This window comes from Desmodus rotundus, chromosome 6 (genome assembly GCF_022682495.2).
Source record: "Desmodus rotundus isolate HL8 chromosome 6, HLdesRot8A.1, whole genome shotgun sequence".
NCBI lineage: Eukaryota > Metazoa > Chordata > Mammalia > Chiroptera > Phyllostomidae > Desmodus > Desmodus rotundus.
In genome coordinates this window covers 95894164-95964369 of record NC_071392.1, presented here as the reverse complement: position 1 = coordinate 95964369, position 70206 = coordinate 95894164, and the positions used below count along the sequence as shown (strand labels likewise).

The 70206-nt window shown below is 53.2% G+C and overlaps 1 protein-coding gene and 1 long non-coding RNA gene across 2 annotated transcripts; both read left to right on the top strand.

Moving 5' to 3' along the window:
* The first annotated feature begins 22584 nt into the window (after nucleotides 1–22584).
* Nucleotides 22585–24382, top strand: LOC128781235 (uncharacterized). Its single transcript, XR_008427162.1, has 3 exons — nucleotides 22585–22868; nucleotides 23675–23764; nucleotides 23884–24382. It is a non-coding gene; the product is annotated as an uncharacterized lncRNA (long non-coding RNA).
* Nucleotides 24383–24463: 81 nt separating this feature from the next.
* EDN3 (endothelin 3) lies at nucleotides 24464–44020 on the top strand. The gene is made up of 5 exons (XM_053927065.2): nucleotides 24464–24794; nucleotides 25436–25706; nucleotides 41068–41241; nucleotides 42128–42208; nucleotides 43854–44020. The coding sequence occupies exons 1-5, from the start codon at nucleotides 24743–24745 to the stop codon at nucleotides 43888–43890; spliced, it is 615 nt and encodes a 204-aa protein (XP_053783040.1). The 5' UTR covers nucleotides 24464–24742; the 3' UTR covers nucleotides 43891–44020.
* Nucleotides 44021–70206: the final 26186 nt, after the last annotated feature.

Below are 70206 nucleotides of genomic sequence, written 5' to 3'. Positions count from 1 at the left end.
CCTGCCTCTGAGCTGTACTGGGATGATACTGGTGAGTGTGGTGAGCTCACAGTCACTCCGGCGAGAAGTATCCCCTTGCCTTCCACTCAGCAGCCCAGAAATTCCAAGACTGGTTGTGGGGTGGGGTGGGGTGGGGGGAGCCGCAGGGAGGGAAGCAAGGTGAGAGAACAGTACACGTCGTCGGTAAAGTCTTCCTCAGTGTGTCAGCGCCAGGGAGCAGGACGGCTGCTGCCCCGGGAGACAACTCTGTCTCCTTGGCCTCACATGCATTCCGACTGGGAAGGAGTTCCTGGAGGTCTGCAGATGGAAATGTTGGAAAAAACATGTTTTCCCTGCAGAAGGCAAAAGTTTACGGACAAAACAACCCGAAAGGCCTTGGAAGCATCCTTCCGCCTGTGAGGCCGCCTGCCCCACCCGAGGCGCCGACTTATTTAGGCCACAGGAAAGCCTCCTGATCTGTTCAATTTCGGGCCGGTCCGGAAGGTCGGACTGGGAGGATTTAGTAGCCGAAATCTTTGATAGAAAAAGAAAATAAATGAATAAAAGAAAATAATCACTGTCCTCCAGGACGTGTAGCATGAAAAATATCAGCAAAATCTTGATTCCATCGTAACTCAAACCAGATGAAGAGAACTTCACATCCAGCTGCCTACCGGTTGCTCTGATTTCCTATCGATTCGGGTGGAAATGACATTCACAGGGTGGTGGAGGCACCCCGCTCCCCGGCCCCTGGGGGGCAGAGAGGAGGGGGTGACAGGCACAGGCTCCAGGGTGAGGCAGGATGGAGCCAAACTCGTATTTTTTCATGTATCATTGCATTGTATCATTTGTGAAAAATCATTTACTCTTCCCGAGATTCAGTCTTCTCATCTGTAAAATGGGGTAGTAGCTGTTCCCGCCTCACAGGACTCCACGCGCTTTAGGTTCTCAGTGCTGAGAGGCACACGGAGATCAACACCCAGAAGGTTCTCGTTCAGAGTGAGCTCTTTCTCAGTTTTCAAGCCACAGGGTCCCAGTGGGGTGGTTACAGCAGAGAGCCCCAAGGTCAAGGGGAGCCGTAGGGGAGCCATGGGTGTCTATCCACGGCGCGTGTGGTCATTGCGCATTTTTCCTTTGAAGTCGCATGTCCTCCTCCAATCGTTTGTCCTGCAAAAAGATGTTCACGTGTGCAGCAAAACACCTTTATGGAGATGGACACCGTTTGTAACGCAGCACCGTGACCCAGTGGGACTGACCTGCATGCCCGTCAGCGGTCAAGGGGAAATAAGCCACCATGCGTCCAATGGGTCGGAAGGAACGGGTAGATCGAGAAGTATGATAAAGGAGGGCAACCTCATCCTAGAAGAAAGTGTGGGACAATATTCACAGGGTGCCTGCGCTTTTGTGAAAATAAGCAAGAAGCAATAATGTGCTGGAGTGGAGCCTAGAAGGAAATGCTGAGAAGACTGTGTACGAGAGGTTGATGGTGGCTTCCTCCCCGGAAGGTAGCGTCAAAAGAAACGAGGTCAAATAATTAATAGGCCCACGTGGGCCCTTTTGAGAGCAGAAGAGGTGGGTACTTCTTGCAACCTGCCCGGCAGGTATCGAGCTGGAGCCCCGAGAGCCGGGGGGCACGCCCTGGGGGACACGCCCCGGGGGACTCTCCTTTTTGTCCTCAGGGACTCCCGACTCTCCTTTGCTAGTGACGGGATTCAAGTCCAACCCACTCAGCTCTTGTCCCTTTCCCTGAGCCCATCACTCACTGAAACTGTGGCTCATCTAGGCCTGGACAAGGGAGGAGGGACCTTGGGGACTAGAGCCACCCCTCAGGGACAAAGCGCCGCCCAAGCTCTTCCGGGGGGAAGGGAGCATGGGTCTGGGAAGGCCAAGCCAGCAGGTCATACTGTGTGTTTGTGGAGCCCCAGAAGTTTGTCAAATGGAACGCTAGTGGGGGGAAGTTCGAGAGCAGTCCTGCATCCAGAGAGAAAGGGGCCCTGCGGAGAATCCTCTGTGGGTGATGCCTGGGCGGTGGAGGACTCAGAAAAGCAACAGGGTTAGTGCAAAGAGGAGAAAGGGAACATCGGCCGGGATCTGATAGGTTTGTTTTCTGTTCCCTGCACGGGAGCGAGGGAGCTGTGCTGTGAAGAGCCAGCGATGGGGTGGGGGTGCGAGAAGCAGTGTGGGGGGGGTATGAATGGAGAGTCTGCTTCCCTGATTGGAAGCAGCTGTGGGCCTTTGACTCCACAGAGAGGCGGAGAGTTTCGTGCGCCGCTGGTGTGAGAGGTTACTCAGGCTGACTTCCTGCCACCCAGGCCTCTCCGAACTGGAACCATTTTTCAACCTCCTCAGACATCCAAGGCTGCCGGGGGTACGAGGAGGTCTCCGAGCATCCATCTCAATCAATCTTGCCGTGGTTTTCCCTGGGAGAGCCCAAACGATTCAATTACTGTGCACGCTCCCTGAACCCAGGCCTCACGGACCCGTTCCCTGTCGTCCCCCCAGAGCAGTTTGGGTTGCTCACGCTTCCAAGTAGAAAAATTACCCCTTTGAGATCTCCTCTCACGGCGCAACTCTCAGGAGCCCTGGGAGGTGCGCTGCAGCGTAAACTGCAGCCTCGGAGCAGGGCCAGAGAAGCCGCTAGAAGGACAATTGTGTTCGGAGACAATGATTTCCTAACTCCCCTCGCCCATCAAATTGGGGCAATTAATAGGGCCTCCCTTAGAGGGTTATGTTTTTTAGCAAGGTTTTTAACTTAAATGCACTTTTACATTTTAAGATAGTTTTAGATTTATAGAAAAGTTGCAAAGATAGGGTAGAAAGTTCCTATACGCCTTTTTCTTTTCTTTTTTATCCTCACCTGAGAGTATTTTTTTCATTGCTTTTACAGAAAGAGGAAGGGAGACAGGAAGAGAGAGAGAAGCATCGATTTGCTGCTTCTCATACGTACCTGGAATGGGGAGCGCATGGGCCTAGACCCGGACCTGGGATCAAACATGCAACCTAGGGATGTGGTCTGACCAGGAATCAAGCCCATCACCTTTTGGTTACAGGACAACGCTCCAACCCACTGAGCCACACTGGCCTGGGCAGTTCCTGCAAGCCTTTCCCCCAACTTCCCCTATTTTTAACATTCTCCTTTCCTATAGTATGTTTTTCACAACTACGGAGCCAGCATTGGTGCGTAACTATTAACTAAACTCCACAGTTTATTCGCATTTCACTAGTTTTCTCCCAATAACTCTTTTCAGGTACAAGACCCACCAAGGACACCACCTCGTATTGTTGCCCTGTCTGCTTGGGCTCCTCTGGGCAGTGACAGGTTCTCAGACTCTCCTGAGTTCTGATGACCTTGAAGGTTTGGAGGAGGACTGGCCAGGTGTCGTGAGGACTGTCTCTCCAGTTGGATGTGTCTGATGTCTTCCCCATAACCAGTCTGGGGGAGGAAGTGCCCTTCTCATCACATCACACCAAGGGTCCCCGCCATCATTCACCTGGATCACACGGGTCGTTCTGAGGGCTGTAAGGTGCTTGAACATGTTCCCAGCCCATCGCAGTCTGTGATGATGAGGCAGATGGATTCACGGAGTCAGTGTCTGTGGAGAGTTTTCACTCTGTCCGGCTGTGTGTCCATTTCCAAGGCCAACCAGCCTTAACGCCTGCCCTTCAGGACCCGCAGCGCTGGGTGTGGATGGCCGCTCCCGCCTTCAATCCACTGGGCTTTGCTCAGCTGCTTTGAAGTCAGGAACAGTAGCTGCTGGCCTGTGGGGTGCGTGGGCAGCCCCAACACGAACCAACAGCCATTTCTGGCCATGGGTGAGCAGCCGGGTAGACTAAGGGACAGGGGCTTCCAGAGCCACAGCTCAGCATGCCGTGGGGACAGTAAGTCACAAGAAGGAAGGACCTGTTTTGAAGTAGCTGTCAGGAGACCCTGACAAAAATGTGGCCGAGACAAATACCCACGACAGCTATTTTACCAACTTCCTGGGTAACCTCGAGGAATTCCTCCAAAGCGGCACACTGTCGGTCTCCTTCTGTGTCCTACGGGGACACGGTGGTTGCCTGGCCTTTCTCACCAGGTGCTCTTCAATTTAGGTTGATTAGCCTTGGTTTCAAGGACAAAAAACGTCCCAGCTCAAAAAGCTCAGTTTTAGAATATTGTGAGACTCCAGAGGTACAAAACATGTAAAAACTGCTTTAAAAATGGGAAAGGCGATGTGAATGTAAGATTTAAAAAAAAAATCCTCACCTGAGGATATTTTTTATTCTTGACGAGAGAGAGAGAGAGAGAGAGAGAGAGAGAGAGAGAGATGGCGGTGAGTTGCCAGCCACCCGCAGGCACCCTGACCGGGGATCAAACCCGTGAACTTTTGGTGCACAGGCTGAAGCTCTAGCCAACTGAGCCACGGGGCCAGGGCTAAGATTTTTGAATAAAAGGCTCAGTAGGCCTCATCTGTCTTTCCAGCCACTTTCTGTCACCAGCACAGCGATCTCATTGCCAACATCATCTCTGAATATGAAAAACGTGGCTGCGGAAGTTTTGCTCCCTCTGCTTGGCCAGCCACGCAGAGAGAAGACAAATCTCCATCTTTTATAAGAAACAGGCAATTTTAAAATGATGGTCTTTCCACCAAGACGCGTCACGGTGCGTGTGACTCCCTGAGACTCCACCCCACCGTCGGTTTTCTGTTGAGAACCTCGCAGGACAGAATTCGGCAGCGCTGCTGAGTTGAGCAAGTGCTGTGGTTCACAGAGCGGCTTTGGAAAAGTCCCCAGCGAGGGCTTTCTTGGGTTCTTTAGTGACAGGGGTTGTCCAGTTGAACCCAAATGAGTGTTTGATGTCTCCTGGCTGAGGAAGAAGCGGTGATGGGTAGGCGTGCCATCTGGTTTTCGTTCTTTGCAATTATTGGAACATTTTTATCATATTCTCTTCATCAATAAAGAGCTCACAGCACATTTGGGATCACGGGTGAAAAATGGATACCAGGGGAAATCCAATTATTTTTTATTTTTAGGTACAAAGGGAGGATGCTGGCTGAGCACCACGCTCTTCCCAGTCTCTGAGGGTTAAGGAGTGCTGCGAAGCTCATGGGCACCCTCCCAGCACGGTGTTGAAGGGCGGGGCTGCACGGGGCGTCTCAGAGGGGCATCGTCCCAGCGTGTGTGTGCTGAGCCCCCAGGAGTTTTACATTTATGCCATGTATGCCCTGGCTGGCTCAGTAGGTTGAGTGCTGGCCTACGAGCCGAAGAGTCACTGGTTCGGTTCCCTGTCGGAGTGTGTGCTTGGGTTATGGGCCGGGTCCCCAGTTGGGGGTGTGTGGGAGACAACAGATTAATGATTCCCTTGCACATCAATGTTTCTCCCCCTCTCTTTCTCCCTCCCTTCCCCTCTCTCTGAAAACAAATAAATAGAAATGCAAAAAATAATTTTAATGTATGCCATGTATCAACTGCCTTTATTTCCACCACTGTTTCCAGGGCAAAGCGCACACTCCACAGGAATGTCAACCTGTTCTAGAGTAAGTCTAGGAGACAACAGAAAATCAAAGGACCCAGGGAACATTTTGCTCCCACCCCGCATCGACAAGAAAGAGACATCTTGCCTGGATCGGGCAACGGCTTCAGGAGGACGCAGCCCTGAGTGTGGGCCTTCCTTTTTGTTTGAGGACATTGGGTCCAGGTGAGCAGAATTCTGGTCAGCCCCCAACTATGCTCAGGACTTCGAGGCTCCAGCCATAGGTTTGCGTGATGAGAGCCAATGAATTCTCTGTTCTGACCGAGAATAACAGAGTTGGATTTTGCCTCTTGGCATCTGAAGAGCCCTCTCTGGTTTCTACACACAAAGTTCGGTGTGCAAAGGGATGTCTGCTAAGGAGGTGTCATCCGAGAGACTGAATGCCTTAAAATGTACGGTCCCGAGGACCCGGGATCCCAGGGTTGGCACGCTCACATTCTTGGCACAGGTGTCCTGTGCGTTGCAGGAGAGCCCTGGATGACGGTAGCCACCATTCTCCCAGAAAGCTGTGACAATCAAAAATGTCCCCAACCCTCACTAGTGTGGCTTGGTGGGCTGGGAACTGCCCCATAGCCTGAAAGGTGGCTGGTTCAATTCCGGGTCAGAGCACATGAAAGGCCCCAGTGGGAGGCTCGTGTGAGAGGCGAATGATCGATGTTTGTTTCTCTCTTACTCTCTCCCTTTTCTCTCTCTAAAAATAAATAAGTGACATCTTAAAGAAAAAAGTCCCCAGACCTTGCCAAGTGCCGTTTGGACAGCAAGCCACCCCTGATGGAAACAAACCCGCAACACCTCATCTTGAGGAATGTATCGACCGTCTCCTATGAAAAGTAGCGTGTAGGCTGGATGAGGACACCAAGAAATACGATAAGAAGAAAGTCAAGGCCTTGCTTTTGTGTCACTCTGGGATTCGCAGAGGGCCACCTTTGGAGGCAGAGGCTGCGACTGATCCAGTCCGTTTCCATTCCAGGAGCTTCCGGGAGGCAAATTGAACAGTCAGTCACTTTTCGCCCGCCGGTCCGGCTGGGAGTCGTTGGCTTTCTCCCTGAGCACTTCCGGTCTTGCTCAAATCCACACCCTGTCTGTGTCTTTCTCTCTCTTCGTAATGAAAGGGTTTCAAGTCGGTAGAAGTTTGCTTATCATCCCTATGGCACTTATTTATTTAGAATGTCAAATCGCTCTTGAGATGACAAATTTTGCTTTCTGCTGAAGTGCGCTGAGTTTATAAGGGATCCCATAATTGATTGGATTCTGTCCCAGGAACGTACCGTCTTCTTGCCTCTGGTTTGCAGGTGTGAAGAATCTCAGCAATGGCCCCGCCAGGTGAAGCCTCCACTCGCTTTAGCCCAATGGGACCGGCCCTGCGGCACCTTTGTGTTTGATTGGCTTTGCCTATTGGGCTGATTTCCTTATGAAACAGTCGCCTCCTCTGTTGAATCTGGACAGCGCTGAACATTCATGACACCACAGAAGTGGTCTCGGCTTACTTTGGAATGAGTATTTCTCAAAGCTTATTTAGACAACCTCTGGCCTCTCTTCTGGTTTATGTAAGTGTTTTCTCATGAGATGGTGCCTTGCTTCCCCGGGCATCTAAGGCTACTTCCGACCATGAAATCTTCTTCATGATTTGTATTGTGAGACAGAACAAAAGCACCACGTCTACAGAACCTCATCTGAGGTAAAAAGCAATGCTACCCACACCCCACCCTGCTCCCCAAAGCTTGTCCTTTTCCCAGAGTTCCCAACCCTATTATGGAAATGTACCCATGCAAAACCAAACCTAAACACTCAAAGCCGACTGGCTCTTTTTCAGTTTGGTCTTTAATTTCTTTACCCCTGCTTTGTCCATAATTTTTTTTTTTTTCTTTTTGATGCTCTGAGACAAGTTTCCAGAGCTGTTCCCTACCTCCTTCCCATTCCAAGCATACAAACTTCAAAGACAGTGGACAAGAGAAAATGCCAGGCCACAAGAAGAGACAATTACATATTCCTCAGCGACACATTAACAGGCTAATTTTAAATGAATTTAATTAGCCAATGCAGGATGACCAAAAAAACAAAAAACAAAAATACAAAACAAAAAAAACCCCCAAAGCCCAGCAAGGCCAGTTGCCCACTGTGCCAGGTTCTTGAGCTGCTTCGATGAAGTCGATGGGTGATCGAAAAGGCCCTGCCTGGGGACGTTTGTGCAAACGCATCTGCAAACTGAGTTCTTCAAGGAAATCGAAGAGACTGATGCAGAATAAATATTTAAGGCAAACAAAACCCCCTGCAAATAGCAAATAGTCTCATCTCCTGTAACCGACAGCTCTGTGGAACAATTTCCCCTTTAATTTGTCTGAACATCCAAAGAACCCATCAATCTGAAATATCTCCCCAAACGGCATCGAATACGGATCTCTTCCAAACAGAGCCCAGGCTGGAATGGAAGTCTTCCCTTATCTGCCTATTGGCACTTCACATTACAATGCCCCAATGGGAGGGAGAAACTTGCCAAAGAGAGCTTGGTTTGGGGTCAAAGGCCCTACGACCTCAAACAGTACGATTCTGGTGATTCTAATGCAAAGGGCACGCAACCTGCCAGGGGAACCTCAGTCACAAATGGGCACAGGTGCCCTTACTTCTGAAGGCCTGGGATGGAATGGCATTATTATTATTATTATTATTATTACCCCCGTTAAGAGACCATGTGCCCCAGGGAACAAGCCTCCACACATCTGTTGAAACCACGTGGCCCAGGTTTTCAGTGTTCTGTCCAGAGAGAGGAAGAGTTTGTTCTACAGTGAAATTGTGTAGCCTCACGGCCCGGAGCAGACACATCTGGACCGTCTCCCTTAGCCCCCATGGAGAGGGGACCCCAGCAATCAGCACCACATTGAAATGAAAAACAAAGGTCCATCCATCCCATGTACCACCTGATCATTCTTCCCTTTTCTTTCTTCTGACACTCCCCGTCCCCCCACCCCCAACGAGAGATTGGGACCTTTTTTGTTTTTACCTCCTTGAAACTTCTATTATTCTTAAAACTTCAGTCTCTGCCGTCCCTAAAACGGCCTTTGGAAAGATGGCAGCTGACCCCTGCCTGTCACTCAGACGGCGTTCACTGTACTGACCACATTCCAAGTGGCTCGCTCTGTGCAACGGGCCATCACGTGGCAACGTTACAGGGACTGCAGGTCGCGGATCGAATGTCAGGGGCCGCTGCCCGGGGGTCGCAAGCTTGGCTTCACTTCCCCCTTCAAGAGTCGGTGGGAGAGAGACTCTGAGCGGGTCACTGCAGAGCAGGTATGCTTTGTAGAGGGGCTGAGAGAAAGAAGAAATGATTTGTCTTCGTGACTTTCTCAGGGACTCACGGATTTCCTCCCAGTTCCTTCTGGTCTTGGATTAAAGTGCTCTGAAAAGCCACTGGAAGTGGCCCCTGTTGCCATCAGTAACTTTTTTTTGGGGGGGAGGGATATGGGGACTCTTTTTTTTTTCTCGTTTTGCTCAATTTGTTTTTAACAGCTGTGGTAAACCGTACGTAAAGTGCACCACTGTAACCATTTTTAAGTGTACGGTGCAGTGGCTTTAGGTACAGTCCCAGTGCTGTGTGACCATCGCCACCGTCCATCTCGGGCACTTTCTTCCTCTTGCAAAACGGAAACTCTGCCCCCACGGAACGCTAACTCTCCGTTCCCCCTGCCCCAGCCCCCCGGGACCAGCGTTTTACTTCCTGTCTGTAGAGACTTACCTGCTCTGAGAACTTCCTGTGAATAGAAGCAAACAGTACTTCGTCCTTCTGTGCCTGGCTTGTTTCGCCAGCATCACGTCCTCCAGGGTCGCTGTGTTGTAGCAGGGGTCGGAATTTCCTTCCCGTTTACGGCAGAATACTATTCCATTGCATGGATAGACCTGGTTTATTTGTCCCTTCATCCGTCCACGCACACTGGGGTCGCGTCCACCTTTTGGCTGCTGTGATCGTGCTGCTGTGAACGCAGGTGTGCAAATACCTCCTTCAGGCCCCGTTTTCAATCCTTATCTTGTTTTTTTTTTCTTATAGCAGCCATCCTGCTGGCTGTGATTTGCTGTCTCATGGTTTCGGTTTGCCTTTCCCTAACGATTAGTGATGCTGAGCATTTTTTTTTTTTTGGACGTATTGATCATTTGTGTATTTTCTTAGGAGAAATATCCGTTTGAGTCCTTTGCCCTTTTGAATGTTTGGCTTTTGTCATTAAATTTAGGATTCTGAACGGACTTTGAATATAGACTCTTATCAGATGTGTGATTTGCAAGTGTTTCTCCCATTCTGTGTCTCACTTATTTACTCTGTTGATCATGTCCTTTGCTGCCCAAAGTTTTTAATTTTGATGGAATGCAATTTTTTTTCTTCTGTCGCCTGTGACTTTGGTGTCATACCTAAGAAGTCATTGCCAAATCCAATGCCATGAAGCCTTTTCCCTGTTTTCTTCTATGAGTTTTATAACTTACGTTTAGGGCTTTGAGCAACAGGTAGTTAATTTTTGTACATGGTGTTGTTAGGGATCCAGCTTCACCCTCCTGCCCGCAGACGCCCAGCTTTGCCGGCACTTCTTGGTGAAAGACTGTCTTTCCCCCATGGAGGGGTCTTGGCACCCTCGTGGAAAAATCATTCGCGGACACGTGCCGTCTCATCACTTAAATTTGCCTCGTTCCCAAAACATCTGCGTGAGCTCCGTTCCTGCCCAGCTGTTCCTGCAGGTCGTAAACTTCTCGAGAATGGTCCAGATTTTCTCGTCATTTTGTGTCTGGGCGTGACCTCGTGGCTTTCTTTTTTTATTTATCGGGATTCAGCTAATCGATGCAGTCGGGTGCACCTGCTGCTCTAAGTGGCCAGGTGAGTGGGTCTCCACCGACCCCGGTGCGAAACACACTGCTCCTGGGCGTGTTGTAGCAGAATGTGGGGTCAAGTGACTTTTGTCCTTCGGCCTCCTCCTCTAGCCAGTGGCACCTGCATCATTCACGCATCCGCAGCTCTTGTTGCACACACCTGTGGGCCCGTGACCGAGTGGCTGTTGGGAATGTGGCAGTGACTGTGGGTGTCTGGCTCTGCACCGCCCTTGTCAGTGGGAGGCAGTGGCCCAGGGAGGCTGAAGCAAAGTGACATTCCCTTTCCAGTCCCCTTTTCTGGGTCTTCTTCCTTTTTGCAGCTCCAAACTCTGAGTCGATCCAGGCAGGTCTTAGTCTCCAGAGGTCTTCTCGATCCACACCTGCTCCCATGAGGAGCACCTCTGGAAGGCTCTGTCTGCGGACAACTTCCAAGTTCAGATCTCTAGACCCAACCTCTCCCTTGTAAGACAAGACCTTGGTTAAGTCTCTGAGCCTTTCTGAGTCTCAGTTTCCTCAACTGTAAAATGGGGATAAAATGATCTTCCTTGCTGCTGTGTATAAGGGTGACCCAAAACCCCAGAGTTTATTTGTAAAAAATTGTGTATTTATTCTCACATGTTTAAACTTCAATCACCTTCAACGTACTCTCCACTTGATGCAACGCACCCATCGAGACGTACTTTCCGCTGTTCACAACAGTGTTGGAACTCGTCGATTTGGAAGCTTTTTACCGATCCTGCTATTTTTTGTTTCACCTCTTCCACATTGGCAAACTGTTTCTGTCTGAGGACTTTTTTCATCTGGGGAAACAAACAAACAAAAATGTCACTCAGGGCAAGATTGGGTGAATAGTGAGGATGGGGGGTGGGGATCACACAGCTTTTGGTCAAAAACTGCTGAACACTCAGCGCAGGTGTGCTCGTAAATCACCCATCGTGAGATGGGCAAACACTTTGGAAGAGTCTTCAAATAAAATTCACTGAAGCCAAATACAGCCTCTCACAACACCACCAGCTGGTGCACCGCTACAGATGGGTTCCTAGAACACTCACTTAGCAGGGGAAGTGTGTACTACAAGGGAACCGCCTTCCAGAAGATAGTTTTGGGGTTTTTTTTTGGGGGGGGTCCTTCCTCATATTATAGATATTTATGTCAGTGTGAGGCCCCCAGCAGGTGCCTAGCAGATGGTAAGCTTAATTTCAGTTTATCTCATTAAGGTTCAGCTGTAGGAAGACGCAGGGTCACTTCTGTTACCAGACACTCCTCAATAAAGAGCATTCGGGAAACGAAATGAAGGCAAGAATTAAACTATTGTAGACCCCAGGGTCCCCTGGCTGTCTTTGATACGCCCACGCGGGCCAGGAAGCTCAAAGAGCTCCAGTCACCTCAGCGCCTGACATGTATGTGCTGTCTGTACTTTCTCTCGTTGATTTGCTTTTTTCCAAAGCGTGTTCATTTGCCATTTCCGTTTGTCTTCAACCCATTCGGGGCAGCACTGCTAACAGACGCCGTGATTATTTCAAGCTGCCCATGACTGAGGTGTTGAGAAGGGCGGCTTGGGGAGCGCGAGTAGGTCATGCATGCAGCCCCTGCCTAGTGTCCCCCGGGTGGGCTGACAGAGGGTGGTGGGGACGCCCCACAGAGAGCAGTGTCTCCAGGGATGGGTGTGACAAGGGGCATGTGGGGGCCCCGGAATGGAGGGAGCCCACTCAGCATTCTGGGTTCAGGGGTGGGCCTCCAAGAATTGCTCTTTTCTCTCTTTCACCCCCAGTAGTTTCCGATGAGAAACATGCTTGCAGCTTGGAGTAGAGAGGAGGGTTGGAATGAGAGAGAGAAGCCGGTTGAGGGCTAGAGGACCGGCCTTTGGGATATGACCTTCTATTGTTAGGAGTGAAACCTCGGGCTGCTTACCTTCTGGTTTCTGCAGCTGGAAGGGTAAAGGATTCCCTCCACTGTTACAGGACTTCTCGGTGCGTTTCAAAACCCTTCTCCTGCCCACCCCCCCTCCCCACCCCCAACCCCAGCCCCAGGCCAGAATCCTAGAAGGCGTCTGAGTCTTTTGCAGCACACTCCTTTCCTGCCTCCTCAATTCAGTGTGTTGCAAAATCTAATTGGCTGTGCCCCCACAGCATTTTGTTAACCCGATCTGACCACAATTCCTTATTCCCTCCACCAAGATCCCAGATGCAGCCACCACCGCTTCCTGTTCGGTCTAAACGAGCATCTTGGCTGGTCTCTCTGCTTCCGCCCTGGCCCCTGCAGTCTGCCCTCCATCGGGGTGTCCAAACTTGTGGCGTCTCTGGGCCACACTGGAAGAAGCAGCCTTGTCTTGGGCCGCACATTAAATACACAAACACTCATGAAAACTGATGAGCAAAGAAAAGGTTTTAAGTAAATTTACGATTTTTCGTGTTGGGCTGCATTCCTAGCCAACCTGGGCCGTATGTGGCCCGTGGGCCTCAGGTTGGACGCCCTTCCCTGCATCTACCTGTCGCTAGAGCCCAGGGGCAGGAGCCGAGAGCCACAGAAAATTGTTCTCAGGCTGTGACACCTGATAGAACTTGTCCTGCTGGATTTCTAACCCGTGTGGGAGTCCTGAACCCCTTCATTTCTTACAGTTTCTCCCTGTTAGGATGGTGGCATCCTGGAAGCAGACACCTGACTTCCCAGGGCGCTCATCCAACAGGTGGATCGCACCTGGCATCTCGCCCCTGTCTGATTAGATGATTCAGTGATGAGATCTGAGGCTTCTGAGCTGCTATTTACACAAGAACTGGGACACAGAGTTGATACTGTAGACGGTGGAGATTTGGGGGGATTTGGGTCAGGGTGAATGTGTTTTTCATTGTGGAACAGACAAGAATTTGGGGGAGCCAGAGGCCAGACTGTCAGGTGCCATGGTCAGGCACCTGGGTTGAACACATATGTGGGGGATGAAGGAGACAACTGGCCCACCAGCACCGGCAGGCACCATGGTTGTTTACAAAGGAGGTGCGCATGCCTTATAACTCAGGCCTTGCCCACCTTCTATCTGCTGGAGATGCCCCCATCTGGGGGGTGGAGGGGGTCCTCAGGCCTTCACAGAAACCAACAGACACCCAGCTTTCTCCCTCAGCGCCCCTGACTGTAGGGGCCCCAGGTGGGCTGCCTTCACTTGTGGGCAAATGGACCTGAGGGGATTGAAGCGAGGTGTCACTGGAGAGCCCCTCATTAGGTCTGATGGCATTGTCATAGGGTCCTGCTGTTATCGTCCATCAAGAAGATGACCCCTGGTGGATGGAGACAGGCTCACGGGTCCCCAAGGCCATGGACACCTGCCTTTTCCTCTGCAGGAGGGGCTGGGCCCCCTCCCGCCTTGAGCACGCCTTAACAGCAACCACTTCCCCGCCACAAGTCTGTGGTTGTCAGTTCAGCAAACTCATTTCATGAGCTTCAGTCGGGTGCCGGGTACTTCGAGATGCTCGGGATATGAAGGTGACAATGGCGGGGACCTCGCACTCAGGGAGTCCCCTTCCATCAGAGGGGATGCGCTGGGTCAGGGCCCACCGAGGCCCGTGGGAGGATGGTGGCAAGCCCGAACCTGCTGACACACAGGCCCAGTGACTCCGTTTCATTTCAGTTTTATGATTTACGGCCTGTGACTTCGTCTGTCCACGCCTCAGGTGCCTGGGGTGAGAAAGGGGCCCTAGGGACCCTTCCTCCATGGTTGTTGACTCGAAGATGAAATGCGATGAGATGCGGGAGAGCTTGCCCAGTAGGGCGCCTGGCACGTGGCAGAGACTCGAGAATACACAGCAGCTTGAGATTGTAATGCACAATTTGTACACAGCTTGGAGACACCCACCTCGTGGGACCCCAGGTCTCCCTCAAGCGGCGAGCACACGTCCAAGTTTTCAAGTGGGTACACAATTCCTACACTCCAGAGCAGATATCTGGGGCCATCAGGCCTCGGATCCGTGGCTGGCAGAAGCCAGGTTCGCTGGGCGATGGGCATGGATGGTGCTGGGTGGCACTTAACCCCGGCAACCTTAGGCACCACCCAGGCAGCCCTTGGGAACAAACACAGAGCAGGTAGGCCTGTCTGGCTACACCCTCACTGACAGCACCTGCCTGGCGAGGCCTGCCTGACCTTGGCCCTGTCGTGGTTGGAAATCCCCAGGACTGAGGTTGACACCTTGTGCTCAGGGCTGCTCTCCCATTGGCTGCCCAGACCCACTCATTTGCATGGCAGGGATGTTCCCTTTGCTGGCTCTCCTGTCTCTCTTTCAGGTCTTACTGTTGAGGGCCTCCTCGGGGGCCACCCGATTGCCCAGACGAGGTTGTGAAGCCCTGCTCTGCCACCTTGGGCTCGTCCTTGCAGCCATGGTCACAGTTGTCATCATAAACAAAGCTCGAGTGAACTTTGGGCCACTCCACCCACAGGTGGGCTGGGAGTCTCCAATGTTATCATTATTGTCCTTGCAACAAAAATAACGACAGATTAGATTTGTTGAGTTCTGACAGGCCCTTCATTGCACATAAGTCATGTCACTGAAAATCCTCCCACCATACTGCGAGCCAGCCAGGTGTCATTATGGCCACCACTTTCCAAGGAGGACACAGCCAACACGTGGAGTGGCCCCCGAACCTGAGCTGTGATGTGAGCACCTTCAACCACAGCTACCCCGCAGGCGTGCCCAAGCGGGGCGCCCGAGATATGCAGGGAGAGGACGTCGACACTTGTCACATATAGATAAGGCCTCTCCCTTGTTCTGTTTCAATCTGATGGCCTCCAGGAGAGCCTCTCTCTGCTGATAGCCTCCCTTGGACACCTCCCTCACACTTGCTTACCTCCTTTTTTGCATCAAGAGAGGGCCAGCCAAGAGTTAACAGTTTGGTGCACAATTGTATCTGGTTAGACACTTGATGATCGTGTCTTTGGCTTTCTTAATATTTAATTTAATAGTTACTTTTGCTTTATGGCACATTGAGACTTGTTTCCATTTGTGTAAATGACTTTGGCTCTTTCTAAAGCAAAAGAAAAAAAAAGAGGAAAAAGTTACGGGGTAAAAGAAAGCTATAAAGTGACTAATGGTAGAAGCGTACCCAGCTACAGCAAGAACTGGGGGGGTGGGGGAGAAGGGGCGTGCCAGGGTCCCCGGACTGACGGTCGATGAGAGCTGGCCATGCTGTCACCCACATAGACGTCAGCGCGCTGCGTGGGCCTGACTGCACCTGTCTTGCATTGTGTTCTCCCCGTTCCCTGCCTTTTTCCTTCTCTCCCTGGTGCATCCCAGGCTTTTAAAGAGCAAAGGCTGGGTCAGACTTCTGCGTGCTGCTGGGCACGGCACCACGCTCCTGAGTTGCCAGTGGTTGGTAGGGGCCTCCCCTGTGGGTCTAACTGTATCATATGACCCTACCTGACCTGCATATTTGGCACAAAGTAATCACTTATTCAGGGTGTTGAGGAAAAGACAGACGTGGCTCAGAATTTTCTTATTCTGAGCATCTCCAAGCAGCTTACTCCTCCTTGGGCTATGGAGGCTGCAGCAGGGAGTGGGGCCTGCTGGTCTACCACGGGGAACTTTGAGCTGCTGAGAAGGTTGGAGAACATGGAAAGGGATGCAATTCATGGTGAGCTTTCTAGAAAACTTGGTGAGTGACAAGCTCTGGTAAAAGACATACACATTTAGGTCTTAGTTTTTTCTGCAAAACAACAGTCCCAGTAATGAGGGTGGTGACCGACCAGCAGGGTGGATCGATTAGAAGTGGTGATGTTGCAAGTGAGAGACACAGACTCGCCCCGCCTTAGACCATCTCACACCCCTGGGCTGCTCAGATGCAGATTCGGGGGAAGCTTGGGCCACTGTCTCAAAGGACGTCCCCGTGGACCCGATTCTCTGTCTCTTCATCCGTCTCCCATGGTGTTCCTTCTCCTTAGGGTCCACGGTGGGAGGGCGGCCTCTCTTCCCCAGAAGCCGTGGCTGATGTGGCGTGAGGCATGCCGTTGGCTCCCATTGGCTCTGAGGGTGCCCATCCCTGAACCAAGCACCTATCCAGAGGTGGGGGTACTGGTTGGGTGTGAGAGTCAAACAGGCCTGCATTTAAATCCCGACCGCCCCCGCGCACCTGTGTGACCTTTGGCAAGTCACTTTCCCTCTCTGTCTTGGTGTGAGATGGGGGGAAGGCTGCGTCCTCTGGGCAGGGTTGCTGTGAGGAACCTAGGAGAGGAAGCAGGGGAGGCCCAGGATGTGTTTGTGGAGAGTGTCCCGGGTGCCAGACCCTGGTGCAGGGACGGAAGCCGCAGCGGTGAGCACGGGGATGTGGTCTGTGCCTCCTAGTGGTGTTGTAGGGAAGACACGCACCAGCCATCGATAGATAACGGGAGAAACAGGCATTTGGTCAAAACCCTAAAGAACACTCTTAGGGAGAAGCCAGGTATTCCTAGCATCAAAAATGGAGACCCAGCCTTGCTGAAGAGGTCAAGTTCAAGGGACTGAACTGCCCTTGATCTGGGATCTGAAGAAAGGTCAGATGACACTATGAAGATGAATTAATAGACTTATCTCATTACTCTTCCTGGAAGATGCCGAGCTTGTTTCCACCTCCCAGTTCTCTCCGTCTGGGGTGCCCTCGCATACCTTAGTGGTTTGGCTCCATTCTCTAGCGCTTGGGGTCTCTGCTCCAATGGCCTGTCCATCCTCTCCATTCGACATGGGGCCTCTCTCCCAGCCCTCTCTGTCACTCTATTATCCCCCCGTTCACTCTTCATAGCACTTGTGCCAACCCCAAAACAATTAATTAATGATCTGTGCTTTGATAGTTCGCTGTTGGCATCACGGAGATGTCTGTCTTGTTCAAGGTCCCCGTGTGGGAGTCTAGACTAATGCCGGCTCCCAGTAGGTGCTCAAATAGTTGTTGAATGAATTAAAGAACAGACTTAGAATCCCTTTAAATGGGTGTTCCTTGTGATAGCAGTTGACATTTCTGGAAACTGAGAGTTTAATCCTAAGGGTGAAATAAAAGCACTGCCCTGCATCCATTCCCTCCCCTGACCTGTCACCACGTCCGGCGGGAGACTTGCTCCGGTGCAGAGCTCCGAGTCTCCGAGGAGGTGTCAGGCCAGCCCCTGCCCTCTGCGGATCTCTGAATTTGAGTTATGGCTTCCCGACCCTCCTGCATTACTCTTTTGCTGAACGGGCGTCTTTCAGAAGGAAATTGCTTTCACACACCAAAATGTGGAGTTCATTAACAACGCAATTGCACAATGTCTTTCGGAAGAAAATGTGTCTGTGTCACAACTTAAAGAGTTCTGGGAGTCCCTTCCCTACTCTACCTTTGGGAGACCCAGAAGCAGGCGGCGGTCTCAGCTTTCCACCCGCATGTCCCCACCCCCAGTGATCTCCCCTCCTTCGCCCCTTTGCTTCCACGACCTCTCACCCTTCACCTCCTTCCTTCTCTTTGAAGTCTGGGCGGTCTCCTAGGTGTGAGGGAGACCTAGATGAGAAGAGAAGGTGGGTGACAACCCAGGGAATTTCGGCAAATGCAATATATCTTTTTTCTCTGACCCTGGGAACAAAAGTTGGCAGGTTTCCATTTAAGGAAATACAAGTGTTTTGGGGGGAGAAACTCCACAAGCCTCAGTAATAAGGAAGCACCTGTACCCCATAAATTCCTCTATCTTTAATCTCCGATTCTGATGTTTGCAATATCGGTTTGGAGCTCCATTTCTGTTCAACTCAGCCCACGTTTACAGACTTCTCAGGGCAAAGGCATCATTTGAGGCAGGTTGTAGGATTGAGCCTAACTCTTCACATGTCCCTAACCATGCCCTTGACCTTGCCGTGCTCTCTTGAGTCACAAGGGCTTGGCCATGGAGTTGCTTTGGCTGCTGTGACACCGGTGTGACATCAATAGAAAACCGTCTGTGGGCTGTTCGTTTTCCCTCCTTGGAGCCCCATCCCCTGCCATGGAGGTGTGGGGGGCAGGGACATGCCTGGGTTTGCCTGCTGGAGGATGAGAAACCCACAAAACAGAGCCATGTCATTTCTGTTGCCCCTGCCAAGGTCAACCTGCGCCCCCCAGTAGTCCCTAATGTGTGAGTGAGCCCAGCAAGATCCCAGAGCTGCCCAGAGAATAAGCGCTCTGTGGACCAGCATTCCAATTTGGGGGTGTTGGTTATGTATACTCTTGTGACACTAAATGATGAACACACCACCCTCAAAGGTCTTCTCTCTGTTGGGAGAGAACAGTTTGCACACAGCTGTCATTCTCACGACTAGTACCACTGGCGGGTAACGTGTATTACACGCTTATTCATTTTGTGCCAGGCACGACAGTCAATGCTTTACCTGCGTTCTCTCATTTAACCCATAGAGCAACCCTACTGGGATGTTGAAACTGGTATCCCCACTTCGGAGATGAGGCAGCTGAGACACAGAGAGCTGAAGTGACTTGGCCAAGGTCACACAGCTAGGCAAGGTTGGGGGGAGGGTCAGGATTCAATCCAGGTGTGTTTGAGTCCAACACCCGTAAGTGTTACTATTATGCTTTACTATTGCAAGTCTAAATGTTTCAGCAGCTACAAGAGGGTCAGAAGTTATTCCCTTTGAACAAACCAGATAGAACTTTCTAGAAAAGGCAGCAGTTGAGCTTTGAAGTGGCTCCAAGCAGGATCCACGCAGCGAGGTGAAAGGAATGGAGATGTGCTTTTGTGAATATTTTCACTCTGCAAACAGATCAAGGCGGTCGACAGCCGCTGGCGTCCAGTCTCCCAGCTCCAGCGGCTGGGTGACTTTGCGGGGCACGTGAGTTTTAGAAGGGTCCCGTTGGTGAAACATTCCTCTGATAAAAGTCAAGTCTACTTCAAGGTGGGTGAAGCGCGCAGGTGTGTTTGTGGCATGTTGACTTAACTTGCTCAAAAGTATCTCTCCCATTAATCTGCCAGGATGCCTGGAATTCCCACCTTCAGGTGGGGCATTGAAGGTGCCAGTTTAAATGCACACGTGCGGGTGGAGATAAGTTGAGAGCAGGTGTGTATGTGAGAGACCGTGGTCCAGGTGGGGGCTCCTGGGAGGGGTGGGGGGGCAGGAGTTGGAGGTGTTGCTGAGGAAAACAGGCACGGAAATGTGGGACAGAGATTCTCAAACTGAATTGGCTTCTGCGAGGGCTGACACCATGGAAGATACCGTCATGGGCCCCGCCATCAGGAAGCAGCGGGTCTAGGGCTGGTGTGTGTGCCAGGCCACCATGAGGCTCCGGGCTGGCGTGGCATTGATGTTCAAGTAACATGATGCCTCAGGGTTCAGACCCCCCCCCCCATTTCCACTTCTGCTTCCTCTGTGTTGGCTCCATTCATGAACAGACTTTTTTCCTCATGGTGACGAGATGGCTGCCAACACATGCAAGCTCTCCTCTGACCTTCAAGCCACTCCATGGAAAAACAAGAGCCTCACCTCCAAAGTCCCAGAACAGGATCTCATTGGCTCAGAGAGGGCCAGGCTTAGCTCATAGGCCTATCCCTGAGCCAGGCACTGTGTTCAATGTGGTGTTCACTTCCTCCGGCTGTTGTAGCAAATTATCACAAACACACAGATGCATTGTTATTCTTCAGGTCTGCCTATCCCAAACGGGGATGTCATGCTCTGATTGGGTAGTCCAGAGACACAAGCTTGGCCCTGGAGCCCCTCCCAAAGCACAGAGCGTGTGGGGAGAGGCTGTGCCCCAGGGGGACGGGGTGCGGAGGGGCCAACCACAGCCAGCGTCCACAACGGAAAACCAGGGGCACTCTCAAACCATTTCATTAGACTTGCTGTCAGATTTCCTTTTGGAATGGGCTGATGTCTTTGAGCCCTTGAGCACATGTAATGGGTAGGGCTTCAGTGTGGGATGCACTGTAGTAATGTTATTGCATTTGGAACTTTATAAACAATTTCTGTTGCTTTTAAAGCAAAGATTTTGGAGCCTGGTCCCTCTTCCCGGGCATGTGACAATCAACCCCATGATGGAAGAGAGGTGCACAGCTGAGACTCGGACAACTTGGAAAAGCACTTAATTATCTGGTTTCTGGGTGGGCAGGAGGAAGAAACTCCAGGACAATGGAAAACTACATACTGTATTACATTACTCTCACTTAAATCCCCTAAATTTTAAGAAAAACAATCTTCAAAAGGGTCGGAAAGCACACAAAGAGACTACTTGAGGCGATGCTTATCTAGATAAATCACAAGATTCTTCAGGGCTGGATTTTGAATCCAAGTTTCAGCGAGCGGTACCGTCTCACAAATACAGCTGCCCATCTGCCAGTTTGGGAAATGCTGATGAAAAATAAACGGATTGACCTCGCCATGCCCTTGGCCGTGGCCCTGAGTGTCTTGATCTATCACTTGTCTTTGGGGCCCAGCTGGTGGCAGAGCCAGGGAAGGATGATCAAGAGTGGTGGCCAGCCTGAGAGGAGGAGAAGGGCCGTTTACTAGTGTTCGGCCATGGCCCCTCCTTGTGATCTTTCATCAGAGGTTGTGCGACTAAGGAAACCGGACCAGCGGAGAGGAACGACTCACCAAGGACACACAGAGAAAACGCCAGTACGATCGTGACCCCGGCGTGCCGGCCAGAGGGTTGGGGCTGGCTGAGGGCTGCACACAAACTCTGCCCGGGATGGACTCGAGTCCTGACTCTGCCGCTTAGTCGCTGCCGACCGACTGACTGTAGGCCGGCCACTTGACTCCTTCTGAATTTCAGGTTTCTTCATCTATTAAATGGGGACAGCGGTAGTTCGGGTTCTGCTGAGTTGTTACAAGGGCAGAACCGTGATTAAAGCCCCCACTGCCAGGCTGTCCTGAACCATGTGAGTTGTGTTTGCTTCACACGCTGCTTAGCCCGGAGCCCCCAGATTCCTTCTAAAAGCTCTTGTCAAGAACCCTGAGATTTCTCCTTCTTCCGTGTCCTCCCTTAGGCTCCCTTCTCTCCCCTCCCCCACCCCCCCCTCCTCATCTGGTTTCCTTGACCAAGGAGCTTTCTAGACTTCAGCTGCGGGCAAACCAGCGTCGCAATTTTGCCAAGTCTTCAAACTACCTCTACAATAACTCCTCCATTTATCTATTCAGGTTACTTTTATTTTACTTAAATAAATCAACCTCATTTATTTTATTTGCATCGTTTGTCATAAATAAAAGATAAATATAAAGGTAAACACAATGAAAATAAAAAAATGTTACAAAGTCCCACGTGAAACAACAGAAGCCAACTTGATCCGACTACGGGCCGAGGGCTTGAATAGACATTTCTCCAAAGAAGGCGGATATACCAGTGGCCAATGAAAAATGCTCTGCACCACCTATTATCAGGGAAATACAAATGAGAATCACAGCAAGATGCCGCCTCACACCCAGTTCTTCAAATTAGCAAGTGTTGGCGAGGGTGTGGGGAAATTGAGACCCTGGGCGCTGTTGTTGTGAGTAAAAGGGTGCAGCCCTTTTACTGTCAAAAAGTGTGGCAGGTCCTCAACAAATTAAGAATGGAATTAGCATATGGTCCAGCGATTCCACTTCTGAGTATATCCCCAAAACACCTGAAAGCAGGGACTGGAAGACATGCTTGTACGCCCCCATTTAGAGCAGCGCTCTCCGTATCTGGAAGGTAGAAGCAACCCAAGTGCCCGTGGATGGAGGGACAGACAAACGAATCCGGCCCATCCGCACAAAGGAATACTATTCAGCCTTAAAAGGGAGGGACATTCTGACACCCGCGACAGCCTGGATAAACCCTGAGGACATTAGGCTGAGGGAAATGAGCCAGTCAAATACTAGACGATTCCACTTACGTGAGGTACTTAGTCGAAATCACAGAGACAGATGCCAAGTAGAGCGCTGGGTGCCAGGAGCTGGGGGAAGAGGCGAATGGGGAGTCGTTGTTTCCTAACTGTCTGCTTAGGTGCAGACTTCCAGTTTTACAAAATGAAACACATGGAAATGGACGAGGGTGATAGCCACATGACACTATGAATGCTTTTAAAACCACTGAACACTTAAAATGGGGAGATGATACATTGCCACAATAAAAAATAAAAATGGGGGAAAGTAGTTGAGCTAGATTCTGGGGCCTGCCCAAGGCTCCAAGCCTGTGACCTGTTCTCTCTCAGCACAAAAAGGGGCGTCATTAGAGCAGCGAGAGACACACCCAGTGGAGGTGTTCTCGTGGGCCTAGTTGGGATGACTGAAGAAGAGTAGACAAGGGAAGACCTTTGTCACTTGTGAGTGGGTGTGGTTGACAGTCACGGTGCTTGGGTTGTCCAAGGGCCAATTACAATCCTGCCTCCTCGCCACGCTCTTGACCCCCGGGCTTCCTGCTCTCAACCAGGTCAGAAGACTCCGACGACGAGGCCGGCCCTGCGGCAGTGCCCACCCCTGCGGTGTCCGAGAGGCCCACCCGGGGTGTGCTGGTGTCTGCCCGAGCTGTGGAAGGCAGTAGACCCGGGGAGGGGTCCGGCAGCTCTGGCATCTCACAGCCTGAACACACCAGGAAAACGCCTTCTGCCCTTTTCTCCGTTTAGCCGGTAAGTGCATTTTCTCTTTTCCCAGCCATCCTCCAATCGCATAATTTTTTCACGTTGTAGGTGATGGATATTTTTATGCCAAGGGAACAGGTAATAATGAAGTGATTCAATCTCAGCCCAGTGGGAACCAAAGATAATCCTAGACTTGGGTTTTTCTCACTTTCAAAATGTAAAGCACAAACAAAATAAGGCAGAAGCTGCCTACAGGACATGTCCTTATTGGTGACGAGTGACCCCCAAAGATGGTGGCTTTCACTCTCCACTGGTGACTGGGCCTCGAGGACTGGGCAGCCGGGGAGGGGTCCGGGGGTGCCGTTTCAGTTACAGTGGCCCTGCAGCAAATCGCCCGGCACCGAGTGGCGTAAAACGGCCATTCGGTGTGCCCCACGTTCCGTGGGTCAGGTTTCAGACAGGGCACGGGGTGCGCAGTGAGTCCCCTGTCGGAATTTTGGCCTCTCAGGCTTATTCAATCCCATGTCAGTGGCTGGCACTGGCTGTTGGCTGGGAGGCCTCGGTGTCTCTCCACGTCCGCTTCTCCGTGCGACCTGTCCCTCCGAGGACCTGTTTGAGCCTCCAATCCAACCCACGAGGACGGGGTAGGCAGGGGCCCGGAGGGGACTGCCTGACGACATTTGGAGCGCTGCCCCTCTCTATCGATCACCCTTCCCTCTGGTCAGGGAACTCTGGTCAGGGAGGGCTCCTGGGTGTCTGTGGAGGTCAGCAGTCCCTGGCCTAGTTCACAGGACACACCCAGTCATCCATTTATTCGCCCAGAAAGCCTTCTTGACTATTTCCTATGCACCCAGGGACAGTGCCCGCACAGATGGCCTTGGAAAAGAACAAAATAGAGCAGCCTTTCACTTCTGGGCATGCTCCATGCAGAAGACACGTCCCAGGTGAGGGGGGAAAGCAGCCAGCATGTGGACTCCAGGTCCGGGACTTGAAGACCATGAAGGAAATAACGGGCTTGCGGAGAGAGGAACCTGCCCCTCACTGAAGCCATCTCTCTGTGCAGGGGGCTGAGGGGGTCCTGGACACCCCCGGACCGCTAACCCTGCTTCTTGGTTGACTTTGCTGTGGGGCTGGTGCCCACACCCACTTACCCTGAGCTCCTGGGAGAGGCAGGGAGAGGAGCCAGGGCCCTGAGTCAAGAGAGTAAAGTACGCCCTGGGCCTTGGCAGGCAGGCCCTGGGTGAGGAAGGGTAAGGTGTCATTAGGTGAGCAGTGAGAAGTGTCCCTTTCCCTCAGCCGGGAGATGAAAGATAGCAGCCTTTCTGCGCAGCCTTTTATCTTTCCTATTGCTCTGCGGGTGGGGGCGGCAGGTCCTGGGGCAGCAAAGCAGCGCGCGAGTGCCTGTGTGTGTGTCTATGTGTGAGTGTGTGTGTTCCCGTGGCCTCTCGGCAGCTGTCGGCCCCTACCCCACCGCACCCGGCCTGGTGCGCCGCCCCCCGCCCCTCGCCGTGCTGGGTGCGCTGCGGGCCACAGCGCTCCGGGTGGCTTCCCCCCCCCCCCCCCCCCCCCCGCGCCTAGAAGTCGACCCCCGGTGCGCCCCGGGTTCAAAGGCCCCGCGCGGCAGCTCCAGCCCCTGGGGGGGGGGCGGGGGGCGGGGAGGCGGGGAGGCGAGGGGGTGGTGCGGGAGCCAGAAAAGCCTGAGCCCACAAGCCGGCCAGCCCTGCGGAGGGATGGGCAGCGCGCTCTGAAGTTTGTGACCGCCGCAGCCAACTCCTGGCGGGAGCAGGGACCAAGAAAGCGAGCAGCCAGCCTCGAATCCCCACAGCTGGAGGGCGAGGCCCGTTGTGCCCGGCCTGAGACCCCTTCCGGGGCCACAGGAGTCCGTTCTCCAGGCCCGGTGCTCCCTCGCCCGATCAGGGTTCATGGAGCTGGGGCTGTGGCTCCTTTTCGGACTCACAGTGACCTCCGCGGCAGGTAAGCGGGCGGGGCGGGGCGCCTCGTCCGGCGCGAGCGCACACAAAAGGACCCTGGGGTGGGGGTGGGGGTGGGGGCGCGGGGAAGGGTGCCTTGAGGGACGCAGCCTCTTGCTTGGGCTCACCATCCCTGGAGGCTCCTGGGGGAAGGTGGGAGCAGAAGCGGGGTGCAAGGACTACCCCAAGGGCTCTGGAGGTTGCACGCAGCCCATTCGCAGACTGGAGACCTGTGGCCGGGGCTCACTTGGTTAGTTTTTCATGAAGTTGGGAACTTTTCAAAAAGTTTGCAAACTCCTCAAAACTGTGCAAAAATGATTGCAAAGTTTTGGAAAAGTGTGCAAAATGCTTACATGTTCCCAACGGGTGTAAATAGCTTGCAGACTTTGCAGAGAGTGAAAATAGCTTGCAAGCTTCCCACCCATACACACATAGCTTGTGAACTTTTCAAAAACTGGGCACATAGCTTTGCAAACTTTTCTGAACGTTTGACATAGCTTGGAGACTCTCTAGAAAGTGCAACTAGCTTGCAAATTTTGCAGAAAGCTTGGTGGCCTTCCTCTGACAGGACTTGGGGGGTGGTGGGTGTGGGGGGCATGAACACTCAGGAGCTCAGGAGCCCCTCAATCTGCCTCCTTCCTGCAGGATTGGTGCCTGCTGGCAGGAGTGGCATCCCCCAGGTCCCCCCTGCATCCAGGTCGGAGGGGGACATTGAGGAGACCGTGGCCATGACTGCAGCACGGGGTCTAAACCTCGGGGACCCTGGGCAGGAGCAGGGACCAGGTTGGTTTGGGGGACAGGCGGACCAGGGGGGCCCGGTGCGCCGCCGAGCCAGACGCTGCACGTGTCTCACCTACAAGGACAAGGAGTGCGTCTACTACTGCCACCTGGACATCATCTGGATCAACACCCCTGAGTGAGTGCCCTGGGCACCGGGGACGAGCCTGGGAGGGCGGGGGGGGGGGTTGCCGGTGCCAGGCCGTCTCCACTCTCCCAGAGGCCCTGCCCCAATCCCAGCCTGCTCAGCCCTGAGCCTGCCCTGGCTCAGAGCTCAGCGCTTGCTGGCTCTCCAGCCAGCCCAGGTCTCCTTGGCAGGTCAGGGTGTGGCCCCCATCCCTTTGGAAGGCCTGGCCCAGGAGAAACCCAATCCCAGAGTTTCTGATCTGGTGGAAGGGGGAGCCCTCCCTCCCACTGAAATGAGCCAGCCAGAGGGATTAGATACCTGAGAAGTCCCTCGGAGAAGGAGGAAGCCCAGAGAAAGTTCTATCCTGCCCCTGCACTAAGGGATCCAACCCCCCCTGCTGACCCTGCCAGGCTCCAAGGAGTTTCAAATTCCTTGACAGCAACCTGCTCACCAGGGAGCAGGGACAGAGGTGGTCTTGGCAGGGCCTGGTGGAACCTGCCTGTCAGGGTGAGATTCCCAGGGTGCCAGGGGTCAGGGGTGAGAACTGATGAGTCGTAGTTACCCATCCTCAAAGACAGCCTGCCCTCCCCGCCAACCTCCCCTGCTGCTGCCCCGGGAGCTCTCTCAGGGCTGAGACAGGGCTCCCTGCGCTGTCCAGGGTCTGCCTTGCTGTAAGGTCAGCCTCTCCCGAGGCTGCGGACAGCGCTCTGGCGTGGGAGTGGCCATCACCCCCCAATCCACTGGCTCCATCAGGACCCCCTTCTGCAGCCTCATCTGCAGTGAAGAGGGCTTGACCTTGCTCGGGTCCCCAGCCTCTGGGATTTGCCCTCCGATCTCTAAAATCTGGGGCTTGGACCACAGGTCTCCACGTTCCGTACCCTGGTTGTCCTGGGATCTTCTGAGTCACCTACCATCCTGCTGGGGATTCTTTGTGAACAGGCACCCTGGGCCTGGACAGACAGCTTTGTCCCTGCCTTGAGAGCCACCTCAATTCATGTTCATCACGGTGCCCTATGTCCCTGAGCACTTGCTGGGCAGCTGGTGGCCTCACTTCCCACCTTGTTCCATGGACACTTGGAGAGAGAAGTGCAAAGCAGGGTAAACCGAGGTGTCTGTCTCCCAAACGAGGTGACAAGACCTCTAACGACATCTGGGATAGGGCTGAAAAGTCATCCGTTATAGAACGGCAGGCAGGGCGGCTTCCCCAGCAACCCAGACACAGGCACAGGGACCCGGCACAGACGGACCTGCACTCGGTTGGGTACTCTGTCGTCACTGTCTTGAGATTTTTTAACACCTTCTGAACCACGGGGTCTACCCTCGAGTTTTGTCCTGGGCCCCACAAGTTCCGTAGCTGATCCTGATTCAGAATTGGCCTGCCAGGCTGCGCATGGTCAGGCTGCGACACACAGTCGGTCCACAGGAGGGAGGATGGCGGCCTGCCCTGTTATCTCCCTTTTGTGGGGAAGACACAGGGACATGGATTGGGACGGGCTCCTAGACAAGGCTGCCATCGATCGCCTCCTGTCCTCAGACAGTGATGAGGGTCACCTTTTCTTATGGTCCCCATCGCCCTGACACCTGTCGTGATTCTTATCCTCCTGGCCTTGTGATCTCACCAAATTAGCTTCGCCGAACCCGGCACTTAGGGTGATCAACCGCAGGACTGAGCCTTGCCTTGGCAAGGATCCCAAGCAGTGAATCAATCTAGGAGAAAGAAGGAAGCCAACTGAGTTAGGGGTGGGGCCCTGGGACAGAGGCGAGCGAGAGGGGAGGAGACCACCTTGGTCCTCTGCTTGTCCCCGAGCCCCCAACCTGGCTGGGGGTCCAACCGCTGCAAACACACCCAAGAGCATAGGCCAAGCCCTGCGATCCGTTTGGAAGCCTGTCTAATCATCTCGAGTTGTCTTGCGTGGCCCCAGACGAAGCTGTGCATCTCTGACTTTCTCCAGGTCAGCCAACTTGCTGACTTTCCCTTACAGCTTGATTTACATCTTCCTCTCTTCCCGGACCCTGGCTCATTTTAAACACTAGGAAAGAGGGATTAAATATGGTGTTTGGGAGTCCCGTGAGCTTGTCGGGGAAACAAAAATGACAATAGCCAGACCTGAGCGTTTTGAAGTTAGACAAGCAAAGTAATTTTTATAAGGGAGATTTTTCTGGATGGTCTTTTTCTTCCTGTCTTTCTTTTTCTCTCTGTCTTTTCTTCTCCCTTCCCTCCCTGCTTTCTTTTTTCCTTGCTTTCCTCCTTCCTTCCTAAAACTCTCCGTAGATATGTAGACTCGCCCATTTGTTATCTCTGAAACACCTCGGACAAGATTGCAATAGGCTGTGGGGACAGGAATGTGGGCCTTTGGAGAAATGAGTCTGAAAAATCACTTGCTTGCAGGAAAGGAGCAATAGTGGGCATAACAAGGTCTCCTCGGAGTCCATCTGCCGCCGCCACCAACGCCACCACCCCGCCTCTTCAGTGCTTCCCTCTCTCACCTGTCACCCTCTCTCCTTCATCAGCCCCTCCTGGTCTCTCGAAACTTCTCCAGGGTGTGATTTGCTCCCTGTCCCTGCTGCTGGCTGCTCTGAGAACCCAGCAGGTCTTGATCCTCACGCCTAACTCAAGAATCTTGAACTTGGGGTGATGTTCAGCTGCTGGTGTCTTTCCTCCTACTGCCTGCTCAGTTGCCCGGAGATGGTGTCAACCATTTGCTTTGTTTTGGAAGGACATTTACGAGGTCACGGGCTTTCTGTGAGTGCGGTCCTTTATGCTGCGGTTAAGGACCTAAGAGCCGCAGTAGGAAGGCTGGGGTGTCTGCTGAGATCTGTTCTGCCTCTCGGGTGCAGGTCTGGTTCAGGCACGAGAGACCAGTTACTCCCTGGAGGATCTTCCGGGTATAAGAGCAGGTCCTCTGGGTCTCCCATGTTTACCCACGTGCTTAGTCCTTCCAAGCCTGAGCTTGGTCAGCCCTTTCTGCCAGCACGCAGCACACAGCAGGCAGTAGGGCTCGGGCCAAGTCCTGCCGCATGGTGATGGTTCCCAGGCTTTGCTGTCACTGAGCTTCCAGTGTGAGGTTCTCCCACCAACGAGTTTCTTGTTTGGGAGGCAAGGGCGCTCTGTGCAGGCTCCCACGTCCCTGCAGAGGGGGGTGAAAATGCGGACTTTCCCAGTGACATTGCCTCTGACTTCCATGGCATCCCTAGAAGGTCCGTGGCCCCCAAGGAGGAACTCTTGTGTCCTGTGCCTCTGCTGTTCTTGTCCCTGTGTAGGCAGCTGAGATCACAGCTATGCCATGGGATGGTATGATTTTTGTGACGTTCCTTGGCCATACTGGAAAGCCCCCCACCCCTCAACCTTCTCCTAGACAACCTGCCATTGCCAACACAAACAGAAACAAAGCCCCAAATCAGAGACACACCCATGCCACCTCATGGTCGTGGACAATTGCCAAGAGCCAGGGGGAGGCAGTGAACAAGCAGCCCATGTGCTTCCGTTCTTATACACGTGGGGCTGTTCTCTGCGAGTCTCATGAAACAGAACTGCCTTATGATGTAGTGGGGGATTGTATTAGTCAGGCCCCCAGAGAGTCAGAACCAACAGGACCCACGCATCTGTGTGTGTGTGTGTGTGTGTGTGTATACGTGTCTATATAAACACACAGAGAGGAGTTCACCTTGCAGGTTCGAGTCCAAAGGCATTCTGCAGGCAGAATTCCTTTCTCTTCAGAGTACCTCAGTCTTTTCTGTTAAGGCCCTCACCTGATTGGATGAGGCCCACCACACTATGGAGGGCAATCTGCTTTACTCAAAGTCTACTGATTTAAATATTAATTACATCTAAACCATACCTTTCCAGATACATCTAGACTGTTGTTTGGTACCATGGTGCAGCCAAATGGACACACAAAATTAACCACACAGGGCTCTCAGTTGTAACCGTACCCCACCGTGGGCCAGCCCCTCTGACGCTGACACCATACACCTGGCTGCAGAGGGGAGCCAGCCCATCAAGTGGTGGATAGGGCTGTAGGACACCGGCCAAGGGGCCCCACTGTGTTCCTCCCTACTGTGTTCCCGAGGATTGAGGGAACCTGCCCATGGTTAATCCTTCCGGGACGTACGAGGGAGACAGCGTGATGCTGTGGGAGTGGCTTAGTGTTTCAAAGCTCCGAGCCGCGTGGGCTAACAAGTAGGGATGTATTCATGAAAGAGCGGGGTGTTTGCAGTCGTGACTGGGCTGGACGTGCCGGGACCCACACCCCTACTCAGGGGAGACTCCAGACCCAGGAGCTCTGATTCTCCATGTGGCCTGGGGTAGGTGACACTCCCTCTCTGAGCCCCACGTAAGGTGCAGACGTCAGTCCGACTCTAGGCTGGGGACCAAGGTGGCAGCCTCAGCTGTTCCAAAGCATGCTGTGCTGACTCAGACCAGCAGGGATGGTATTTGTTTTGGGGTCTTTTCCTTCCTGGAGAAGCAGAGTAAAAATAGTAAGCGCGATAACTAACAAAACATTTAAATGCTTGTTTCAGTGGGTTCTATCACAAAAAGGCAACACGCCGACAGATTCCCATTTGCCCCTGTGTTGTTTAAGAAAAGTGCTGTCGGCTGGCTTCCAAGGAGAGACTTTCCAAAGGGTAGGATGTCTCGATGGGATGGCTGGATCCAGATCCCCAGTCTCCTGTGGACGTGCGTTAGGCAAGCTGTCCGCTCACTGTGCGATTTCAGGGACCCCAGCAATAGTCACCGGACCCATGAGCCAGGACTGGGGGTACTGGGGTTGGAGGTGCAGCTACTGTGGCAGAGGGACAGTGTTTCTGGCCACCGTGAGAGTCGTGGTGGCACCAATGGGGACGGTGGCGTTGGCTGAGATGCCTATGAGTAAAGGTGTGTGAGGAGGACATGAGGAAGCACCTGGGACATGCTCAGAGCACTCAGTCCCACGAAGACGTGGCCCTAAAGGCAGCCTGTGCCGGGGCCAGTGCCCCTGCTGCTGTATCCCGCTCTGGGGTCGCGGGGCACCAGGGAGTAGAGTTCTTGCTTAAGGACTGCTGAGGTCGGCCTCCTTGGACCTTCCAGCCTCGTCTGGGCCAGCTCCTGGAGGGCTTGGTGGGCGGCCTGTTAGCCTCCCGATTAGCATAAGGGTTGCAGACACTGGGGAAGGCGTGCCTGCGGCTGCAGCTGATAAGCAGCTAGATAAGGATGCTGGTGGCCAAAGGTTGCTCCAGGCTTGCCCAGATTTGGTCCCACCCTGTTGCTCCCTCCTTCTTTGTTTTCTAATTGCTTCCTGCTCACCTTGGGGACATACTGAATGTTTGGGGAAGGGGGCCTGGTGTCCCCTGAAACCACTGGCCTGGGCTTCCTTTGCTAATGGAGACGAGAGGGACTGGGAGAGGGGGACAGGGGCTGGGGTCTGGCATTTCAGGATAAATTGAATGATCAGTTCAGAACTTCTTTGTTAAAGCCTCACGCTGACATCTGGGTAAGGGGTCTGTCTGTCTGTCTGCATTCTTATGGTTGGAACCGGCTAGCCCAGCAGAGTAAACATGTTGTCTTCTGATTGGCAGACTGAGGACCTCATGGGCCCTGAGGCCCTTCATTTCCAATGTCACCCAGCACTGCCCAGGACCCAAAGTGTTAGTCACCAGGAAGCAGTCCCAGGAAATACTGTGGACATCTGTTTATGAAAAATAGTAAATAAGTAAATAAATAAATAAATAGGGGTGCGGGAGAAGACGGTGCCAGCCGGACTGACAGTGATCTTAAACTCAGGGCCTGACAGATGATGGTTTTATTTTATGAGTTTTTTTTCTTCCCATTCCTCCATTTCTAGTTCCTCCTTGGAAATTTAGTACGTGTTTCGATCCTTATTTTGAGTTCGAGTAGCGTATCTCTTAGAACATTCCTTGGCAAGGCATGTTTTTAACTCTGAGGGCCTTCGGGCTAAATTTCAGACTTTGTTGCAGAGGTCCGCTCCCACAGGGTGACTTTCTGTTGGGGTCACTCAGCCTGAAAGCCCCCATTTTCTGCCCAGGGGTGTCTGAGTAGGTGAGGGGATATCCAGGTGCAAAGCCAAGCATAGATTAGAAGCAGCTGATCCGACTCGAGCCTGGGGGCTGTTTAATTTGCAGCCAGGTGGTCGTGACTCTGTGTGACCCCGGAGGGGGAATTTGGATTTCTGCTAGATGAAAGGGACATTGCAGCTCAGAACTTGGCCTTAAATCTGAAGACACATAAAATGCTCTGACACCCCCGGTGAGGTTTATTCCTGCAGAAATTTAAAACAAAGGGCCAGGAGGGCGTTGGGGGTGGGGGGCAGCAAACAGTGTTTCCTTAGGAGGCCCCATGCCGCGCTGGAACTCCGCACCGCTTTTTCTGCATCCTGGGCTGGATACGCAGCCTCTCGGCAGCTTCTCAGTGCGTCCGATGGCACCCGGACACAGGCCCCTTCCTACCTCAGGTAGCCCCGTGGAACCGCCGCTCAGCCTTCGAGCACAGGAGCACAAGTGGTGGCTTCCTATGAGGAAATGACCTGCTAGCCTACGTCATGTTTGGGATGGAAACAGTTCCTTCCATGGGACACACACGTGTGCACACACACGCAGGCGCACACACTTTTCCCACTGTGGAATGGGAACCAATTTTACTTAGAAAATAAACCCAGATGGGGCCACAGTGTGGAGGAGCAGCTTGTCTAGGCACAGTGTGGGGTGCTGCCAGCTCCTGCTCAGCTAGTAAGTGCCCCAGGAATGGACCAGCAGGATGGGGCATCCAGTTGACTTTCTCAAAGGTTTCTTAGGAGCCAAGAGCGCTTGGGGAACTTGTCCTTGTTTTGAAGGCCAGGAGGCACAGGCTCTCAGCTCTTACGGCCTCAGGCTGCGGTAGCAGAAGGTCTCACCGAGCAGTAACTCTAGACCAGGGTGGCCGGGGGCCCTGTGCCCTGGCCCGGTAATTCGAAAAGCAGAAACAGATTCATTTCATGAGAGAGAGAGGCTCAGGGGCCGATGCAGCTGGGGTGCTGCGGTTCTTTCTCAGCAACAGCTTGAGTGGCCCATGGCGGACAGTTTCGCCCACAACTTGGGAGCGTAAACAGCTTTGCCGAAGGTCAGAAGCGAGTCGGTGAGAAGGCAGCAGTGGATGTGTCTGTTCTGGGTTTTTTTAACTGCTTTCCACGGGTTTCCGGCAGGGTCAGGAATGGGGTGAGGTGAGAGATGCCCTCCCTCAGGAGCAAACTTGAAGGAGATGCCAAAAAGTCAGCGGCAAAGATAAATAAAAGTTCCTGCATTGTTTTTTTTTTTAAAAAAATCAAAATCAGTGCAAAAATTTAATAATCGACAAAATAGCAACATTTTAAAGGCAGGATCAGACCTGTGCTTGCCGGACGTCCTTACCTGCCTCCCCCTAAACCTTCCTTGGGGTCTTGTTTGGGGATAAAGCCTGTGTCTCGAGAGGGGCTCAAGTTTTCTTGGTTGTAGATAGGAGATCCACAGACCACGGCTACCAATCAATCACAGGACACACGGCCACAAAGGATTCCAGGAGAAGGAAAGACAGCGTCTGTATTACTGTATTACTGTTGTGTGGGAGTGAGTGTTCAGGAGGACTTTCTACCCTTGGGGTGAAATCTCCTGGAAATTAGCAAGGGTGTCTTCTCTTGTTTCCTGTGGACTATTTAAAGGGATGCTGTTGGTTTCTGCATTTGTAAAAAAATCCTTCTGCAAGGACCCACCCGCCACCCATTTTAACCACAATACCTGCTCCTTCTTTTGCCCCTTCGGTTTCCATGCCTGGGAACTATTTCGGGCCCCATCTGTCGGCGGCTTTGCATCAAGTTATAATGAGGCCATTCCAGACAGACATCCAACCTGGAATTCATCAGGGTCACGGGGGGTTGGGGAGAGAAACTCTAGCCTGACTCAGGGGGACATATTTGGGTTGTAGCGGCAGGCGGGTAGGCCGGCGAACGTGGGGGGTTCTGTTGACAGCATCATCTCGCATGTAGATGAGCCGTTTGTTGCTCTGATTTTTTTTATGAGCTATACCTCCTCAAATCCCACACCACACAACAAACACTGTTGTTCTCGTCTCCTTTGACCTCCCTGCGTCCGCTGAATATCGCTCGGTGTGCGCGCACCCAGTTCGGGGAGGACCGTGTGTCCCAGTGAGCTGGTGGGATGAATCAGTCTGTGGCTTTGGGGTTATCTTTCAGCTCAGTTATATGGTAACAGGACACGGGAGCTTCCTAAATACTGTTGCGGGGATTCTGGGAACCTCTTACCTTGAGGGGGACAGAAACCCCACGTTTCGGTTGTACCTTCATTGCTGGAAAGAAGGGCTAGGGCCAGGGGCGTCCAACCCGCGGCCCACACGGGCCTCATGCGGCCCGGGATGGCTGTGAATGCAGTCTGACACAACACTGTAAATTTACTTAAAACTTTTTTCTGTGCTCATCAGTTTTCATTAGCGTTTGTGTATTTAGTGGGTGGCCCAAGACAACTCTTCCTCGGCCAGTGTGGCCCAGAGACGCCAGAAGATTGGGCCCCCCCGGGAGGCCCTCTCCAGCAATTGCACCGCTCTGGAGGTGTGTTTGAGACACCACGGCATTTGAGGCTCTGCAGCTGGATGGACCTTTCCAGAGGTCTGGCCCTTCCATTTCTCAAACCCAGGGGGAAGACGCTTACTCCGGACTCCCAGGGGGCTCGTCTTTGACTTGGGCCAGGAACCTGGCTCTGCCAGCCTCGAGCAGCCTCTGGTTTCACCTTGGATGCCTCCCTCACCTGTGCCAGTGGGCTTCTCTGTCCTGGTGTTAGTGTGGCCCACAGGAATCCTTAGCAAGACACAGTTCTTCCACTGCGCGTAATCTAGAGGCCATATCCCCTCTAGGAAAACCCTCGAAGGTGGGCTGGTCCAGGACAGCAATAGTAGGGCTGCCCGAAATCGGTAAAGAATTCTATGCACTTGGGAAAGCATGTGTGGCCTCGAAGTCAGGCTAATTCAGACCACCTTCTTTCCTTCCTTCCTTCTTTCCCTCCTTCCTTCTTTCCTTCCTTCCTTCCCTCCTTCCCTCTCTCCTTCCCTCCTTCCTTCCCTCCTTCCTTCTTTCCTTCCCTCCTTCCTTCCCTCCTTCCTTCCTTCCTTCCTTCCTTCTTTCCTTTCTTCCTTCCTTCTCTCCTTCCCTCCCTCCTTCCTTCCTTCCCTCCTTCCTTCCCTCCTTCCTTCCTTCCTTCCTTCCTTCCTTCCTTCCTTCCTTCTTTCCTTCCTTCCTTCCTTCCTTCCTTCCTTCCTTCCTTCCTTCCTTCCTTCTTTCCTTCCTTCCTTCCTTCTTTCCTCCCTTCCTTCTTTCCTCCCTCCCTCCCTCTTTCCCTCCTTCCTCCCACAGAGACTTATTGCTGAGGCATTGAGAGCACCCGCTCTGAGCCAGGCACTGCATCAGCTGCCCTGGATGCAGAGGTGAACAATGCAGAAATGGTCAGTGATTCCGGGTGGATAGAGTCCAGCTGTGTCAACCCAAGGGACAAGAAGGAAGCCACCCCTGCACTACAGGTGCAGAACTGACCCCTGCTCTTGAGTCTGATTGGGGAGGGTCAGTGCTCAACTCTCTTTGAACACAGATATGATTCTGGTCAAATTCCTAAAACGTTAAGTCCAGGATAAACCCAAAAGTTGGGATTTTGGTGGGAGGGAAGACCCTTTAAAAAGTTAATCGCTAACTCACAGCACATCGCTCACTCTTTTGATTTCCTGGGCTTTGAGAAGAGGGCTTTCCACATGGGTGGGGGTTGGATGAGCCACCTGCTTTAGGGTCTTCCAACCTAAAGACACTGGAACTTTCTGCAGGGGAAGGAAAGCTACAGATTGCCAGATTACGCTGTGTTGTTTGTGAGCAGAACATTTGGGTAATATTCTTTAGAACCAGAAAGTCTGTGCACGTGTTTTCTGCTTGTCTAGCAAGGTCACTGAGGAGCTGTATTTCCTGGCCTGTTTTCTTTCCTGGGGTTTGGAAGGGTACCCCGTGGCTGTCTGGCATGAGGCCTGGCCCCTAGCAGACTTGCACAGCCTTTGATGAGTGGACAAAGAATCAGTTCGCTGGAGGATGCAACTTCTGAGTGGTCAACCAAGGGTCGGGGCCGGGCTCTGGATCTTAGAGTGGTGTGCTTGCTTCCCCCTGCGTAACGGGCAGTGCAGTCCAAAGCAAACATTTCCCAGTGGGCACCGCTGGGGAGGAAAGGACTCCAGCTGGCCGTTTGCAGGGGCTTGTTCTGATTCGGAGCGCTCTTTCTCGTGTGCTGCTGCAGTGTAGGAAGCTCCACTTGTCCCTGGCAGCTGGGGAGACTCTGGGTTTTTCTATTAAACCCAAGGGATACTGGTTGCACCTATCTTAACAAAGGGAGGTCCAGGTTGGCTAGAGCTCACTGGTCACAAGCAACAGAAAAACCTGGTCCAGCTAACACAGCACAAAAGGAGCTATTGAAAAGACACAGGGTAACCTACGACCAGTGGGGAAGCAGCCCTAGGCTCAGAAAGGAGAGGCCCAGCAGACAGACCTGGGGGCCCAGGGGTGCAGCCCAGCAGACAGGCAGGGTGGGGCTGCCTGGCACAGAGCAGCTCTGAGCATTTTCTGACCTTCAGTTGCTCTCACTCACTTGTCTTGGGAGAGACAGGGTCCGATTGCCCAGCTTGGGTCACTGGACGAGTCCCCAGGCAGGGGAAATCTCACATGTTGATTGACAGTCTCGCCAAGACCTCACACAGGATGGAGGGGTGAATCCCAACGGCAAAGAAAAGAGATTGGATTTCTGGAGCCAAAAACCACTTAAGTTGGCCCCAGGCTCTAGAGAATTCCGGGCTTTTAAGTCATTTGAGAGGGAACTCCTATCTGCGAGCTGTTTGGTCCTTGTTTCCTTGCCTTTGTGTACAGCAGGCACCCTAGACATTGGTGGAAGTGAATGGATGCTTTTGTGGGATGCTGAATTCAGCCACTTCTGATAGTGCACTCCATCTTGCCTTGCTTTAGAACAAAATTCTTAGCTAGCTGTTCTTTCTGGTTAAGGTTACAAAGGTAGTCCACGAAGGTGATCTACATGCCCTTGCCCAAGAAGGTGTTGCTAAGCTCGAAGAGCAGGTGAGTGGTGCCTGCCAAGGAAGGGACTCATAGAGTCTGAAACCGAGCCCTAGTTGGAAAGTGTGCTGGGGTCTGGAAGTTGTGACCCTGGCAGATGTTGGGAGGTGATGTCCAATGACGATGGTGCCTGGAAGCTGTGCTGCCCCCTACTTGTGTGCCCCTGGGAAACGGGCCCCAGGGCTGGTCAGCAGAGTCCTGCCTTTTGTCCAGTGTGTTCTCTGGATCCAAAGGAAGCACCGGCTTTGCGTCCCCATTTGAGATGGAAGGAAGTACATGGTCAAGTTGACATTCTGATGTGGAAATGTTCTGTTGGTTAGAGAGACGCAGAACTTGGGCTTTTGAAAGTGGAAAGCAACCCTATTTCTGAAAATAGTGCCAAGAGCTAATTTTGTCACTGTGTCATATGACTTGTCTGGTGTCACCCTATGGGACAAGCCACTAGACTGGGGACTGTAAACTCAGGTGCCCAAGAAGGGCCAGACAGGTAAGAAGAGTGAGCAGAGAAGGACAAGTGTAAAGCTACTGGGAGCGGTGGGGACTGGGGCGAAATGGAGTGGTAATGAGCCGTGACTTTGTGAGTGCCGGACGGTTGCTGAGTGTGGGAGTGTGGGGTGGTGTTAGCATAACTTCAAGTTATTCAAGGGAAGCTGGAAGTCAGAGTGTTTATGTGAAATGTTCAAATGAAAAAGCCCATCTGCTGATTGAATGAAGTTCATAAAATGCCAACTGGCTGGCCTCCATACTGAATTAAAACTGCGTGTGTCCAAGGCCACCTGTCTGTCTTGTTCAAGGATGTGTTCACCCAGAGTCTAGCCGAGCGCTTACTCATCAGAGCCCACTCAGCAGGCATTGTTGAATGCTATTCAATGTGCCTCTGTGTATGAGAGAGAGAAATTGTTTTTTTGAAAGAATGACAGTTTGATAAACTTTCCTGAGATTTTAGAATTTGACCAGTGAAGCTCCTTTTGCTACCTTTGTGAATATCTGTGCCTCTTCTTAAAAAAAAATTCCAAGGCAGAAGCAAGTTTCCTGATCAGGAAGATGGAGATCATTAATTTATTTATGAAAAGGCAACACTGAATTTAAAACCAGAATCTTAAAAAGAAGAAGAAGAACAAGAAGAACAAGAACAAGAAGAGAAGAAGTCAGCTTTCCTTATTTTAAAACTTCTCGTAGAGAGAAATAGCATGCTTTCAGTATGATGCCGCAGATGAAGAATGAATATGGGAGACTTGAAAGGTTAATGTTTAATAACGTTTATATGTGACATTTGGGGGAAAGTGGCAAATAAGGAGCACAGTGATAAATAAGGCCCTGACATCACTGTCACCAAGCAAATAATGTTCTGTCTATGTACGTTGAGGGGCAATTTATCAGACACAGACACAACACTAGATGTTGTATTTGCAGGTGGTGTTTTGTTTGGTCTGAGAGCATCTGGATTGATCTCCTCTGTTTGTCTTTTCTAGGGAGCTCTGAGTTAAAACTGAAACATGAACAGATGGAGAAGCTGCCTACCTTGATTAGGAATTGCATTCTCCAAACCCCACAGGCTAAAATAATTGAGCAGAGAGTGTGCTAGGCAAAGGTTCTTGGCTGATTTCACTGACTTTTCATGGTTCTACCATTAGGTCTTCCCAAGTCACTATTCGGAAAGCATTGATCGTCAAAGGGCGCCCCCCTCAGGTGAAATACAAGTGCTTATTAGACAGGCCACGTGGAACGATGGGCCCGCCAAAAGGGAGCATAGCAAAGAATGGCATCGCTGTGCCAAACAGCACTCCAGGTCTTTATTACCCTCGCCCCTCTTTATTGCTTAGTCACACATCTCAAATGCAGGCCTGGTAGAAGAGATTTTTCTGTCTGATACAATTGACTTGAACAAGAGTAGCCATTATTTCCTTACTGCTAACTCTTGGTAAGGATTTTCCAGGCAGTGCCCTGTCCCATCCAATCTGTCTGACAGCCCTTCTGTGAATCAGGAAGCTGTTGAGAGGGTGGAGTCACCGTTACATAACTGCTTTACAACATAACGATGGAATTACCAGATATCCCTTCTCTGCACTCTGTGTACCTTGCACATTTCTGCATGTATCGACTTGTAACGTTTCCTTTCCCTGCTTTCATACCCCAGGATCATGTATACGCATTCTATATAGTGAATGCTGGCAAATGTTGGAATTCTTTGTGATGGAATTTTGTGTTTATTGAACTTTTTAGGTTGAAAAGAATCCAGAATTGTTGGATTATATTATCTCACCATTAGCTACCGGCTGCTCAGTCAGTGGTGCCTGTTCATCCAACCTTGTGCTGAGTTCACAGAAGGGACAAAGAGGAGCTGGTGACCCACTCCTAGAGCTGGTCAAGGAATCCCTCCACCCTGGGCCCTATGGCCAGACGGCTGCCTCTGGCCCTGCCCTGGCCATAGCTGCAACCCCACTGTGAGGAGTCCCTGGGACTGAAAGCCACATACTGTCCCCTCTAGACCATGCTTCATGTTCAGGGTCTGGAAATCTCCTACCCAAATGTCCCCAGGCCCACTTCCAGGGTCTGACACCCAGGGACAGAACAGGGGTCCAGGGGCATACCCCAAGACCTACAGGGTGGCCAAGGGGTGGCTGCTTGCAGGATGAGGGGTAGCTGGGGTTTGGGGGTGCATCCTCATGGGAGTAGATGAGCCCCCCCCAACCTTGGTGTTTGATGGAACAGGATGAAAGAGAAGGTGCTGAATCTCTTTGGGCCGCCACGTTTCAACATGGAATTCCAAGGACCCTCAGCATTCTAGATTCAAGACTGAGTTTCCAAGGTTGAAGCCATACTTGTTCAGCTCAAGGATAGAACTGTCTCACTGAAGAGCTTATCAGATGGCTTTACAGCCTGTCAGTTTCTGCTTGTGGGAGGCGGGCTCCTTGGGAACTGGAACTTCCCTTAGGGGCAGCCTGAGTCAGCCAGCAGAGTGCACAGGTCCAACCCCTGGGCTGCACAAGAGTGGGGTTCCCCGCCTCGGCCCTGTGAGAAAGGAAGGGGTCCTACCCCTCTGGAAACATTCTTGAAAGATCACAAAGTCTCATTTGCACGCTAGATCTTTGCACTGCACTTCTGGGGAAATGCTGAGCACGTCTCCATGAACAAACACTGCGTGACTTTGCTTCCTTACTTCAAACACTTTGAATTTTCAGTTTTTTGCTGAGGTCGAGCAGTCCCCTGCGTGGAAACGTGCGATCAGCTGACAGCAGTTCCAGAACGGCAGATCTCGCCGTCAATGGGGGAAGGGGAACCTTGCTGCTCCTTCTGTGCAATTTTCACTGAGAGATGGGGGCCTGGGCTGAATGTCAACACTTGCAGATTGAATGAGGCCGATGACTGGGAAAACATACCTTCAGCCAAACCCTGCCTCACCACAGTGTCGGCGTTGTTTGGCTACCCCCACTCCCAACCCCACTCCTGAGGGAAAATGGTGTCTTTACCAAAGGTGATGTGCAGAACAGGACTGGACCCCGCTGGCTTTGCCAGCCAGTAAACCCTGAGGGCTCTGCACCCGGCCTCCCCCCCCCCCCCAGGGAGTGCCACCAGTCAGGTGACATACTGATTTGATATACAGGAACATTGCTCGGCTCCAGCCCAGCAGGGAGGCAGTTCGGTCCAGGCATCAGGCTGCCCCCCACTTTACCCTCACCACCCCAACAAGGCTCTATGGTGTGTGTTTCAAATCAAAATAAATTCAGTTGGATTTTATTTTGACCATGGGGAGAGGCTGTCGGAACCCCCTTTGAGGTAGATGCTCCGTGAGGCATGCAGAAACCTAGGCGGTTAACTTGGGGATGGGCAGGAAAACCGAGACTTACTGGAGAAGTGACTTTTGGCCACATAAGTTTCCTCTACTTATTAGTGATCTATCCCCCAAATTCTGTGCAATAGCACTGGAGTTAAGCATATGCTTTTCCCTGTGACCCACAGCACTGCCTGGCCGTCCTCTCCCTGCTCGGGAACACCCAGGCTTGGGTGCACCTGGGCATAAAAAATGACATAAATGTTGATTGTTCTGAATGATACAATCCCCTTCCTCCCAGAGTCCCCCCGGGAGCCTGGCTGCTGGGAGGATGCAGACACCGCCTGCCCTAGCTCCTAGCTCCGCCAGGTCCTCTCCATCTTCCACGCCCGTGGCCCCCGCACACTTCTTGGGGGTGGCAGGTTGCTGCCGTCAGGGCTCGCTCCTGTGCGCCCGTGTAGCCGCGGTCCTGACGCTGCTCTTTGCCCCGCAGACAGACCGCGCCCTATGGACTGTCCAGCTACAGAGGAAGGTCCCGTGGCAGGAGGTCTGCACGGCCGTTTCCACAGAGCCCACAGCCCTCGGAGTGGACATGGCGCTGCGCTTGTGCGGCGAGCCATGACCCAGCCTGCATGCGCTTCTGCACCCAGACCCTGGCCGTCGGCAGGTACGACCCGCTGTCTGGGTTGTCACGTCCAGGGGTCAGCTGTCCGGGGCAGACAAAGCTGGGAGTGTCTAACAGTGTGGTGTGGAGGGTGGCTGTGCCCTGACCCTGGTGCACCTGCATCCAGGGAGGCAGGGTACCCGGAGCAGAAGGGGCAGGGGCCCTCAGCTCTTGGAGGGTAACCCCATCCCCTTGCAGAACAGCCCACAGCACAGCCGTGGCCATGCCTGGTCTCCACATTCCTTCAGGGCTCCACAGCGCCTTGCCAAAATCTCAACGAGCTGCCAACCTTTACGAATTGAACAGTTACCACTTCTCCTTTCCCAAATGCACATTTCTAGCTTCTTCAAAAACGGCAAGCGGGACCATCTGGTCTCACGGACTTCACATTGCCCCCTGGCCAGCACGGGAGGACACAGAGTGGGGGCCACTCCCACGTGAGGGGCCTGCAGGGTCCGTTCACCCATGTCACCCATCATCTCACTCTGTGGCCCCAGAGCCCCCACGTCTGATACCCTGCCATTTGCTGTAGTTGCTGGACAGGAGTTTGTGAGGCGCTGTGGACCTGAATGGATGAGTGGTCCAGGTCTCACCCATAGTGGCGGGTGCCGTGGGGGCCCCGGGGCTCAGGACCCCAATGCGCTGTCGGGAAACCCCAGTGCCCACCGCAGTTGTCATCTGGGCCCCTTCGCGTCTCATGAGTACTCGGGAGGGAGTAGAAACCCAGCCGCGGCATGGTCCGCCTTCAGAAGCGGTGCTGGAGACGAGGTCCTGCAGGTTGGGCCCCTGTGAGTCCGCACTGCCGGGGAAGAGGAAGTCATCCCTGACGCTGGAAAACCAGCCACGAGGAAGTGCAGGTTGAGTCATTAAACTGGCTCTGTCCCCACAGGATTGCAGGGGCTGCAGAAAAACCGGACCCAGAAGGAGCAGTGCTGGTCCATGGGGCGGATGGAGGCCCTCATGCAAGGAGGTAATGCTGTGTTCTGGGAAGTCTCACCTTGGGGGCACGTGTGGGGGTGGCATCTGGCCTGAGAGGTGGCCATGGGGAACCCCGCTGTGCAGGGAGGGCCACATAACAGGCAACGGTGCCTCTGGTAAGTCGTCTCTGGGAAAAGAGCAGGCTGCCCTGCCTCTGGTCGGCCTGCCCTGTACCTTAGAAGCTGAGGCCCTTGGGCATGAGCGCATTGATGTCCAGCCCTGGAGGTCCCTGGGCCTGGACGAAGCAAGCCGGCCACCGGTGCTCGGAGCCCCTGCAGGCAGGGCCTCCAGCAACATTCGGTCTTTACTGAAGGAAGAAAAAACACGAGACATTCATTCCTTTCCGGCCGCTGTCTCTGGACAGAGGTGAAGTGCAGTGGCCCCCCAAATTTGTTTTGTTATTTCTTTTTACCTGCTTGTCTTTTTCAAATGAGGTCCTCAGGGTTTCCCGCAGCCACACTGGATGTATTTGTCATTCTGTCAATCAGGATTCCTTACGAATGACCCGCCTACACAGCCGCAGTGGGGTGGTAATTTATGTTCATGAGAATAGCCTGGAGGTGGCTTGGGTTCCTACAGGGGCTGATCAAGGAGAGATTAAATCATGCTCGGCATACAGGAGGCTTTCTAAAGTGGTGGCAGATCACTCCTGGCCGTCCAGAAAGGGACCTGTCAGCAGCCATAATGAAAGTGGAGAGGGAGGAGGCGGGCTGAGGTGGCAGAGAGTGGTCCCTGCGGAGCATGAGTCAGGCCCCAGCTGGTTCCCGCCTGGCCCTTTATTCCTTTTCCTCCTTCTCCCTTCCTCGCCCCACATCCAAACTCCCCTCGGCTCGGGAAGGAGGTGATGAAAACCATCCATCCGTTGCATCACTTATTCATTGCCTTATGCATTTGTTCAGCCCCTGCGACAGGCTGGGCACTGTCCTTGATGCCGGGGGCACAGCAGGGAATGAGGCAAAGATTCTACCTTCAATGGAGCTTAAGTAGTGTGGGAAGCAGCCTCGGGATGGAGTGCATGGGGGGAGGTACATGTGGGGTTGGGAGGATGGGGCAGTAGCATGAAGACCTGAAGGAAGAGATGGGGTGAGCCAGAGGGATGAGGAAGGAAAGGGAAGTTCCGGCAGGGGGACAAGAGGTGCAAAGGCCCTGGGGTCAGAATGTGTGTGTGATTCAAGGACATAAGAGGACCCTCCATAGAGGGCCTTGCCTTTGTCGTTTTGCTGTTGTTCTGTTGAATGTTCAGACGATGAGTGTGGGGGCACAGGGTTCCTCTGGGTTCTGGGAAGCTCCCGTGAGAAGCTTTACTTGGGCAGTCTTTCCTTATCAGCCACGGCCCCTACTTACTTGTGAGACTCAAAGTTAGTGGCCCCCAGATTCACGTCAGAGTGGAAGCTGCCACTGTCCTGAGCTTGTGATAATCCAAGAGAGCTCCTGGCAGCCGCACCTGCTGATATTAGGTTCACACCCTCCCAGGTGTGGGGCAGGCGGGGGAAATCGTGAGAAGCAGTGGCGAGGAGTCTGAGTTCAAAATGCAGAAGGGGCTGGACGTGGGGTGGGGAGGAGTTGCCTTTTTCAGCCGGTAAGGAAATCTCCTGTAACGCACCCTGGCCTTTCTTTTGCCCCTTTCTCCAAGGCAGGTTGAAATCCAGGACAGACCGCTCGAGTCATCTCTAGACCTCCACCACCAAAGGCTGGCCCTGAAGGGGACCCCACCTCCGCCTGCCACTCTGCCCGCCGTCTCAGGAGCTTCTGGGAGAACAGGCCTGCCACCCTGTCCTAGGAAGGCCTCTATTCCTGTCCCTGCTCATTCGCATTTCCACCTCTCAAAAGACAAAGAATGAGTTCTACCTGGGGGAGGAAACCTACCCCCAGGGTCCTCGCCTAACAACACACCCCTACCCCTAGAATGCCCCATCCCGATGGCCCCAGGTTCCCTAATGGGGACAGTGATCCCAGGTGGGGCCTGACCCCTTGGCTTGGCTTTCAGGCAGGAGACTGCTAGGAGAGGTATGGCGCGTGGGAAAGCTACTTGCCAGCTTTGGACTTGACTCCTCTTGGAGAGTCTGTGGACTCCGAGTGAGCCCTGCAGACGTAAACATGTGGCCGTGCCATAGCTGCCACATCCCGCTCAGACCCTGGCATAGAGCATGGCAGGCAGCGAGCGGTGCCGCGGGCCAGGCAGCCGACCGGCTGTGCAGGACGTCATGAGTTGGAGGCTTGTAGGATTTAGACAGAAGTGTTCGGCTGTGTTTGGTAGCCACCAAAAGAATGTATCTCAAAGAAAAAAAAAAAAGAAGAAGAAGGAAAAGAAAAACAAAACCTTTACTTTTGTGAGAACAGAGAGAGTGAGTGGAGATGGGGTTTGAACCCTGGCCGACCAGCGCTGCCCACCACAGGCTCATCGGCAGGAAGCCGCAGGACAGGCAGCCCCAGTGGAAGGCTGTCCAGTATTGGTTTCCCGAACAAATGTGCATCTTTGGGGAATGGCTTCAAAATAAGCCGCAAACGCAAACTCTTTGTAACTTATGTAAATTCCTATTTATCTGTGTAATTGGGAACGCCTGGGGACTGTGACCCCTGCCGGGTCCCAGGTTCCTGTCTCACTTGGCTGCACCTTTCCAGCTGTGCTGAGGTGACCACGTCTGAATGCAGGATGTGGGTACGAGGTCATTGTGGGGGACAGGCCACCTACATCCCCGACGTGAGGACCAGCCTTGGAGGGGGAAGTGCTGAGGTTGTGGCGTGGGGAAATTTAAGGTGGCGAATAACAGGGCTCTGGCGGTGACCAAGTGTTCAGTTCTCTGAGAGTTCCTCCTCGGTTATTGCAGGTACCAACGCGGGCGTCCACCCCGAGGAAACGGAAGGGACCGGTCGGCAGCCCGGTTCCTGTAACATTTAGAGGAGCAAGTATTTATTGTGCAACCCGTTCTCTCCTCCGGCTGCTTTACGTGGCTCTGTTAACCAGTCAGGCTGCGCTAGGTGGAGAGAGTTTAAATTGTGCCCCAAATCCAAGCTCATATTCCTTAGAGTTCAAATCACTGTTGTAAGGTACAGCATGCTCATTGTCTGGCTTGGTGGCAACACACCCTTGGCGAGAAATCCATGCACTGTGCTGAGGTGACACACCAAGTACTGTCACACGCATAATAAAAAAGCTCAGTGTTTGCTCTGCTGCGTGGCTTTTTCTCGCTGCTGTTCGATGCCTGGTTATGCATCGACTTTTCCTGGGCCTCTGGAGAGGGCAAAGGGTGTTACAGTTCAGGAAGCAGGCTCCATCAAAGTCAATTTGGAGCTAGGCAAACGGCAGTGGGGGGGGGGGGGATGCTTGACTGTTAAGGAAGGAGAGGGATTTGGGGACCGTCCAGGGAGATGAGAGCCTCCAAGGCCATCAGGAGGAGGCAGTAAGTAAGTGTGGGGAGAGTTGGCAGCTTCTCCTGCCGCCATTCCATTCACCTCCGGGAACGGAGCTTCCTCTGCCGGCCATGCGGGCCACAGAGGTTCAGGACCAGGGTTCCGGGGATGGAGCGGACACGGCCAGCAACAGGGCCTGACCTCCTCTGCTTCCCGATGGGCATTTTGTGTCACTTCGCTGCTCACAGTTCTTGAGAATTAGTAGCCAGAAGAGACCCTGTTTTCTTTGCTCTTCTATACCTGCTGCAATGGTCTGGAGCCTTGGAGACTGGGAAGGCATCTCCGGGCATTGGGAGGGTCCGGCAAGAGGTGGGCTTTCTTCATTTCTGCCCGTCTGTCCCTCCCTCAATCCCTCCCTTCCTCTTTCTTTCTCCTTTCTTTTGAGTCAAGAACTGGAGGCCCTTAGAGGCAGGGGATTGGACCCAGAGACCCAGCTAATGAGCAAAGCAGAATCTAGCATGCTGAGTGGGTTTCATCACATCGAATCTGAGAAAACCCAAGAGCCTCTTGTTGTAATTGAACTCATTTTAGAGATTTTGACTTTGATGAACTGATAGAGCTGGGGACTGATTTGTTCTCGGGATGTGCAGCGTCCCAGGAGGAGCTGCCAGTGTTCACGGGAGGGAGGCCCGATGGGGTCTGGAATTCCGCAACCCTCAGTGGCTGAGGACCTGGAGGCCCCTGGGCAGGACTGCTGAGCAGCACTAGGAGTGAGCCCCAGACTTGGCGTTCTTTCTGGGATCTGGGTGGAGTCCAGGAGGCGAGTCGTGGAGTTCTGAGCAGGACCGGGATGGATTTGCAGGCTCCACCCAAAAACCAATGCAGTGCTCCTGGTTCAAAAGTACTGAGAATGTCACGATGCAACAGTGTAACATTAAACCAAACACAGGCCCTGCAGGGCACGAGACCGCCCACCCGCCCAGCTTGCAGGACTGGGAGCCCCAGCAGAAGGGGCTGTTGAGTCTGGAGACCTGGCTTTGCCACCAAGTCCCCAAGGGGGACCAGCCTGAAACGGAGCCTCAGTTTCCTCCTTCATAAAATGGGTGTGATGAGACCGGCCCCGCCCACCTCACAGCTGCACCCAGAGGTCAGATGGAAGGAAACAATGGTTTGCAGCCTACATTTTTAAGTCCTGAACTCCCTCAAGGTATAAGATACAGTCTTCAAGTCTTCAAAGTTCGCCTTGAACTAGTCATTAACTCCTATTTTTATCAAAAGTTTCTCATGGAAGCACATCTTTGAACTTAGAATGTTCCTTAAAGTAATAGAATTTGATTTATAGAAATTGTCAGGGTAATTACTTTGTCTCCCTCCCGGAAGACATGTATTCTCTAATTCCCAAAGTTCCTTTATATGAATCTTAAGTATCTCAATTCTTAAGCGAAATCAAGTTACCTGTTATTCAGACCATTATAGGTCCACGGGGGTGAATATGCAATTCTTCCAGCACTGAATATGCAATTTCTCTTTTCTTTGCTCGAGATCTGAGGGGTGTTCAGGGCAGGGAAATCGTGAGAAGGAGTCACTGTCAGGGACCAGAATGAATGAAGGCTACCGCCCTCTGCCAGCCAAGGCTCATTCATCCCCCAGAACAAGGCAGCAGCACGAATGACAAGCGGCACGGGGAGGAATGGGAGAGGCAGAGGCATTAACAATTCCTGTCAGAGAGAAGGACACCTCCCTCCCTCCCTTGGGACAGGGAGGTGTCTAAGAACGTGAGCTTGACGCCTCCACTCTTCCTTCCTCTTCCCCTTTTCCTTTCCTCGCCTTCCCCATTTTCCTCCTCCACGAATCTACTTTACAGTCAACTATTGATTTACGTGACAGTCAGCGGGGGTGGGTGTGGGCTGCACCCTGTGTAAGGAATTCAGACCTTTCTCAAGCACTTCTGTTTTGCTTGCAGGGCTCTCCCTTAGGTCCTGGTACCGTGCCCGCTTCGTCCTTGACTGTGCCCCCCAGGACGGACGCCCCTCTGCTAGTCCTGGTGTTGGGTGTACACCAGCCCCCGGAAGAGGATGCAGGTGGTACTCTTACGTGATTGAAAGTTGAACTACAAGGGCACCACACACAGGGAAGCCCAGCCCCCTCCTTAGCTTTGCCCCCGTACTCCAGGGCTCCAGTTTACGGCTTTCTGGTCTACCCTTTTGCTGCTCCATCATGAAAATACGGGCAGATCCAAACACGTAGCCCTGCTTCTCTGTACTCCTTATGCAAAAGTTAGCACACAGCAGACACCGTGTGATTTTTTACTCCCAATAACTGCTTTTTAACCAAATGTGTAGTTTTTTTTCCTCGAACACCCAAAGTGTCATTTTCCTCCACCAGTTCCCCAAGTCTGTGACACCAGCTGGGGGTCCGACAATTCGATTTGATTCTGACCCTCTGTCTGGAGTGAGCATCAGATCCCACGAGTTAAGGGCTTGGGCCCACTAGGCTGCCCCCACCATGGACACCAGTACAAGCAGGGTGTCCTGGTGACATGTGCCTGCCCACCCGACCACAGAGTGAGCAGCTCGCACAATCTCTGCCCCCATCAGGCTTCACAGCTCACGAGGACGACTCACAGACCCCGGGGACCTTCTCTGCCTAGGGTGGCAGTTTTGTTATAATGGATACAAGGAAGGAACACCCGAAGGGAAGGGATGCAGAGGGCAGGTGACTGGGGGAGGGGCAACGGGGGCACAGACGGGCTATGAGACTGATCTAGAAATCCCCAAGCCCCATTAGTTTTTTTTATTATTATTTTTTAAATCGGGGTTTCATTATATAGACATCATTGACTAAACCACTGGCTACTGGTGATTGAACCCAATCTCCAGCCCCTCTCCCCTCCTTGGATGTCAAGGCCACAGGCTCCGGATGTTCCCACCCTGTCACCATGGCTTGGTCTTTCTGACATCAGCCCCCATCCCGAAGATATGTGGGGGCCCCAGCCCGCATCATCTCATTAGCACACGAAAGACAATAATTCCGGGAGCTTTTATTTGCTCTGTACCAGGAACTGGAGACAAAGACCCAATATTTATTTTTTATTAAAACATAAACCCTCACTTTTTTGTGTCTTGCTTTATTTTTTCTTTACTTAATAGAGATGAGTATAGTGTGGTTTACTCAGCTGGTCCCCACAGACAGCCAATTGGGTTGCTGTCAATATCTCATTATGACAAATAATGATGAATAACCTCCCAATGGTTGCCTCACACGCATGCAGGTCTCTCTGTGGAATAGATTCCCGGTGAGGCTGCTGGGTTAAAGGGTAAATACTTCCGTATTTTTGGTCAATGTTGTCAGATTCGAGGAATGTATTCTGATTACCTCCATCTCCAGGTAAATAACCTTTTTGAGGCTCAAAGGATGAAGTAATTTGCCTAAAGTGACACAGCTAATAAGGAGGTAGGAATGGCCACAGCTCCTTGAGGAGATAGGGATGGGATGGGAAAGGCTGCGGGTACAGTGAGGTAAGGACGTTATTCGAGTCGGACGTTATGACAGACAGAAGTAGGGCCAGGGCTGGCGTGGAGGGGGGTGGGAGCCCCGGAATGCCCACCGTGTTCTTGGAGGCACCTGGCTCCTTGTTGGGATGTTGACAACATCGAGAAGGAACCATGAGGCCCGAACATTGGTCTCTTCTTGCTCCCTATTGAGGGAAGGCCCTCCCAGGGTGTGCTGGTCGAGGGCAACAGCCTTTGTCTCATAAAAATAGTCTTTGCGCCTTTTTACCGAGACCAGAATCTTTTCCTCATCAAGAATGCAGCAGACAAGGTCCATAGGCACGTAAGCCAGGCATTCGGGGGTGTCTCAGAAAGCCCGTTCTTTGAAAACTTGGCCCCCACTCCATATAGACCTCTGTGGCAAAGTTAATCTTGCAGGACCCCACTGCTCTGGTCAGATCTGATTGGACCAGGGTTGGATGCTGAGCAAGCTGTTGCCAGGAGTTAGAAGTGGATGGTCAGAGTGAGCTGGCTGGATAGAGAGTTGAGGGAGCTGGAGGTGACAGAGCTTGGGGTGGGGCGAGGGGAGACTTTTCTGCCTTGTGCATGGAGCATCGAGGAATATGGTGTTGTACAGAGGAGCAAGGAAGCGACACCCCTGGAAGAGAGACAAGACAGCAGGCAGCCCGGTTCTAGGGGACGGTTTGTCTCTGGTTTAACTCCTGGGGGCTGGCTTACGTTACACGTGGATTTCACGCAATAATGCATTTTCCTCTCCAATAATGCCAAATCCCCCCAGTTCCTGAAGCTCATGTAATGGGGTAAAAATTCTCACGTGAACGCCCTTCTCTAACTTACCAAAGAGAATCCAGTGATTACCAGATTTTGTTGCTTCAAGTTCAAGGAGAAAGAGACAGCTTTGTCCTTGGCTGTTCCTGTACAAATCCTGGCTCTATTGTGATTGGGCCAGCCTGGGTCACATGTCCATCCCCGAACCAATCACTGGGCCAGGAGGATACAGGGCAAGCCTGGGCCTGAGCTCTGAGGCTCACTCAGCTCTTGGGCTGAAAGAAGTTTCCATGCTCTTCCTAGAAGAAGGGAAACGTGGATGATGGGCAGCTAAACCCACAGTGGTCAATTGCAGGTGCCTAGGAACCCAAGGCCCTTGATTAAGACATCACACCTGTCTTAAATGAAGTGACTTAAATGCTTCTTCCAAGAGAACTCACAGTTCTCATCTGTCTCCAGCCTGTGAATCTGAAAGGCGCCTTGACAGGCTTATCCAGAGACGTCTTGTCAAGCACGTGTCTCCTCAGCGTTGCACATGGAAATGACCTGGTGACATCTTCATTTCTCTCCACGCCCTGCAGCCCAGGTCACAATCTAACATCAGAAGTAGGCAAAAATATGCATTCTTTTAAAGACTGTTCTTGGAGACCACCTCCCAAATTGCAGTGCAACGCCAAGTCTGAGGCCAGTGAGTGGGTGTGAAACATCACGACAAGGACCCCCGAAAGCCATCCCCCACAACCCTACCCTCGTCACACTGGGGGCCAGGGGGTTTGAAGTCTCAAAGCTGAACCTTTGTCATCTCCAGTCCCCATGCACTTAGTTGCTCAGATCGGAAACAAGCGGAAACACTTCGCATCATTAATTGGTTTACTTTGGGATCGAGGAGCTCCAATTACAGGTGCAGGCCGGCAATAAAGAAATGCCGATAAACATTGGAACTGCCACTGAACCTCCTCCCAAGCTATGGAGTAACAGAGGGACTTCGTGACTCTCACTTAGACCTGGGATAACAAAGGGCGACAGAATATTACTGGAGAGGTCCCAAGCTCTTTTTGAAGCAGGCGTGGGTAAGGGGCTGGGCAGAAGCCCCTGCTCTGACGGACAGGCCTTGCTGCTGGACAGATGGGCGTAATTGCCGTCTGAGGTGGGGGGCCTGGGGTGGGGAGAGGATTAAAGTGTTCTCAGGGAAGGAAGGGTCTGTGAGCGGTGGTGACATTGGAAACGAGGCACAGGCTCACAAAGAAGCTTCTGGACATGGGAATTCCTGAGCCCAGATGGTGGGAAAACCCTCAGGGAATGCTGGGACCGGGGGCTCTGCAGCTGGGCCGCAGCTGTGGCCCCGGAACTGGAGCCAACCCCAGGTGGTGCCACCTGGTGCTGCGACCACATTTTTCCCAGCCTCAGCAGGGAGGCCTGGGCATCTCTCACTTCGGTCTCAGGGACCGTGGAAGACAACAGAAAGAGAGCCTCCATCGAAAGGATTAGGGAGATGGGCTTTCAGCCCGGAAGCCTTCCAGAAGCTCAGGGCTAATTACCAAGAAGGCCTGGAACAGCTGAATTTGCGCTGTTTTTGTAATGATGCTTTAATTGCATCAGTCTCTGACGTCACATTGTCTGCACCTGCAGAGTTGTGTGGTGAATACTTGGTAATGGAGACTCCATAAATCTAGAATTTGTCATTGTTCTAACAGGGATGGATGGGGCCTTCTTTTCAAGTTATCTATGAAAAAGCAAATTAAGAGCGTGACCCTGACTGGGCGGGCCACGCCTGACCTCCTTACGGGGACCAACTGCATGACCCCACCGAGCATCTGTTACGAAGTCATCAAGTAATATGGTGATTCCCCTCGATTCTTCTCCTGGCCCACCAGGATCCTGCAGGGGACACTCTTTGGGTGTCTGTGTGCCCGAAGTCCTACGTTAGGTTGCACACAGCAGCCTTCAGAGTCGCTAGTTATAACGGTCCCCTTTGCGATGCCTACAGAGTACATTTTTGCCCACAGCGAAGAGGGGCAGAGTGAAGGGCTCCTGTCTGGAGCGAGGCAGCCTGTGCCCCAGCCCCCGCTCTGCCACCTGCTGCCCTGGGTGGCTCCTTGAGCTCTCTGAGCCTCCATTTATGTACCTATAAAATGGGGACGATAATAGCTCCCATGGCCTTCTGCCAACACTCCAGTCCAGCGTGCCAGGTGTGTGAGTGGATCACCTGCAGGTGGGTCCCCAGCCCCCTGGCAGCCTTCCAAGGGGTCACGAAAGACCCCACACTAGCAACCTCCAGCTAGCTGCTCCTGAGTTCCTGGCTCACAGGAACTGTGAAGATAATAAGTGATTATTGTAGTAAGCAAAATAATGCCACTAATGACAGCATTGACCTCCAGGGTCATTCTGGGGTGAAATGAGTACATGTGGAGAAGGTTCTGGGGATGATCTCGCACCCAGTAAGTGCCTGTGGACGGTGGGGGTGGCAAGGTTTGTGCGAGAAAGAAAATTCCGTGAAACGTAAATGCTGATGGAGGCCTGCCCCACCGCGCAAGTGACATACAGGCAGCCTAGTTCTATTTGCATTTCAGACAAAGAGTAAATAAAATTTTGGGTTAAGTATGTCCCATGCCATAGTTCAGATGTATTATGCTGGAAAAGTATCCATTGTTTATCTGAAAATCAAATTTCACTGCGTGTCCTGTATTTTATCTGGTAATCCTAGAGAAAGGGGATTTAGTTCCTCAAATTCCAACAGCTGTCTCTCCCTCTCTGGTGCGGTTCGTCCTTTATTCCCTAATTGGAAAGAAAAAACAAATAAACTTGTTTTAGCGAGGACCAAACCTGCACCACCAGAGAGGGACCGTGGTCCTTGTCTGTCCCGGGGGAAGGGTGCGCTGACGGGAGCCTCGTGGGAACAGCTTTGTCAGATGACTGAAGGACTGGAAAAGGTTTCCTGAGCTTTGGAGAGTGGCAGGAGCCAGGGGGACAAGAGACGGCCCAGGCAGAGCCACCGAGGACGAACAGGACTGGGGCTTCCCCTACAGGCCTCAGAGCAATCGTGGTGGCCGGTGGGGGGAGGTGACAACTAGGGTCTCACTTTAGAAAGAGCCCTTGGGACCCCCACTAGGGGTGTAGGGTAGGGGGTGGAGGTCAGACAGGGCCCTGGAGACCCTGAGGCACTGGAATAACAGCCCAGCCAGCAAGAGGTGACAGAGGCTGGAGTTACTGCTGGCCAGTGGGGCCCCCAGCGCCGCCCACTCGCTCGCAGGCAAAACTCTGCTCAGGAGAGATTTATGGCTGGGTGGACGTCTCCCTCCAGTCCTTTCCTTTGTGGAGGGAGCTTGGCCGCCACACTTGGGTGCACATGGAATGTAGATTCTCTCCCAGAAAGCTCTGAAGACTTTCAGCTGAGCGGCTGGGCAGCACCCCGAGTTCCTTTGTCACGGGACATCCCTAATGACAGCAGGCTGTTATCTGATGGGGTGTCTGGGCGTCCCTGCAGATGGCCTGGCACCCTGCCCTGTGGCACCCTGTCCTCTGGGCCTGATTACGGGGGCACATCATGCGGAAAACATGGAATGAAGCACTTTTGGGGGTGTCACCGGGAGGTGGCAGCGGTCCCTTTGCTCTGAGTTGGGCCCAGTTGTCACTGGGCCAGGTGCGAGCTGCCCAGAGCTGCTTGGAGACACAGCTCTGGGTGATGAAGGACATCGCGTGCGGAGCACTGGCGGGCCCAGGTTTAGATGGCGGCCCATGGGACTGACCCTCTCTGCGCTGTGTGGGGGCGGTTCTGAGCTCTGTGCTGCGGCGGAAGAGGACCCCGGAGAGGAAAGCAGAGGTGTTGGGGAGGAAGGGGTGGAGGCTGAACTTGAACTAGGGGCCTTTGAGCTCACAGTCTTAGCCTCGTCACCATTTCTTTAGAGCAGGGATCCCAACTGGGCACTGCTGGCGTTCTGAGCCACGTCGCTGTTTGCTGTGGGGTTAGGGAAGCCCCCAGTGGTGACAACCCAGGGTGTCCCTGGACATTGCCAGATGTGCCTCGGGGTACAAAATCACCCCTGGATGATCCAAAACCACTGCTTTTAGGGAGAGGTGCAGATGACTTCCAAATGCCACCCCTTTCCTCCAACCCAACCCAGCACCGATTCTGTCATTGGCCAGAGCTGCTGAAATCGCCACCTGGGTCACCTGACTGAGGTCGTGTGTATCAGATTTTCCTACTATGAAGTTATTTCTTGTTTTCCTCTCTCCCCCCACCCCTGCCCATCCTCTTGGGAAGGGAGTCCCAGCAGCGCTGCCTCCCTGAGGCCAGGGGACACACAAACTATTAGGAATTTTCCATGGCAGAGTTGTCTCTTCTCCCCAGTTCATTTATTTGTTCAATCAGTTACTTAATCAGTATCGTCTCATGGATATTTACTTTTGGTTTGGGTTATAATCCAATACTATGTTATTCATTTTGTTCTCAAATTGTTCCAGCTTCGACCGTTGGGCGTCTTCAGTTGGCTCCTGGTTTTTTAGCTTTGACATGACTCCATCACGGTGGCTGATTATTATTATTATTATTATTATTATTAAGCATTTCCTTTCTTTCTGGCACCATAAGAAGACCCAAGTTCTTGCATATTCCTGTCCAGAACAAGCTACTTGTCCAAGGAGCCTGGGTGCCTTCCAGCAGAGGGAGTATCAGAACCCAGGCCTGGGTTCCGGGCATGCTCCTTGCTCCCGGGTGGTGTTGCCTCTCGCCGTCAGCGGACAGAGGAAGGACAAGGATGTGGGTCTTCTAACCTGTCCACGTAGCTGCAGATATTTGCTCTGCAACCTCCTGTATCTATGTGAACTTCAGCATGAGCTCCTACTCCAGCTGTAACGTGTTACCTCCTGGATTATTTGAGCCTCCACTCCTTGTGTATCCCACACTAATGGAGACACCTGTGGTCCAGGGCGCACTGGTTTCCCCTGCTGCAAGGCCCAGGCCTTACAGCTGGTCAACCAGCACTAACGCTGCAGGGACACCAAGTTAAAACAAACTTGGACAAGCAGGTAGCTCACCCTGTCCTAGTTTTCCACGTGAATACTGCTGGTTTCTCCCAGTGGGTCCTAAAACACACTCTGGAAGGAACATTTACCTTTTTAGAGGATTATGTTGTCATCTAAATAAACACGTCACAAGCAAAAAGAAACCAGACCCGAAAATTTGATGTAGTGTGTTCTTGTCCTCTTCTCTCCTCCCCAAGATCTTCAGCCACCAGGCCCTGTGAACAGGGGAACCACTGAATGCACCAGAAAAGCCCTGGGCCTGTGCATCAGCAGGCCACCTGAGAGACCACCCAGCTCTTAAAGATGTCAGCGAACACAGGGGACTCAACGAAGGGTGACGTCAGAGCTGCCTTTGGTTCCTCCTTTCACGGGGATCCCTCACCACAGGCCACCCTTGTAAGTGATGATGCTGTGCACAGGCTTGCAGGGCGAGGTCTGTGTTTTACAGCTGAGCTACCCTGAGCGGGTCAAAGCCAAAAATCATCATGAAAGTGGAATCCATCCATCCATCTATCCATCCATCCATCCATCCATCCATCCATCCATTTATTCATTATCCATCCATCCATCATCCATCTGTCTGCCATTCCATCATTCATCCCTCATCTATCCATCCATCCATCCACCCATCCACCATTCATCCATCATCCACCCATCCAACAATCTCTGGGTACCTTCATGATATGAAGCCCTTAGGAATACAGCAATGATCCTTCTAGAAGTCCTTAGCTAACCATGGTTTGGAAAAGTTAATTAAATAAATACCCACATTTCAACCCAGAGGCAATGGGGGCCCAGGGGACCGAGGGCACATTCTCCTGCAGTGAGTGGGACACAGGGGCAGAGGACAGTGGGTGGGAGAAGCACGTGTGGGTGGTGTTTGTGTGCCAGCTGATTGAGTTTGAAGGACTCTGGTACAGGCCTCACCAAGTGAAGCTAAACTTTCAGAGTGAAAAAGAAACAAAGGAAAAACAATTTCCTCTCCCCCTGAAACTGTGGCAGCATTTCAGTCCCAAGGGCTTGGGGTAGTCTGAGCTTGCTGTACCTGATGGAGTGTGGCGGCGGCATCACCGCACTTTCCTGGAAACCTTTCATTCGAAGAGGTAGAAACTGCGCCTTCCTCTCCAGGTGGGAGCTGCTGAACCCCCTGAGCTGTGACGTCAGCCCTGGGTCTTCAAAGGAATTTGGGGCTGGCCATGGTGCAGGAATCTGCGCAATTAATAATTTGTTCCCGGGGGAACATGGCGGGGCTCTGGGACTCTCCACAGTGGTGAGACTTCTCCATCACCCCCTGAGAGCTCACCTTCTCTGCACCTCCCTCTGGCCCACTGTCTTCTGACAGCTCTGTTTTCTGCTCCATGATGGTTCAGAGATTCTGGGGTCTCCACGGGTCCCCCACTCCTTTGTTCTTTGTGGGGGTTGGCCTCCCCTGATAGTGTAGCTGGTCATTTCTTTAGTCACTTGAGCTGGTTTTCTGTATTTTGTCTTCTTTCCCCCATTTCTGGCAGCTTGCTGGACCCATCGGCATCCCTGCCTCCTGGTGGGTGTATGAGACACACGCCCAGGTGAAGTCACCTGCTGGAGCGTCTCCCCACTTTGTAAAATTGGTGAGCTGGCCCCATAGAATTCATAGAAACCCCAGGATCCTGGCTTCTTTTGGGGAACCAGGGAAGTTGGGCACCCTCGTTTGTCAACAGTGGCCTGAGGGTCAGCTGCCACCTTCGGCAGGGTACATTCTGCCTGCCTGCACAAAGCTGCGTTGAAGGGTGGGGACTTTCTCCTTCTCTGTTTTCCATGAAGTCCAGCCCCATCGCATGCATGCCACACCGCATGGGTCACTGGCAGGGAGGCAGAGAGGAGCAGATCGAAATGATCTCATGGTCCCGACCCCACCATGGGCATTCACCCAACCAACACCTGTGTCCTGGAGGCGTTGGAGAGAGAGCGGCAGGGGGGCAGTGTAATTTGGTAGAGATGGAGACTGGACGGGCATCCATCCCTCCCTCAGGGGCCAGGACAGAGAGGTCGGGAGCTCGTGGGGGTCACCAGCCTGACTGCGTCGGCAGGGGCAGTGGGCTCCTTGTGGATGGCTGACCCAGCCAGAGGGGTCTTTCCTACCCTTGAAACTTGTGCAGACCTCTGCATAGCCCTAGGGAGCCCCCCTGCTGCCCTTCAGTGTGTGGCTGTGAACTTCAGAGACGGTGAGAATAAGAGACAGGGCTATTTCTTGCCCCTCTGAGTCGTGGCCTGGGATTCTCACTGCCTACACGGGTCCTCAGAGCCCCGCGGAGCAGAAGGGTGACTCCGCTGCTCTGTGTGGCCCACGGCTCTGGCCTGGGCGGGCAGCCACTGCTGACATATCGATGGGGATGGCAGAGATTTGTCTCTGTGCCCTGTCTCCCTGGGGCTGAGGAAGACACCAGGTCTCAGAGGCTGGCCCCAGGTCATGCAGGCTGGGACCTGGACCCCAGGTGGGCCAGGCCTGAGCTCACCCCAGTCAGCAGCTGCTACGGTGTCTCCGTGGCATTCTGTCTGCACGAGGCAGAGACTGTGGGGACCCCAGTCCTGTCCTGGGTGGGGTTCGCACCTGCTCCCCTCTGCCTGCACCGCTTGCCCCCACCCCTCCCCTGGCCAGCCCCCTCCTGTTGCAGCCTAGACATCCCCCCAACCCTTGGGCCTTTGTTTCGCTTTTAAAATGAATGGAATTTTTAAAATTAAAAAGCAAAATCAGATCTAGGCCTTTTGTGATGAAAACCATTTCCCCCTCAATTAAGTATAATTACACAAAGGCTTTATATTTCCTGGGAAGGCTGAGATTGGCCGTAAACAGCCCAGGGTTTGGCTTCCGTAACTCCCTCATGCCCAGCCCATCACGGGCCTGAGGTTCCTGGAGCCTGGGAGGTGGGCCTCTGGGGCGACCCTGCCTAGTCCCTGCGTGCTCACCTACCTGCTGCTGTTGGGTCTCCTCTGAGGGGTGGTCACCCCAAGAGCTGAGACACCCCCAGTGATCCTTGCGCCTCAGAGGAGCTGAATGGATGAAGCAAAGGAAGCAGGTGAGGGAACCCCGACAGGCACGAGGCCACGGTCTTCCGAGCTTCCGCACCCCAGCTCTGCCGCCCCTGGTGGGACGACCCTGGGCAGCCGGCCAGATGGAGCCTCAATTCTCTAGTCTGAAAAGTGGATGGGACCGGCTGCCTTGCCCCGGGGCTGATGCGAGGGTTCACAGGGGTAATGACCAGGCCCATGGCATGGCAAGAGCTCAGGAAGTAACTATTTTTAATGTCCCCAGTGTTATTATTATTCACAGCACATGTGGGGAAGAAGGAAGGAGGCCTCGGGGACCCCCATTGTCACGGGTTTATCTCCCGGCAGCAGGGCCTCGGGGGTGGATCCGAGACAACCACAGGGACCTTTGCCAAATGGCTCCTGGGATCCAGGAAGGCAGAGGGGAAACGCTGCCCCGGGCTTTTTGACCTCTGCCGGCCTCCCCCACCCCACTGGGCTGCCGTGGAAGTTGGGGTGGGCGGTGGGCGGCTGCAGGGTCTCGGCCACACTTCCTCTACTGGGCCGCCCATTGTCTCTGGGACGGATGCAAAACTCTCCCTCTCTCTGTCACCCTCTCCCCTCTGTCTCTCTCTGTCCTCACCTGCTCACAGGCAGCAGGGCCCACCCTCCGAGAAACCCAGGGCTGGGGTGGAACGCTGGCAGTTTTCTCCGGGAGGGAGGTGACCCTTGGGGGCTTGCAGCCACTCCGGGAAAATTCAGAGAACCCGGGGTCTGGGGTTCCAACATGGCACAGTGTCGGGACTCCAGAGGAGACCCCATCTGGGCACTCCTCACAGCCACATGCGGATGTGGCTGGGGCTGGGGGCGAGGTCATCAGGGGGCGTATTTCATGCTGACTGGCCAAGGGCAGGCGTGTGCCCTGGCTGGACCCCAGAGGGAAGGAAGGAAGCAGTAACCGAGCCCGGCTGTGCCCAGCCCCCGTTCATACACACGGCAGCCTAGCATTTTCTCATCCCCCCTTACCATCCCCTCCCGTCCTGGGAGGGGGCAGGACAGTCATGTTGGACATGGTCACAACCAAATGTCACCCCGTTTGAGTCTTGGCAGCCTCTTGGCTTTGGACCATCCCTTCGTTCCCTCACGGGGACCACCTGGAGCCTGTAGCTTGCTGGGATGGCTACCAGAGACAAAGGCAGGGTTTCGGAGATATCCTGGGTACAGCAATGCTCTACGGTGATAGCCACTCCGTCCTCATTGTAGAAATCAAACAGAGGCTCGAGAGTTGGCAGACAGAGAAGGCCTGGGCCCGAGAGGCGCTCACTCAGCGTTGGTCGGGGAGCCTCCCGCACAGGGACGGCAGCACAGCTCCCAGCTCTGGGTTCCGGGCTCCACCCGCAAGGAGCTGGTAAAAATTGGCGGGCTCCTTGGCAGCCTCCCCCAGCCTTCACCTGCCCTTGCTGGCTTGTGCTGCTGCCACTCTGTACCCCTCCTGGAGGGGCCTGGCTGCCCCTCTCCTGTCCACGGGCAGCATCACCTAGAGTTTACAGAGAAAGAAGGCCTGTGCTGGCCTGTGTGACGGGCTCCCTGCTACATCCCCCAAACCCAGGCCTCAGCAGGAGCCCACCCAGCTTGAGGAAGGGAGGAAGGAATGAAGGTCGCACATCAGAGCCACTCTGTCCTTCCCTATAGGGAGAGAGCCTCATGGAAACAGAAATTACTTCACCTGGTGACCTTTGGTTGAGGGGACAGAGAGGGCCTGACAGGGTACCTGGGTGGCTAGAGTGGGCTAAAGGGGGGCCGGAGGGATGACACGGGATAAATGAGGGAGGAAGTCTCGGCAGAGTTTGGGCGTTTCCTGAGTGCGGTGGGGTGTTCCTATTGCAGCCATGCACGTCGGGCGCCAGTGGGGGTGTGCCCTTGTAGTTAGAAAGCTCCCTGCATCTTTACGGCCCTCCGCCAGAGTGCTGGGGCAGCGGGACCTGCATTCGAACAGCGGGACCCATGAGGAGGTCTCCGCCCTGCCTCCAGCCGAAACCTGGGAGGCGGATGCTCTCCTTGACTCTCGCTGAAGCTCCAGTTTTAAAAAGGGCTTAAACGCTAATGAACAAAATCTTGGCCTCTCAGCTTGGCAGCAGGAAGGCACACACAGGTGCACTTTGTCACGGAGGCAGATTCCATGGGCGTTCATTTCTTACGGGGCGAGCATCATCTGAATGAAGACAGCAGCCATCCGTTAAATAAACAGCCGGGCGGTTTCCAGGGCCAGGCAGGCCCACAGCGTTGCCTGGCTGCTCCCTCGTTGGCCTCTGAACTTGGATGAATGCAGTTTGCTCAGCCAGCGGGTGGAGGGCCATTCCAGGAGGGGTGAAAAATGTCATCTCTCCAGCTCGCTTCAGAGCTGATTGTGAAAGTTTTAAAATTCAAACTCTTTCTTTAGAATTATAAAATAATGTATGTTGATGACTGTGTGAAAATTAATTAATGGTAACGAAAAAAAAGAAGTGTTTCTGATTCCTTCAGCCGGATGCTGCCTCTCCTGGAAGTCTGCCATGCCTGGCCCCAGGTGTACGTACACCTCGTTTTGTGACGACTACAATGAGTCCTCTCGTGTGCTGGGGGATACCTTCCCGTTAGCGCCATGAGGGGCGGGGCCCGCCTATCTGGGCCACTGCCTCGGTGCCTGGCCCCGCGCGCTGCCCCCAGGGAACAGTTGTGGTGAGTGAAGGAACACAGTCGGGCTCCTGCTCACCTGCTGTGGAGTTCCCACAGTGTGACACCCACCATTTATTTTACGGTCCCACACAGCCAATATGGAGGTGGCTGGAATAGCCCTGCTACAAAATGTGCTTCATCTCAGACACGTGGTCCCTGGGGAGGATGGATTCCTAGAAGGGCGGTCCCCAAGTCAAAGGGTACAAGTCGTCAGTGCCGATTGAGGTCGAATTGCTGACCCTTTGCGAGAGAGAGATGGTTCTTGACTCTTGGCACGGTTTCGCTTTTCTCCCCGAAGTCTCGAAGTCTCTTACATTCTTTCCGTCCAGCCCTCTCCTGCCCCAGGGTGCCGCGTGTGCTGAAGATAGAAGCCTCGGAGCAGGCCTGGCCCTGTGGGACGCAGCCGCTCCTCTGGTGGCCGCTGGCTCCGCACATGCTGAATGGTTACTGGCAGTATTGACTTCAAGGACTGATGTGGGCCCCGCAAGCCCAGAGTACCCGGAATGAGCCAGCATATGGGACTGGGCTGGTGAGCTGAGAGGCACCTGTCCACATCTTTAAGGAGAGACAGATGGGAGCAAAGGCCCTGGGGTCAAAGGTAAAAAATCATCCAAACAGCACACACCTCCCAGGACCAGGAAGCCCCAGCGCCCCTTGGAGTGAGCAGTTCTGAGGGTTTTTCATCCCAGGAAGGAGAAGGGACGTGAGTTGCAATCTTGGGGTGTGAGTTTATTGGGTGCTGGAGGTCTGGCGGGCATGTCCAGCTGGCACTCCCCACATCTGCTGAGGGGTGCTGGGGCAGGTCTGCCACTGAGCAGGGCCATCCCTCCCAACAGCTCACTCCCCTCTGAGGCAGTTTCAAGGCCCAGGGATGAGGTGGTCTGTGCAATTACAGAGAGGCAAACAGGGCCCAGAGAGGCCAAGCGGCTTGCCTCGGGTCACTCAGCTTGTGGACAGCCCGGAGGGAGCCTCACCACTTCTGCTTTTGGCTTTAAGCACAAAGCTTGTTTGTTTCTTTCTTTTTACATAAATAAGAACCTGGCCGTGGCTCTGGTTTGAATTCTCACCTGCTGATCGTTGACTTGGGTGAGTCACTTCACCTGTGTGTCAGCAGCGCTCAAAGACAGGGAGCTGATGGGATTGGCTATTCCTGGCGCCCATGAAAGGGGAGATGCCGCCTGTGTGACAGGGGCTGGGGGCTCGCGGAGTGAGGGCAAAGCGGGGTCAGCACCGTGCATGCAGCTGCCGGCAGATGTACGGTGGCAAGGGGGCTGACCCTCCCCCTGCCCTGGAGCTGCGGGTAAACCCAGGCCCCGCCCACCTGCTCGCAGTGAAGGACCCTGAGGTGAGCGATGCTGTCACATTGTCTAGTAATTCATCCTCCACGTTGGACCTTTGGATGTGGAGGAAAATGAATGGAGGCACTTTGGGTGATGCTGGGAGCGTCAAGGTTTTAATTAATCCACCAGCTTGAATATGTTTAGCTGGACCATTCTGCCCGGTCCACCCAATCACCCAGACTCATTATGCAACTTGACTGCATTTTCCATTCCACAGTGACTTTGCTAAATGGGTGGCCACGCTGCAGACAGGCAGCCCAGTGCCCACTTTGATTAGAGGACAGAGTTTACTGCTGAGTAGAGGCGACGCTCAGGGCCTCCTGGCAGCTTCCAGGTGCAGGACAGAACTGGGCTCCGACGAAGCGTTTCGGCCATGGCCCCTCCTTTCCAACTTCCCCAGTGTTCTGCCTTCTGGTAAATTGGATTGCCTTTCCGTGGCCAGCTCTCCCGTGGAAGTGTAATCAGGGCCCCCTTCTGCTTTCACAGTGGAAATGGAGGCAGGTATTTGTCACCTTCCTCGGGTTTGGGTTCCAGAATGACACAGAGCCCCGAGCCTGCTGGGCAGCCTTGGGGTGAGGAGCCAGAGGAAGGTGCTGAGCCTCCTTCCATCCTTACATTTAAGGATGGGGCCTGGACCAGTCCTGCCAGCCCTTGTCTTGTGCGGCCCAGGGGATGAGGAGACCTTAGCCTGAACTTGTTCTAGAGGCTGGGATTTTTGTAATTCCAGAGGAGAAACCCTCCCCACTCTGTGGTGTTGAGAGGGTCCCTCCATCCTTGACACTGTTCTCCATTTCTGTCACTCCTTGGAGCTGGATCAGTCTGCTTCCCTGACCTGAGACAGGGGGGAAGGGGGGGCGGGAGGTTGAGCTATGGTTGGGTTGTTTCCTTCTACATGAAAGTGAGGAGACACCCCGTACAAGCCAGGCCCTTCACTTCCACGTCTCTAGTCCTCAGCCAGCCAGACAAGCTAGGAAGTGAGTACATGAGTTCAATTCTTTAGTCTCAGACTTACACAGGAGTTTCAAAGATTGCCACCTGCAGACCCCTCACCCAGCTTCCCCTTGTGTTCCCACGGAAGTACGAGTTTCTGATCGGCAGTCTGTCAAAGAGGAAGCCGCGGCCCAGAGAGGTTCAGACACCTGCACAAGGTCACAGAGCAATGGTGGGATCCAAACCTGGACCTGGGTGAAGCTTTGCCTGCTACACCACCACTGCCTGTAAGCATGAACAACCAGCTACCAAAGGACTTCGAAAGAAGGAATAGGGGCGTGCCACGCAGCCACAGAATTCTCTGCAAAAGGGTACATGTGACGCGTAAGAGCCAAAATGAAGCCCCAACTTCACTTATGTCCAAGGTGGACTTGGCTTTGCAAAGGTACAGAGGACACTTGGATCCTTTGGGGTACAAGGATCCCCTTGTTTAGACTTCACCGATCTTGTTTCCTGGACCCCAAACTCGGCCTGGTCTGCAGCCAGCCCACCTCGCTGGGGCCACAACCAGCACATTTAACTGGACTCGTGTTGACATTTCCGTTGGCTACCCGACGGCTCAATTAGCAACAATTAACCTTAAGAATAAATGAACCATCGCAAAAGAGGAAGTTTTACTTTTGCCAAATTCAACAAGACACCCTTTCCACAAACACCATTCTGATTTTCTGGACTTCCCGATGAGAAAGGGAGCCACTAGTGGCTTAAATAAATACACGGACAGGTGAAGAATAGACCCCATTCATTAAACGCACACTGGAGGCAGGCTGGGCGCTAAATGCTCCACGTGGACTCAGCACTTGGAATCCCCCCCACAATCGGGTGAGGTAGGCACGGTTATATCCTTGAGAAAAACAGCTTTTCTTAATTCTGAAACAACTACCGGCTAACAGATTGCAAATAGTATACAGAGAGGTCCCAGGTACCCTTCCCCCAACTTCCCCTAAAGGGTGGTCTGTTATGTGACTATAGTACAGGGTCCCAGTAGGACACCTGAACCCTGAACCGGGTCCTTCCACAGCCTGTATTCAGATGGTGCAGGCTTTGCGGCACTCCGTGTGTGTCCTTTGAAACAACGACTCAGCTGGCATGCAGCTGGTGGTAACAATGTCTTCTTGCTACTGTATATCCTCCAAGGATGATATACCAACCCTGAGTGGAGTTTGCAAACAGAAGGATCGCACCAAGTTATCGTCCTGTCTCTGCACGGCCTTGACTGGACTGGACAGGTGGGGAGTGACACTGTTGTACCTGGATGTAGCCTGGTCCTGAGGACACAATCTCGTGGTGGCCTGGTGCAGGAAACCCACCTCCCCACACCCTGGGGGCCTCACACTCCTGAGAGGAGGCGGCTGAGGGCTTGAAATTCCTAACAAATTGCAAAGCCGGTGCACTCTAGGGACTTGTCTTTGTTCTGGGAGCCGTGAGGAATTTAAAAGGTCACTGAGCTATAATAAATAAAGGGAAAAGTGCCTGTTTTGTGCTTGGGAGATAAGGAGAGGTGGGCGGGAGGCATTTTAGCAGTTCTGAGGTGGAGGTTTGAAATCTTCTCCGGGCCCCGCTCCCCTCTGGGTGGCAGAGGGAAGGAAAACTTACTGCAAGTTAAATCAAAAATAAAATCAATGGCATTTCAGGAGGCTGTGAATTAGGGGTTATTTGCTGAGGCTTAAGAGGATTAAGGTGAAAGCCTAAAGATGATCGATGGGCAATTATTACCTAGGAGGCGGAGGGTGGGGATGAGCTGGTGCGGGGGGGACAGGGAGGAAGAAGGTACCCCTTCCAATGTCTGAAGTCTGTGGTGTGCGCGCACGTGTCAGAGCCCGAGAGCATGGCTCAAATGCATCATGGAAGCCATGTGCGAGTTCATCTGCCCCCTGAAAGACACAGCCTTTGCCCCCTTCTCCTTACCTCCCGGGAGCCACCCCCCCCCCCCCGCCAACCCCCAGGGAGGAAATGAGAACCGCTCCTGATTCAGACCTCAGTGACAAAGACAGAGGCGTGACCTGGGGCCGCCTCCACGCCAATCAATCCTGGGGCTGTAATAACTACAATTTTCTGATTTGAAGGCAAAACCAAATAACCCAGAGGAGTAATTCAGGCCACATGCGGCCCTCTTCCTGAGAAGGAGCATAAATTGATTTTTCTTTTATAAGCCCAGTTTTATGCCGCTCATCGACCCCCTCCATCCCATTCGGGGCCCTCCGTTCTTCCCTTCCACCTGAGGTGCAATTCACAGAGGCCCAGAAAGCGTCCTGCTCCCGGTTTCTTGGTTTTCAGCACAGGTTCACTGTGGCACTGAGGACATGCTGCAAAGTCAGCAGCCCCGGGCTGGCCTTGGGAATGTCGTGACTTTTCAAAGCCTCAGTTTCCCCTCATCACTGCCAAGGGGCTGGAGGCTGCAGGTGGTTCCACTTTGCCCGAACACTAAACCCCACAGAAACATCAACTTCCTGGCTCTGCCTGGGGGGACTGACACAGAATCCCCAGGGGACACCTCTCTGGCCCCCATGTCTGCTCTTTACCTAAGTGGACTTTAAAGTGTAACCCCCAGCTCCAAATTCCCAGGGGCTCCCGCCTTGATGGGAGCGAAGCTGGAGTTGGGACTGTGGCCACGAGGTCCTGGCTCCTTGTCTCTGCCTGTGCGTCCAGCTTCTTCCAGTTGTATTTTGCTTTCCAAGTGATTCCGCCCCAGGGCCTTTGCCCATGCTGTGTCTCTGCCTGGTTTGCTCGGATCTGCCCGTGGCCAACCCTTCACGCTCTCCCATCCTCTGCTCCGTGGTCACCGCCCCGGGTCAGGCCATATGAAATAGTCCCCTTTCTTGAGTATCACTGGACTTGGGTTTCTCCACAGCCTTTATTAGGGTCTGGAATTTTACATTTTGTTTGTTCCCCGCTTTTGATGCTCCTGCCCCACTAGGACCTGCTCTTTCACCCCAGCCCCTTGGCTGGCATGTGGTAGGTGTACAAACATGTTGGCCAAGTGAATGAATGCGTGCTATGATTGGACACACTTCAGAGGGACCCGAGCAGAGCCAGACGTTCATTAAGGGCCCTTTTCAACTGTGACATTTTATGAGGCTGGTTCCTCTCTCTCAGGCTCCTCATTTTACACATGAGGAAGCAGCAGCCCCGGCGGGCAGGGTTGATTGTGCTGGGAGGGCTCCTCTGCAGCTATTAGTGGGGGTCCTCAGGCTGGTCCTTCTCTACCTCCAGGCAGCTTTGGATTTGAAAAAAAAGTAGCTGGTGCCACATGGCCTCTGAGCCCAGCAAAAGGTCCCTTGGGGGTGTACAGGACCCCTGGGAGCTCAGTTCCTCTTGCAAGAGCCATTCGTTCCTGAGGCAGAAGAGGTCAGGGACACAACAGCGGTTCAGAGGCCGTGGAAGTTGGGCTGGTGCTTCCCAGGCTCCTAAATGTGCCCTTAATCCTGCACCAAGAGAGGCCTGTCAGCTCACCCCTGCACACTGAAAATATCCTAGAACCACTCTCCCCTTGCTTAGGTGAGAGCTGCACCCCGGACACTGAACCCTGCCTCCCCTCCTCCAGGGTGGTGCTCTTGGGGGGGTCCACCCAGGCCCCCCATTTAAGACCCCTACCACTGGTGGTGTTTACTTCAAGTTGGAGCCAGGCCTGTGCTGTTTTAACACATAGCCTCCACTTGAGGTGGAGCATGGGGGTTCTGGGAATCACCCCCCTTTTCTCCCCTTTTCCACAACCAACTGACCACCCATCAGGGCCAGAGCTGGTCCCCTTCCCCTGTCACCTGCCCCTGACACCCCCCTTGGCCTACAAGCGAGAGAAACATGCTAGCGATGGATGCTGGCACTTCGATTTATGTGCTCTTTTGGGGGGGGGTTTGGTGCTGCAAACTTTTCCCTTTGTTCAGCCATTGGCCAGGTGCTCCCACCGGTCTGGGAACACTGTAATCTTCCAGCCAGCCACAAACCTGACTCCATCCCCTAAGAGGGGACAGGCTCATGCCACAGGGGGGTCGGGGTAGAGCCCCCCGAGGCCTGGCCTCCATGGGTGCAGAGAGTGCTGCCCCGGGCCCTCCGCCCACCGGCCAGGACCCACAGGAAAACGGGCACAGCTACCCGCCCACTGACGTGAATCAGAGAGCACACGGCACCCAGCTCAGGGCGGAAGCATGCTGGCCACCCATTAGTTGTTATGGAAACTCATTACCCCAGGAGGTCACTCAGCTGAAAATATAAACAATTTCCCAAAAGGTTTTAGAGAAATCCATGGGTACCAGCCCTAATGGCATTGTTAAGAGAGAGAGGAGGACATGCCATTCCTCAAGCCCTGGGCCCGGCCTGCCTCCAGTCAGGTGGGGACCCGTTCACCCACATGCTCCTTCAGCCACCGCATATAGCCGCACGAGGCCGGCCATGTGGCAGGTCCCTCAAAGGCCTTCTGAGTCCTCATGAGTCAGGGGGCCACTCTGCCCCTCTCAGAAGTGGTTGTGTAGGGACAGACATGGGGAGGGGGTGCCCCTCAGCTCGCTGAGCGCATTCCTGCCACCAAGCTGGGCACAGAGAAACGCCCCGCTTCTCCGATGACGGTGAATCTGACTGCCACGCAAGCCCTGGGCCAATGATACATCGTTGTGTGTTCATTACTATTATTGCATCGCAGTTTTTAATTATATTATTAGTGGTCAATTGTCACTAACCTGAATTATTAACGGTCACATCGGGGCCCCTTAGGTGCTGGGCCCCTGGCCCGTGAGAGCTGTCTCTCACTGCGGCCCTACACGGCTGGCACTGTTACCACCCCCATTTTACAGATGAACAGACTGCTGTGCCTTCTAACACCCCTTTGTTCCTTTAAACATGTGACGGGGACCCTCTGCCGAGCAGGACTATTAAGTTCCCCCAAAGCACCATCTCTCTCTCTCATTTCCGCCCAACATTGGCTCAACAAGTACTTACGGAGTTCCTCCTGTGAGCTATGCATTGTGCCAGACCGTGGGGAGGCGAGGCATGTACTGGGCTGGGACTGTGTTTTCCACTTGGCTCTCTCCCACTCGCCCTCCGGAACCATTACGTATCGTTTCACCCAAGAAGCCTTTTCTGAACTTGCCAGCCGGAGCCAGGGGCCTCTGTGATGCCCCCACACGCTCTGTGCCTCCTCCATCCTGGCACTTGAAGGTCCTGGCAACAGCTCGTCTTGCATATGTCTCTCCCTCCAGAGCCGGGACTGTATCTTTGTCTTTGTGTTTCCAAGGCCAGACACAAAAGAGACAGCTAGTAGATATGTGTTGCATTTTATTATTTGGAAATAAGCTCCAGGAAGGCTGGGTCTGTGTTGTGCGCCACCACATCCTCTAGAACAGGACATAGCGGGTGTGAAGTATATGCTTGTAGGAAGGATGGGTAGATGGGTGGATGGATGGGTAGATGGGTGGAGGGATGGATGTATGGGTAGGTGGGTAGATGGATGGATGAATGGATTTGTGGATGGGTGGTAGGATGGATGGTGGATGGATGGATGGATGAGTGGGTAGATGGATGGATAGTGGATGGATGGATGAGTAAGTGGATGGATGGATTTGTGGATGGGTGGTAGGATGGATGGTGGTTGGATGGTAGATGGGTGGATGGATGAACAGATGGATGGATGGATGGATGAGTAGGTGAATGGATGGATTTGTGGATGGATGGACGGATGGATGGATGGATGGATGAGTGAGTGGATGGGTGGATGGTTATATGTTTGAATGGGTAGTTGGGTGTTAGATGTGTGGAAGGGCCAGCAGATAGACAGGTAAATAAAAGGTCAGATGGGTAATTAAATTGATGGATTTTTGAATAGTTGAACCGAAGGATAAACACAATGTTGGTTATTAGAATAGAGGGCTAGTGATTGAGTGCTTAGTTAAAAACCTATGCATGGATGAACAAAATGCTTTTCAATGGCTTGTTTCTTGACAGGAGGAGAAAGAGAGAATGGGGTGGGTGGAGGAAAAGAAAGAGCCCACCTCTCCACACACAACTCCATCTTTGTTCCCCACTTGCTGACCTTTCTCATGCTTGTTTCCAATCCCAGTGCCAAAAATCCAAACCAGGGAGACAGGAGCGTCCCCTGGCTCCTGTCCCAAGGCAGAGTGCTCTCCCCTTTGTGTGTGCAGACAGCTGAGCAACCGAAGTTCGACTTCTGCCTGGATTTCCTCAGCTCCCTGGGGATGAACTTGTTCTTGGAGCTTTGCAACTTGACGTACATTATCCTGAGACTTCCAACGCCCAAGTTTGCTTGGCCAAAACAAGCCACCTGTGTTTAATCCTTGCGGCTCCCTCCCAGGGAAAGGCTGCTGCATCCTTGGCCATTTCTAGAGGCCCGGTGTCTGGTGCTTCCCTTGGCACTGCCACTGCCCCTTCTGGCTCCAATGGAGAGTATATTCTGCCGCCATTCCAGTCACATTTTCAGAAACTAGAAATAGATGGCAGTGGAGGGACAGTTCACCAAGAGTTGAGGGTCCCCGCCTGGGTGGCCTCTTGGAAGCTCGTAACTTCCTCAGTGGAAAGCTAAGGGCCTGGCCCTGGCGGCAGCCTGGTGAGGTGGACAAGTGGCCGCCTTCCCACATGTCCTCAGCAGAGCTGGCTGGTGTGGCTTTCCCGGGCAACTCCCCTCAGCATGGCTGTCACCAGGCATTTGTAGGGTGGGTGCTCCGGTCCAGCAAGGTCAGGGAGGGGAGCTGGGAACTCTCACAGTGCAAACGCGAGCAGTGGACCCTCTAAACCCACCGCTTCTGGAAGGGACAGGGTTCAGAGTGGTGAACAGGAAGTGTGCCCAGTTCTGCTAGCTGTATGGACAACAAGAAGGACATTCATTCATTCATTCATTCATTTGACAAACATCTGTTGAGTGCTGGGTTGTCCTCGAGGGCCAGAGCAGGACTGTTCCTATCATCGGCCCCCACACCCCCTCACCCTACAGGGCTACCGAGTGCTGAGTTGGCCTCTGCATCTCTGACCCAAGTTCCTAATCACCCACTGCAGCCAGCCAGCCACCCACACACCCACCCCCTGACAGCTGGGCCAGGCAGCGCGGCTCCTGGGAAGAACTGTAGCTGCCAGGCCCAGCATTGTGAACCTCCAAGGACGGAAGGCATGGCTGGGACTGCATTGTCTGACACGTGCCTTCAGTGCAGAGCTAAGACACGTCCCACGGAGGGGAAGGGACTCAAATTGCAGTTCCTGAAGAAATAATGTGGACCCTGAGGAGCTCAGCAGGCTCATTTCTGGGCAAGAGGCAGCCCCTGCTCTGGCCCTTGGTGAGTTTGGGAGAG

Coding starts and splice junctions, on each gene's coding strand:
- EDN3 (XM_053927065.2), top strand. CDS start 24,743: ATGGAGCTGGGGCTGTGGCTCCTTTTCGGACTCACAGTGACCTCCGCG. Junction 24,795..25,435: donor CACAGTGACCTCCGCGGCAG/GTAAGCGGGCGG, acceptor TCCTTCCTGCAG/GATTGGTGCCTGCTGGCAGG. Junction 42,209..43,853: donor GGAGGCCCTCATGCAAGGAG/GTAATGCTGTGT, acceptor TCTCCAAGGCAG/GTTGAAATCCAGGACAGACC.